Raw genomic sequence first — 72089 nt, 5'->3', positions numbered from 1 at the left:
GATCTTCACAACGAAGCAACGTAAGTGAGAAAAGTGTCGCGAAAGTGCGTAAGTGTGGGACGACAGTAGAGAGTAAGCACACAAGGTTCAAATAGCGATTATCACGTTAACTAATGCACAGTGTGAACTATCTAACCGACAATATAACATAAATCATACCACCGATTGTGTCGAGTCTTGCATGTGGAACGAAGCGTCGTTGTGGATCGTTGAGCACTATACAGGTTATAGTCTGGTTTTATCGAAAAGATTTTCCCTTTTTTTAAAACCAAGTTCACTATAACCAATGGCTCTGATACCAATCTGTCACACCCCCAAAATCCACTATGCGGAGTATCACCGCTTGGAGGCGTGACGCGACCAGGATCGAGCCACCAATCATATTGAACAACGTAAATAAGTAAGTAAAACCAACCACAATACAATTGGTGACCATAAGACAGTAACCAACTTTAAGTTAACAACGGAAGCATAAAACGTAAGACTAAAACATAAGTTCCATAGTTCATAAGTTTGAAGTCCAAAACGTAGGTTTAATAAGTTTATAAGGATTAAACGTTTAGCACGGAACATAACAATCCATATTCCACAACGACTTCTTCCTCGTGCAAGCTCCATGAGCTTCTAACGACCTGTAAGGCATGTAACAACGAGTCAACAATAAAGTTGAGTGAGTTCACGGTTGGTTGTTTAGTTTTAAGTTGTTTCTGAAAACATGGTTTGTCTTTCGTTGGCTAAATTGTCGTGGGGGTTACCCCATAGTTGAAAGTATAATTAACCAGTTCCTTCTTTATTACCCAAACCATATCCATAATCAGTGGGGGCTTCTCCATGTGAACCACTAGACCATACTATTTCGAATACTAACGAAAATAAGTTGTGCCCTACATCAGTGTCTATCATCACTGACAGTTTGCCATAGTCCATTAGTACACGCCCGTCCGACTGGCACGGTGTGAGGTTTGTTAAACCTAATAGCGCTATTAACTAATGACCCGCTCGCCATTGGCCTCGGCGATTAATTCGGTATAAAATGAGGGACTTCATGATAGAGTTTTGTCTAGTAAGTTTTAAGGTTGTTGTCCTACCCAAGGAGGACGAACGTACGTATTCTACCCAAGGAGAACACGTAAGATTAATATTGGCATCCTACCTATGGAGGATGGCGGTACATATCCTACCCAAGGAGGATATGTAGGTCTCGTTTTAGTTCTTTAACCCATTCCCAAACCACCGGGAATCCCATGCCTTAGAAAGTGTGTGAACTCACCTCGGTTTGCTCGGTTAGATTAATTACTCTAATAATCAGGAAATCAAGCACGTCCTAATAAGGTACAGATAACAATCAGTTTCTCATGCACAACACGTATCCTACGTACGGTTTATTTACTCATTACTTCTACCACATACCACACAATTCAAATGTCAAGTTATATTGTTAAGTTACATTATTTTATCCTAAAATAATATAACTATCTCACAAAATAAACAAGTATCCACACAAGTGTTCTAGTATAAGATATATATTCTAAATATATATTTACCCATTTTTATTTACAAAAAAAAAAAAACCTCCGACACTTTGTATTTTGTAACAAAACCTTGGCGAAGTTTATTTTGAAAACAAAGCTAAAAATATACTTGTAACACTTGTTTTAGAAAATATTTTCTAAGTGTTGGAATTTTTAGAAAATAGAGTTTCCTTTGTAAACGTAGGTGTCGATGCTTATTAGCATATCATTTTCTTTTCGGAAATCATTCAATCAATCAACAACAAGTTACCAAACAACATTACACTAGTCAAGTGCAAAAATAATGCACTTTTACATAACAACATGAACTTTGTTTTTCATAAAAACGCGTAGTAACTTAGTGGGGTGTTTAGTGGGTTTAGTTACCCTCCAAAGTGTGTTTACTTTTGCTAAAATCTTATTCTCGGGATTTTTAGATGTTCACAACTTGTAAATATAATTTACAAAAATGTTTACTTATAACATCTTCTTGTGTTAAAAGTATTTCTACACTTATGTTGTTATTTAAAATAGTGTTGGTTTAATAAAAACCATGTTCTTCTAAAAATCATCCTTTTAAACTTGGTTCTCTTTGAAAATCGTTCACAAGTTTTAGATCTACAAGATCACTAGTTCACTTGGTTTATTATTTTACAAGAAATCATTTTGTCACCAAGTTCATGTCTAAATATGGAGGTGATTCTTTTATGTAAACCCCTAATCACCTCCTAACTTGTTAACTCATGTTTTTAATCATGATTTAACAAGTTCTATGTTATGACCAACATCAATATTAACAAGCAATCATCAAGTATCAACAACATAATCAAAACAACTTTATTTTATCAAGAGCTCATCTTATTTCATCATCATGTTTAGCTTTATGTGTAAGACTTTTGTTCATGATCTTTTAGTGTTCTTGTATTTTCATCATAACATAACTATTAACCACCATAAATACGAAGTAAATGAGGATCAAGAAGCTTACTACTAGCTTTTAAGCTAAGGAAGAAACACTAGAGAAAACGGGTGGATAAAAGCAATCTAGAGAGGTCCTTGACAATCCGTGAGCTCCATACCTCGTGATTCACCTTGATACACCTTGGGATGGTCTTGGAATACTTGAATCAAAAATCAAAAATGGTGATGTATATGGTAGGGTGTTCGGCCGAGCTTTGCTTAGAGGGAGAGAGAGATGTTTGTTTGAGGAAGATGATGATGATGATTATAAGTACACAAATCCTAATATCCCTTGGGTCTTATGCTTCCAAAAGTACATGCACAATCAAATCATAATCTCACATAATCCAAAGAAAGATTGTAGGGATAAGGAAGATTTGAAGTAATCTTGGTGAGTGGGGCCCTTAGGGGACAGTTACTAGAAGGGGGGGGTTAATTGTAAACTTGTGGGTAAATAAGTTAATTAGTGGGAGTTTAATATTATGTCTAGTGTTTAGTGTGTACCGGGTATTATGTAAGGTGTTACAGTGCTTGGGGACCATAACTAGCTCAGAAAAGTGAAATAAGGTTTTCAACAATATTTTTGTGTTCAGGGTAATGTCCGGTTAGATACTGTTCCGTTAAAGTGCTAGGTTATATCGTTTAGTGTCTTTTATGTTTCTTTTTGTAACACTTTTAATTCTCAACACTTAGGAAAGCACACAGGACTATTTAGTCAATTTTCTGCAAAAGACTAGTATGCTAACAAGCACATGTAAGTATGACACAGTAATCAGAAAGCAGTTAAGTAATTCAGCACAGTCATCAAGCACTTTAATTAACATTAATTAATCGTACGGATACATGAAATTTTGAGGGTTGTCACATATACAAATATGTATATAGTCAATTTTTAACCTATACATACGTGTATGTTATGAAAAATATATATCGTTGATCTAAGAAGTGCAGAAAATTGGGTTAAATGAACACTGATTGAGCTCGTTCCAGCGGCATTGAGACCGACTCGTCGAACATTAACCAAAAGCTTTAAACCTTAAAGTTAAACCCTAAATCTAAACCCTAAACCCTAAGACTAAACCCTATGCTGAAACCAAAAAACTAAACCCTAAACCCTGAAGTTAAACCCTAATGCTAAACCCTGAAGCTAAACCCTGAAGTTAAACCCTGATGGTAAACCCTAAAGCTAAACCTAATTACTGATGTTAAACACTAAAACTAACCCCTGATGCTGAACCCTAAAGATAAAACTAAACTAAATCATTCCCCTTAATCATTTTTTTTCCAAAAAAAAAAATATTTGCATTTTTGTTTAGCGAAAATTTGTGGTCGAGATTGTTTCTCAAATTTCTCAATTAGGCTAGTGCTACTCACTCATTTAGTTCAATTAAGAACCACCAAGAGTTGTGAGAACTATGAAACTTATGTTTCCCGCGCGAATTGAGCCACCATTTTTTGCCAAAACGTAAATGAAAATGTTATAAACACATCTGTGAAAAAAACAAAAAACAAATTGTCGAGCCGATAGTTATGTCTGATGTAATATTTGTTTATGGCGCTGTAAATTTTTTTACATCACCAATAAAAAAAAATTCACACCTAATGTAAATTTTTGCATGCGACAATTTTTTTATTATTTATTTTTTCACTGAAACAAGCAATTTTTTTTTAAATTGAGAATTTAAAAAAACAATTTTTTGCAAGGCTTAGTTCTCATGGTTCTCATAACTTAAGATGGTTCTCATTTTACCATTTTCCCATATATATATTATAATATTTTTAACTATTTAATTTAATATTTTTATAATGATGGTAGTTTGGTTAGTTTATATAGACTTAACAGAGAAATTTAACGACGTTAACTGATAAGGATCATCCATGTTATGAAAATGCAACTATTGGGCACACTTGTGAACATTTTTTAAACTATTAGAAGTACATGTGTAATTTTAAAACCATAAAAATCAACTATGCAATATGTATAAATCATAAGGACCAACCATATAATTAACTCTATTTTAAGGGTAAAATTATGAATTCATAAAAGATAAATATTATAGATATAAGTGTGTATGTATTTATAGCAAAATGATTGTCTAAACACCCCACCCCATCCCACATTTTTAGCAGTAAAAGAAGGCATGGAACACATTCATTAATTTAAAATGTATGATCCCTTGACATTTCAAACAAGAAATTTTAATTGGGAGGCATGGAACATATTCAATTATTTAAAACGTATGGTCCTTTGACATTTCAAAGAAGAAATCAATTTTAATTGGGCGGGGCCCTTATTTTCCAAGTATGGATTGTTTTAGTGGTTGCCTTTCCATATCAATTTATTTGTAAAGGATGATTGCCTATACCGTATGGTATGGTATTGGTGATATGCATTCATTCCCAAATCTTCCTTTACATCATCTCTTCATGACTTTAACATCATCTTCTGGAATGTGGTCATGACTCTTCAACCCCATAACTATCCTCCACGTCACAAAAAGAATACAACATTTAGTGACAGTAGTGGCTCTGCTCACGTCCTTGACGCGCCAGGCCTATGGGGGCGGTGCCTACGTCCCTCCCCGTCCTAGCTGGCACTCCCACATCCCTTTTCATGTACCCTATACCCATTAGCCTAATGAGATAAGTAATTACCTATCGGTATGCACATTAGCATGAAAAAGTATTTTTTGTTCTTTCATTTATAATTTTTATGTGACTTTTATGTTTCTAAGATCTACAACAAATAAAAATATGATAAACTATATAGAAATCATAATCGCTATAAGATATTTAATATATCATGATAATATAAATCTCAAATGGTAATTTCGGATGTTGTAGCAACAAATACAAATAATAACATCAAAATATACATTCCAAAATGTTTTTTTTTCCAAATAATAAAGCTAATATAACCAAGTATTATTATACAAGGGTCAAGGGAAAAATACTATGGCTAGTAACTCTTTTTCGGTAGTTGTATAGATTATTGTTTTAGAAAGCACAAGATAGGAACGAAATTTATCAAAAGCAAATACTACGGCCAGTAACTCTTTTTCGGTAGTTGTATAATTTTCTTGAGCATCGTTAAGAGTTTTACTTGCATAGTATATTAGGTGAAAATGTTTTTCTTTTCGTTGTCCTAAGACGGCTCCAACTGCAAAATCGCTTGCATCGCACATGATTTCAAAAGGTAATTTCCAATCGCGCTATCATGATTGTTGCGTTGACTAGCATTTTCTTTTAGTGCAAGAAAAGTTATATTGCACTCCTTGTTGAAGATGAAGGAGGCATCTTTTTCAAGTAGTTTTGTTAGAGGTCCAGAGATTTTTGAAAAGTCTTTGATAAATCGCCTATAAAATCCGGCATGTCCTAGGAAACTTCGAATGGCTCGAACCGAGGATGGGAGCGGTAATCGGGAAATAGTATCTATTTTTGCCCGATCAACTTCCATTCCCTCGCTTGAGATTTTATGACTGAGTACTATTCTTTCAGTTACCATGAAATGGGTTTTTTTCCTAGTTAAGGGCGAGGTTAGTTTCCTCACATCGGGATAGCATTCGTTCAAGATTATCGAGGCATTGGTCAAATGTATCTCCAAAGATAGAAAAATCGTCCATGAAAACTTCCATGGTTTTTCTACTATGTCGTAGAAGGTAGCCATCATACAACGTTGAAATGTTGCGGGGGCATTGCATAGACCAAAAGTCATACGTCGATAAGCAAAGGTTCCATAGGGACATGTAAAAGTGGTTTTTTCTTGGTCCTCCGGTGCTATGGGAATTTGAAAATATCCGGACGGTGCTATAGGAATTTGAAAATATCCGGAGAAACCATCTAAAAAACAATAAAATTTATGACCGGATAGTCTTTCTAGCATTTGGTCGATAACTGGTAAAAGAAAGTGGTCTTTCCTTGTTGCCTCATTTAATTTGCGATAGTCAATACAAACTCTCCATCTGGTGACGGTTTTTGTTGGTATAAGTTCATTTTTTTCATTTGTTACTACTGTCATACCTCCTTTTTTTGGTACTACTTGGACGGGACTCACCCATGGGCTATCGGAGATAGGGTAGATGAGTCCGGCATCTAGTAGTTTGATGACTTCATTTTTAACCACTTCTTGTACGTTTGGATTTACTCTTCTTTGTGGTTGTATTACCGTTTTATAGCCATCTTCCATTAAAATTTTGTGTGTGCATATGGAAGGACTGATGCCTTTGATGTCCATAAATTTCCATGCAATTGCTTTTTTATGTTTTTTTCAAAAGTTTTATTAATTTTTCTTTTTCAAAAAGGGTTAGTTTTGAAGAAATGATGACGGGGAGCTTACCATGCTCGTCCAAGAATGCGTATTCTAGACCTTTTGGTAGCTCCTTGAGTTCAAGTGACGGTGGGTCTTCGAGAGACCGTTTATTTTCTTCTTTATTAAGGTCGATGGCCGAAAAGGTTGTTCGATGACGTCCTCCTCTTCGACGAGTTGTTCCCCTGTTTCTTCCGAATCGGGTGGCTCTGTTTCAACTTCAATTAGGGGATCATCATTGCCAATTGGATATTTCATTGATTGGTCAAGATTGACGTACCTTTTGTCGGCTCCTAATTGAAGTACTAGGTTGTTTTGCTTCCGGTTAACTAAGGTTTGATGGGTTTTTATGAACAGTTGTCCCAACACGAGGGGGCATCATCTAGGATGATAAAGTCGGTTGGTACTACCGTTTGGTTTGTTTGAATTAAGACGTCGTCAACCATTCCGGTGGCTTTTATCATTTTTTTCGATTAGAGAGAAAAATAGGGATTTTAAGAGGAGAAAAATCACTAGTACCCAATTTTTCGAAAATGTAGTTTGGCATTATCTTAACACAAATATCTTTATCAATTAACACGTTGCTAACGAAGATGTTTTGAAAAAAACATGGTACCGGTTTTATGTTTAGTTCCTAGTGTTCATCTTGTATTAGCGAAGTTTGATCATTTGTTAAGTTAATGCTAACTATTTTTTCGATTTTAGTAGTAGTGTTTAACTCTTTCAAAAAGTTGGCATGAGAAGATACCAAACAATTATTTTCAAAAGAAGGTTGTAAAATGTGAATTTCTGAAAAGTTTTCTTTTATTTTGAAATCACAATTTTTAGACTTACCTTTTTTGTGGTTTGGTTCATTCGTGATTTTTTCGTTTTGTGGTTCTTCTATTTTTACCTCTTCGATTATTACCTCTTTAGTACAAATGGTCTCCTCCTTTTCGCGAGATCTCTTAAGTAAGAGTTCTAAATTCTTGAGACTTTGTATAAGGCTTTCGGCTTCGGAAACGATCGTTGGTGGCGTGTCGTATGTTTCAAACGGATTGGCATCCCAGTCAAAGCTTGGCTTTGGGAGCTTATACCTTGGTTTTTCATTTGTGGTGTATGATGGTGATGGCTGAAAAAGGTAACAACGTTGTACCGAATGGGATTCACCGCAAATGGTACAATATGGTTCCTCATAATCATCCTCAATATAGTAGTAGTTGTATTCTTCTAAGTAGTAATCCATTGTATTGGAAGATACCCAGAAGATTAACGAGCCTCGGGATCAGAAAACAGAAAAATAAAATTTAATAGAGAGATGGCCACGGCCCCGTGCTGAACTGGCGCAGCCCGTGGGCAAGCCTGTATTTGGGCATTTGAAAAAGTTTTACTGAATACTTGCAGCACGGGGGCGTGGCCAAGTGACAGGCCCCGTGGCAGACCTAGTGTAAAAATTAAAAAAAAAATTTGAAAACGGGCTCAGAGTTTTGAAAAATGTACAGAATTTGATTAGGCCGCTAATTTTAAGCTTTCTCAAAATCCTTGTGTCCCCGGCAACGGCGCCAAAAACTTGACGTGATTGAGTGTGGGTATATTTTAGATATAATTTTAAGCACTTTTTACTCGTAGATCAAGCTTTAAATTTATAAAACACGATACAATACTATCACTCTACACATGTTAGGAGAAGTGCACCCATCGTAGACGTAGTATAGTGATGGTAAGATACCGAGGTCGTCCAAGAACACAAGAGCTTTTAATATCGGCTTATCGTTAACGTCTAATCTAACCAAATTTTTTATAAAAGTTTTTGAAAGTTTTAAAAGATAAACTAGAAAATAAAAACGTAAATGAAAGGAAAAACAAATAGACAAGAAGGAATCACTTGGTTCCAACTCCTCTTTTATGTATCCTTTGATGATTTCCGCACTTTGGGCTTTTTAAGAGATTATCTTAGTTATAATGGTAGGCCCCTCTTGTGAAGGCGACGTTACCCTCGGCCATATTGGTCTGAGTCAGCAGGGATATAGTCCCGCAAGGCCGGATAAAGTTTTAATAGTAGTTTATTTGTAAGGGGTTACAAGTCGTTCTTACTTCCCCCAATTTGATGCTATCAGCTTCAAGGGAAGTCCTAATAAGCGTGAATCAGGTCCTCGCAGGATTTATACACTGAACGAGACAAACACCCTTCTAACCCCATTCCAGGCAGTTAACGCGCTTTATATAAACCGTAAAGACACGAATGAGTGAATCAACAAAATATGAAGAAATGATTAAATAAAGTTCACCTTCAATATAAAAAACTAGTTATTAAAGTCATTAATACATACCTAATTAAAAAGTTGCCAAAGAATGAAAATCAAAAGTAATACATAAAAGACTTGTCTTCACCAAGTGATGTATAAGATTTAGCCAATCATGACCTTTGTTTGAAAAGAACTCTTACGATCGATCTTGGATCCCGAGACTACTACACACTCTAAAAGATGAAAAATGGATGACGGTGGTAGGTGTTGGTGTTGTAGTGGTGGTGGACTGATGGCAAAGTGTGACAGAAGTGGTTTGCCAAGGGATGCCTTTCACTTGAACCAAACACCGTGCCCTCCTGGCACGACCCCGTGGTCTTCTATTTCTCTCCCTTGATTGACTGCAGATGTCAGGTCTTTGTACTAACACTCCCCCATGGTGACAGAACACGACCCTATGGTGAGTGTACTTGTTGTACTATCTCAGATTCTGCGAATCCTAGAGTTGACCACGGCCCATGTTGACTTGGAACGGCCCCATGTTGGTTTGTCTTTTATTGTTATCTTTTTTGCAGAGAATCTTGACTGGGCACGGCCCCATGCCTGGTGGGCACGGCCCTGTGCCTAAGCTTTTGTTTTTGCTATTTTTGTTGTTTTGGATGTGAATGGGGGTTCGGTAGGTCGTATCAATCCTTCTTCTTTATATTTGTGTTGGTTTCTATTGTTAATTTGTTCCTTTTATCCGTTTAAGCTTTTTTGATCCTGTAATTAAAAGTAAACAAAGAAACATGCTTTTTCCGACCATAGTACCGAAAAGGGGTTGATTTTACACCTTGTTTGATGTAATTTATATGTTGCATTTTACGCACATCAGCGCCTATTGTCAGACAAAAGATGGATTGGAGGACAGAGTCTAACGGGATCGACTGTGAGATTTTTGCAATGAGGCATATGGAAACGTATATGGGGCAGTTGGCTGGTTGGGAATGTGGTCTGGCAAAAGAAGATGCCCCAAATAACCTACAATAAAAACAGCTTAATGACCTAAGGATCAAATACATTGCAAAAATCCTGCTGCATAGCCAAAATGAAAACAGAAGAAAACTGGTCAATTCTTTAAATAAATTCTTGGAATTAGGGGTAGCAAGAATTACTGAATTTAATAAAACATGGTACAAGAGAATAGAACAAAGGATGGAGGAATATGTAGATTAGCTTAAACGCTATGAATTGCTTTCATTTTATAACTTTTATGTTGACTAATGTATTTGGTTTAGACTATTGCATCTACTTGTTTCTTAATAAAACATATTAACGAAAACGTCATGATGAATACTCCATAATGAAAACGCCATTAGTTGACTAATAAATAATAAGAAGAACTGATGTTACTGTCTTTCTAAAACATGTTAATGAAAACGCCATAAGTTGAATAATTAACAAATAGTAAGAACTGATGTTTAAAATTAACGCCAATATTCATAACTAATCAGATATACGTAACCAGGTGTAAACGCTATTGATCTTAAACAATAAGCATATATTAGAACCCAAACGACAATTAACATTAATAATGAAAAAGCCAAATAATGTATATAGGAAGAACGCCATTGAAACATAAACGCCATTTTCAAAATATTAATTTGAAAAAAAAACGTCACTGAAACAAGCATAAAGAACAAAACGCCATATCTGTTGGAATTTTGTTTGAAACGGAATTATAACGCTATTGATTGAGGGAAACGTGGGCAATGACAACCGTGCCCCTGTATATCATTTAGTGCCTCCTGCCATGTGTTCGACCATGATACGTTCTCACCGTTTTCACACTTTCAATCGTTTTCTCCTGATCCCATTTCGTCAAACTTCTTATATGTCAAACACTTATCATATTAATAACTTGTCAAGCCAATGATTTTGTTATTACTATCCCATTCATTCATCCAAACTTCCTATATGTCAAACACTTGTCATATTAATAACTTTTCAAACCAATGATTTTGTTATTATTAACCCATTCATTCATCCATCCACCCACCAGCAACTCTTAATAATTCTGGTGAAAGACATTTATCAATTGATTATGAACTATGTTCTTCCTTAATAGGAGATGGAAAGGATAATGAATTAAGAGAGAAAAGGAGGGAAAATATGTGATTTTTTTTCGTATTCCCGAGTTTAATGAAATGTAAAGGAAAAGAGAAGAAAACAAGCATTTTATATGTTCCCGAGTTAGGAGGAAAAGAAAAGAAAATAATAATTTTACCATTATACCCTTTAAACATAAAACATTTTAATTAGATTGGAGGGTAATTTAGTAATTTATAGGATTTTCTCTCCTAATCTCTCCAATTTGGGAGGATGAATATATTGATAAATTTTCTTCCTTTTCCCCCCTTTTCTCTCCCCTTCCCATGTTAAATGAAACTCGGGAACATGGTTTTTCATATTTTCATCTATTTTCCCTCCCCTCCCCCTATTAAATGAGACTCAGGAACATAGTGTAAATGTGGGAGGGACTGATTTTGATATGAACGTCTTAACCTATTTTAATCAAGATGAAAAGAATTTTGGGAAAAAAAGGTTACTTGTATGCAATACTCGCAAATTCTAGAAAACACTTATATGCAATACTCACAAAATATATTCAAGAGAGATATAGGTTACAAGGTTACATCACCTCTTTTAAATCATAATTAAAGCAGCAATTTTTCGTATTTATATGGTTCTTACACTTCTACTTAAAATTAGTTGTGATGAACAACTCTCTATATAATGTGTGTAATTTTTAAAGACATTTGTAATATTAAACATTTTAAGAACTAGTGAGATTTTCCGCGTTACGCAGCGGTCTTTCGATTGGTATCGGTTCGATTTGTTATGGTACCAGTATTTGGTACAGTTTATGTAACAAAATTAATTACTTTATATTGAATGTAACATGTTTTCATTAGATTTTATATTGAAATGTTGACAAATTTGGTCAATAGCAGTCCGGTCAATAGCAGTACGGTATCTGAACTTAATATAGCTTATCATACTAAAAAATAATTTATTTTGAATACAACTCATTTTCAATAAAATTTATAACATAATGTAGTAAAAGAAAATTTAAATGCATGTTTAGATATTAAAAAAGTTAAATGAATATAGATTATTACAAAAAAAAAAAAAAATCAAATTAGATCATAAATGAAGGAAAAAAAGATTGTTTTAAATCTATCCATTTTTTATAAAAACTGATATCATATAGGATTGTTGACAAATTCAGTTGGCATTAATGTCATTCGGTACCGAAGCTCGGTATAGCTTATGATCCTAAAAATTATTTCATTTTAAACACAAACTTTCTTACGTCACCTACACTCATTACAGCAACCCATAGGGAAAAAAATCTTGATATGACCAAAAAATACTGTCACGTGAATTACATCGATAAAAAACAAACTGCAAGTTATATAAGATATATAAAAGAACCACATAACACATATAAAAAACCACTAAATAACACATAAAAAAACCTTTAAAACAAATATACTTATTATTCATTAACTTTGTCTATTAATATTTTAAACACAAATTGTTTTCAACAAAATTTATATTGAAATGTACGAAAAAAAAATTAAACACGACTATGCTTTTAGATATTTTAAAATTAACGAACACAATTTATTACATAAAAATCAATGATGATATATGAATAAGACCATATGTAGTGAGGTTGATCTTCCGGCCCCTCCCTTGGACATGAAGTGACACATGTTATCAAGACCAAAAATGCAAAGATCAAACACCTCTCGGTGTTTTCATAATCACACCCGGAGCAAAAAAACCAAAGATCACGTCCGCGGGGGCGTTGTTCCGGCATTTTGGGACGTGAAGTGGCAAAATTCACGCCACTTCACGTTACCACTACACACATGGTCTAAAACTAAAAGAGTCAAAATTTCATTTGTATGACACGAAATCCCAGCAATATATTTTCAATAATTTATTGGGTACTGGCGAGCCCCACTCATGGGTCCGTGTGGCCTTATGTAGTGCTTTCGTGTCACAGTCGAGGTTAATCAGCACTAAATCTGTTGGAACGTTGTATGACCCTAAAAGTCAGTCAAGGTAGTTCATCTTCACATATGAAGGCGGAATCAACGTAAATGAAGTTACAACAGCTTATCCTTTCAATTCCTTATCTTTCTATTGCTTTCTGATAAAAATTTGGCAGAGTTTCAGCACCGTAGCACACACATACATATATAGTGTCTCAGGGTCGCTCTTAAGACATGACACATGAGCGATCCTGATCACCTGACTAATAAGCGATCCAGGGTAAAGACATAAAAGCGGTCCACATATAAACATTTACACATAAGCGATCCTGACTATGTTTAACCTAATATTTACACTTTGACCCCCTATTGACCAATATTGACTTCAGACTTTTTGTAGACGCAGTCAACAGACATTCCGTGCATCAACAAAAGCATCAAGGGTTGAGTGCTTGCTATGTCGGCACACATATTAATGTCCTTGCAAAACATTAATGATCAACGATTTCATAGACGTCTTACATACCACACTTTTACATACTGGTTTTCGATACAATAACTTTCAAATGTTTTGAAGATTCATTTGATAAGAACTCAAACATATGAATTCATCAACATTATGTTGACTTTTCAAACCTACATGTATTTCAGGTAACTAGTGGATCCTTGCACTTCATGAAACAAGAACGAGCATGTCAAGAAAGCATGTCATCCTTTTGGAGGATTTGGTTCACATCTCCCGCCCTTGTGCGAAAGATGGAATGCAAAACCTCGATCTGTTAAAATTTTATTTTTGTACAAGTCTTTTTGTGAAACAATATAACTTGTGATGTCTTTGAGAACAACTTACGACTTGTAAACTATTTCTTGTTGATGAAGGGATGAACATCGTACATATTTTATTCATATATTTTGTTTACTTACATCGTATGCAATGGAAACTGAAGGGCTATGGTCTCACATTGTCGCGTAAGTCATACATGCGTTGGGCCACACCCACACGCAATCGCCAAAACTCAGCCTGTGCCAAGGCTCATGTGCAGGAGCTAACTGCGTACACGCAACCTTGACATGCTCATAGTAAGGCGCCGGTACAAATGGCAACAGCCTACAACGAATCAGTGTGCGCCAGGTTTGCCCAACCAATTTCCACGATGAATGGTCGTGTGCTATTCATTGCTCCATTATCTTTACTCACAGCTAAAGACAAACGCAACAAACGTGGCCAGCAACTTCCCCACACCCGGGCGACATATAAGCCTAAAACTCGCATTAACTTCCGAGCACTCTTAATAAGTCTAGTGCTCCTCCCACGCTTGCACGTGGGAGCATCACTAGATTGGGGGACATGATGGGGTATGGTATTTGACCCGACCCGAGCGGTCGGACATTCCCGTTATTTATCGCTTTTATATTATTGTTGCTTACTAACCCAACCGCGAGGCCCAACGCGATGTAGAGATAACCACTAACTAGGCCTGGCCCATTGAGGTTAGGGGAGACCCATGTCTCCTATATAAAGAGGTGTTCACCTCATTATTAGGGCACAAGATATGGAGTCCCCACACTTTTATAGCTGGAAATAGGGGATTCTTCAGGCAATCTCTACATCTCCATTTTTATATCTTCTCCATTGCAGATCTAGGTTCAAGAGGAAGAACAAGGTGTGATTCTCCATACTCTTAGAGAAAGCGGTTCGAATCCCTCTTCAGGTGAACCAATGTTTCTTCAGAAAATAATCAAGTTCACACCTTGCGCTTCTGTCTATAAGCGGGTGTGACGATGTCTATCATCATTGGACTATGGTCGATCAATAAAAAATCAAGCAAATCAATTGATTCGTTTCTGATCAATCAATTATTTGATTTTGAAGTCTAATCAAAATAGAGCCAACTAGCCAAGGTCAGTTAACCCAAACATAATAACATGAGTGAAGGTTTGTTATTCTTCAATCTTTAAATTCCAAATAAGACATGAATACTTGATTCTTTCGGATAAATCAAATATATGTGATTTTTTACATAAATTTTGAGAACTTGATTAACCTTGAAATAAGGAGTACGTTAGTTTCCCTATTATATGTGTAATATATTTATGTGATTGTTATTTGTTACTTTGTTAGATTGTAGATTACTAAACTTGGTTATTGATTTTAATAAGTATCTGATACCTTATAGAGTTGTGATTGAAGATGTTATGAATCGTTTTCAAAACATGAAATTACTTACGAGCAACTATAAAAAGTATTTTTTATATATATATTTCAAATGACTTTGTATTTTTATTATGAGTTTTTTGCATTGACAGTGTACTTTTATTATGACATTGCCTTTTATCATGTGATTCGAACCAACCTGACTTGATCCAAAATTTTTGACTTCGGGTTATCATAAACCCGGGTATAAAAAATAACACCATAGGAAATTATTCTTGGCTCCGCCAATGGTAATATTCTAAATAAAATTCTTAAAAGCTATTTTAGGATGTCATTTTACAATTATATTTTTCATCTAAATTAAATAATATTTGTAACATCGAGATAATAATAATAATAATATTTGTAACTTTATTCAAGTTGAATGTATTTATACTGTATTAGACAATTACTTGATTGATGTTACTTTTTGTGTGTAAATGTTATCACTTCATGTCATTTTCTATGAAATGAAATTTTAAGGTTACTGTAGTTGGTTAACCATATTTTGGTTTAGGAAGTTGACCTAATTTTCTGATTTGTATTTACAAAAACGTGTATCTTTATGTATAAATAATGGTATACTATTACATTGTGTTTTGAATGATCACATAAAAAAGATCCTACCAATAGGGATAGGGGTAAGATTTGCCTACATTATATAAAAAAAGGCGGGATTTAATGGGTACGGTTGTTATATAAAAAAGATCCACCTGTTTGATTTAAATTTTAGGAAAAAAATCTGTCCCAAAGAGAGAACCTAAATCTTAACCTTTTCCATTTGCTTCCTGCCAACATCGGGTGCAAACCAAGTATATGTTCCGGCATGAAATCGTGTCTTGTCAATATACCAACGACAGGCAGTCTCTGCAACACGAAACAAACGGCAAGATTTCAGCAAAGAGCGTGGAATGTAATAACACTCGATAAACTAAATTAATTATAAAAATAGAAAATAATGGGGGCGAAAAGGTGTTGCATGGTCAACTTGACCCAACGTGCATGTTTTGACCTGTTACCCAACCAGCTAATTTGCCACCTGTGGTATTAGAGAAGTGCCAACTTCAACTCATTTACTTATGAGCGAAATGATTTAGGTGGTGATTTATCTCAACGGGCCAAAATAAACAGTTCAAACAGATGATGTAAGAGAGTATTCTCACCCCAGAAGTTTTTGGTACCACTAGTAAGTGACGTAAACCGATACCCCTAAAAAGCGTAAGAGCTTTCGCCAGTGACATGGTCTCAACAACTGTATAAGGCGACGCATTTGTGAACGGATGCAAGTCAACATACATCTCCATCTCTTCTTCGGTCAAACCAATATCTTCAATCTTTTCCGCATTTCCAAAACCCTGCTTTGCAAAATCACTTGATGAAAATTGCTTTATAACATTTACATCCGTTAGAGTTGGGGTGCGATGAAAAGCTTTCTTCTTTAGTAACGAGATAAGATGTGACCGAAGAATCAGCCCGTACAAAATCGGAGGCTCATCGATAACCGGAAACCCATTGTGACCCGTCTTTCTAAGAGCGTGTACAATGTTACCAACAAGCTCAATCCCGTTGAACACATGAAGTGGGCCCGATACAGCATCACTAACGGTTAGCTGTCTCATGTACGGTTCGGCGTGAGTTTCTAAATAAGGAAGCCCTTTCAACGTCATTATCAGGTCGTAAATATTATGGTTAAACGCATCGGCAACGGTTTTAGAAACAAGAAGAACCAGCATTACAAGTGGTAGCAACAGCAGGTTGTTCGTCAATTCCAACAGAATTACACATAGTGAAACCGTCATTCTCATTGACGCACCAAGAAGTGAAGCAGCACCCAACACCGCAAATAACCCGTGGTTAAGATTAGAGGTTGAACCGATTAACAACCCGACAAGACGTCCGTAAGACGCACCTGTAACAATTACGGGTATAAAAAGGCCCACGGGTGCCACGATACCGTAACTGACAATGCTGAGGAAAAAGCAGGTGATGAAGAATATTAGAACTGATGTTCGGTCAAACTCGGTGTCTGTGTCCTTGCTAAATAGGTTTTTGATTGCGTCGTCGTTTGTGTTGAAGAAAAGGCTGGCTAGATCGTTGTAATGACCGGGTTGACATTGGAACTTCTTGTAGTTGCCGGAACGACCGATAGTCGGACATGGTTCGGATGTGTCAGCTGGACACGGTCGGCAAGATGCGAACCATGGTAATCCGAATAAGAGACAGGAAGTGAGAATGGAAACCGTGCAAGCGAGGAGTATTTTATAAGCAGTACCTTTCCTGGAGTAGAAAATTCCAAAGAGAAGAATCAAGTAAATTGTTTTGACTATCTAACCCATTTCAACCCGTTAACCAACCCAGCCAACCATAGAAAGACAGTATCATACTCTTGACATACAAAAAACTAGGGGTGTGCATGGTTCGGTTTTCGGTTATTGAAAACCGTTCGGTTTCTGTTTTTTCAGTTTAAGTTTTTTCAGGTTTAGCAATGGTTCGGTTCGGTTTTTCGGTTTTTTTCGATTTTTAAAACAAAATTACGTAAGATTCAAAAATATAAAAAAAAAGTATAATCCAAGATTTAATAATCTTTGTTAGATGTTGACATTCAAATTATTATGTTTAACCTTTTTAATTAATACCGTTCACATAAACCTAACTTTAATCTATTTCTATGTCTCTCCAAAATTTTTATTAAGACATTTTCTTTTATAATACTTTGAAATTATTGAATTTTAATGTTAAATTTTGTTATTTCTTGTAGGCAATAGATGATTCATTTCAAAGATAAATAAACGTGTTAATTTTTTATAATAATTACTTAATATTCAAGAATAAAACTAATAATTCCTAATTCCTAAATCTATATATAACAAACATTAAAAAAAAGTTTTTTTAGGTTATTCGGTTCGGTTTTCATAAAATGCAAAACCATAACCAAACTGTAATTTTGGTTCGGTTTTTTCGGGTTTTTTGTGCGCTTCGGTTTTTTCCGGTTTTTTTGGTTCGATTAAATCGGTTTGTTCAGTTTTGCTCACCCCTACAAAAAACACAGAATATGCAAGCAGATTGATAACATATAGCCAAAGAGGGAGCTTAGCTTACTCATTGATTAGATTGTAAAATCGGAGAACTTTGCCGAGTAAAAAATTGTACAAACTCCCTGCGATGCCTCCAATGACTCCAAGAAGAAGAACCGGAGGCACATCTTCGAGATGATACGTTATATCTACTGAAGTAACATCAAACATTATCAAACCTCCGGTCCCAAACAGTCCACATTTTCCACTCAAGCATGTATCAGTTAAACCCCGAAGCAAAATTGCAACTGTGGCAGTTGTAAAGAAAGCTCTCCACAAAAGGGCACTTCTCCACCTGCACAACAACACACAAAGATGTGTAAAATGTGTAAGTGCATTAAATCATGTTGCAAAATAAATAATTGTCGCAAGTTTGATGGTATTGAGTGGAGTAAAATGCCATTTTCATCCCTAAGGTTTGGCCAGTTTTGCGACTTTCGTCCAAAGGTTTGTTTTTCCGCATTTGGATCCAAAAGGTTTTAAATCTTGCCATTTTCATCCGGCTTGTTAACTCCATCCATTCTTTCTCCGTTAAGTCATGGGTATTTCCGTCCTTTTTGTTAACTTAAAGGGCAATTTGGTCTTTTTCACTTTATGTACAAGCATTTAACATAATGTACAAGTATTCAAAATACCCTCAACGTGGGAAAAAGACGAAAATACCCCTGACTTAACTTAATGGAGAAAAATGGATGGAGTTAACAAGCCAGATGAAAATGGCAAGATTTCAAACCTTTTGGATTCAGATGCGAAAAAACAAACCTTTGGACGAAAGTCACAAAACTAGCGAAACCTCAAGGACGAAAATGGCATTTTACTCTATTGAGTGGTTGCCATAGATTACCAAGATGCCATTTCTTCAAAAGCAAAAAGTACACCACCAACTGGCGCACGAAAAGCCGCAGCGATTCCAGCAGCTGATCCACATGTTACAAGATCGCGCCGCTCTCGATCATTATTAAAAAATCTAAGCCATCTCCATGTCAGACCGTATTTCTTTAATCCACCCTGACATGTTAGAGCTGCAATGCATGCACCCGTATGCACCATGGGCCCCGCCTTCCCAACGTTAAGGGATGATGACACAGCAGCAATACTGCCAACAATCTGTCAATAAGTCCACATCACATATATGGTTTAAGTTGATATACATTGTAGAAAACAGTTATTGAGAGCATAAACAATTTAAATCACCTTAACTAACAATGTTCTAAATGAGAATATGGCAGGAGCATCGACACCATTTAAGTAAGCCTTAACTTCAGGTATGCCTGATCCCGCAGCCTCTGGTGCGATTAAAGTGGTTATCAAACAAGCAAACAATGTGAGGCCTAAGTTTGCAGCTGCAAATATGAGAAACGCTGTCAAGTACCTATAAAAAAACATACAATAATACATACGTTATTTGTAAATATTGATATGTATAAAGTTTACAGTTGTAATTAGCAGAAGTCACATCCTTGAAAACAGTTAATGAGAGATTCTAAGTTCTAACCTGTTTGCAAGCATCATGTTGGAGGTGATCACGAACTTCTCTCCGGCAATGTTCTCAATGGCTAGGTTATTGAAGAAGCCAATGAGACTGACAACAATTCCAATAACAAAACAAAGAATCCATTTCGAACATAAGAACTGGAAAATCTGGAATTTACTTCTGCTGCGCCAATCTTGCTTGAAGACATCATTCTCTATGATCCTTCAGAAAAAAAATGTAAAAATAAAATAAGCAATCACCAAAATTACTTACTAAAGTGTGCATTGCCCTTCATATATCAACTCGTAATTGCAAAAAGACTAAAAGCCTATGGTTTTGGTTCGAGCCATTTGTTTGGTCAGTCTTGTTGAAACTTTGTGGTGCTTCACTTTTGCTTAATCTCTTGTTGTCTACGGGTGTTATGTAGCTTAACTTGATTAACTAACATATAGGTTAATAGTGAGCTTAACTTATAAACCACTAATCCGACTCCTTAACAACGATAATGTCAAAAAACCTTAGTTACAATAAAACCTCTATACATTAATACTCGATAAATTAATAACCTTGATAAAATGTATATATGTGTGGGCCCTCGGGGGGGCAAAAGTGAAATTGCACTAATTTTAACGTTATTTTACTAATTTCGTGAAAATAACATTAAAAGCGGCGGACGGTTAATCACACATCATATGGTGGCATTGATAGCTGAAAGACAAACGGGTACATGCACTAATCGGCCTTTGTCCCGATTGTTGAGTGTTATGTGCCTTATGTCCAAGGCTTAATACATTATGTAGTTGGAAAAAAAAATTCCAGTACCTCTTATCATAATACAGAAAACAATCAATTAGGACCGTAATTCCTAAACTAATGAAGCTAATATTCTAGACATTCCTACTTCACACAATTCTAAGTTTCTAACAAATACCATAAAAATACACATATATGACAGACTAGTTACATTATTCATCATAAAAGCCTCCATCACACTGAATTTATTGCTGAATATATATATATGTATGTATAAAACTCGCAATCTATTACAGTTTGTGAAAAACAACTATTTCAACTACTGATCAGTGATCAATCAACTTTTTGCCTGCTCAATTATAACACAAACTCGCAGTCAATCACAGTTCATGAACAACAACTAACTCGACTCCATCACATCGAGATAACAAATGCGAGACGGACACGAATCCAGTAGATTTCATAACTTTCATAACCTAACCCTAACTAACAGAATAATAAACACAAATTCAATAACAGAACAAAATCAGAACATTTACTCGTAATCGAGGCTTTCAATAGGGCAAGGATTGGAGCCGATGATGGCAATCTGACTGGTGGTGTTGGAGGCGGAGCGGCGGAGGCGGAGGAGCGGCGCCGTGCCGGATTCTTCGTCCGGAAACCCGTTGCTGACGTAAGCATAACCGTTCTCCATGCTTGTTGACGCCTGTTATTTGAGTAACAGTTGTTTATCACTCCTCGATATTTGTATCTAGTCTCTTGAGCTTGTAAAATGCAGGTTTCATTGTGTAACAACTTTTTTAGATAAAGATTATTTTGAGTTTTTAAATTTTAAAGTTATGGATGAGATAGGTGAGACCGTGAAATAAAGATATGCGTTTTGATTTATAGCTTTTGTTTGATTTGATGAGATAAAGATATGCATTTTGTTATATATAAGTTTGATTTGATATTATAGGTGTAACATCAAATAAAAAGTTTATTTTCTCTAAGTAGGATTAGAATTAATCTTAACTATTTATTTTTTAAACTAATGGTTAAGATGAAAGTGTAGGAGAAAGAAAGATTGCAAGTGTATCTTGGGAAAATCTTATTTATGGACTTTCTCTCTCCACATGCAAGGCACATGTATATTCCACCATATTTTTTAAACGTTCATAACTTTTTTATACGACATTATTTTTTCATAAAAATTTTATCGTAAAATCGAGCGTTTTTTTATATTTAATTTGAGTACCATATTGCTATATAAAATATAAAGACTAAAAAAAACCCACTAAAATGTGTTGTATTTGTATGTTGTATAACATTTTTTGTGTTGGATTTTTGTACTATATTTATGTGCTAAATTTTTTGTGCTGATTTTTTTTTTGTCTTAAATTTTTTTCTCAATTTTTTGTGCTGGATTTTTTTGTACTACATTTTTTTGCTGAATTTTTTCTTGCTATATTTTTTGTACTAGAGTTTTTGTGCTATATTTTTTTGTACTACATTTTTGTGCTATATTTTTTTGTACTACATTTTTGTGCTATATTTTTTTGTACTAGATTTTTTTTTGCTATATTTTTTTGTACTAGATTTTTTTGTACTTTAAAAAACAAAAGGGGTGTCACATGTCATTTTCACTCCTATTTATAAGAATCAAAATACCCTTCATTCCTACTTATTAGGAGTGTCATATGTCATCATCATAATCTTTTTTAGGATACTTAGGTACACATGTCATTTTCACTCCTATTTATAAGAATCAAAATACCCTTCATTCCTACTTATTAGGAGTGTTATATGTCATCATCACAATCTTTTTTAGGATACTTAGGTAAAATCCACTTTTTAGTGGATCCTTTCCGATATTGTATATGTTTTGTTACAAGTTTGATATTGTATATGTTTAGTTACAATTTAATAAGATTATTATTATTATATTACATAAGAATTCATATCTATTTAATTATTTTAATTTAATGTTGGTTGTTTGGTGCAAAGATGATTTGACTATATATGGAAAATGAAATAGAAAATTATGAATAGTTAGTTTTTGGATTCATGAATAATATAACTTCAACTCTCTTCTAACAAATTGGTTTATTGGTTTGTCATTTGTTTATCTTTGGAGGTCGCCAGTTCGGAACCAAGCTGGACCAGGTTTTATCGCAGTGGACTTTCGGGTGGGTGGGTTTTCCCCAGAACTGGTGGCTTGGCGTGGAAGCTACTCCACCTAACTACAATTTTTATAGGTTTTTTGGTTTAAAAAAGGAAAAAAAAATAATTCAATCTCTTATAGACCAAACGGAGTGGGCGTGGAAGCTACTCCACACCAGGCACACCAGCCCGCGTGCGACGTGGTGGGTGGGGTGAGCAAATCTTCACCGGCGTTGTGGAGATGAAGATGATGACGTGGTCGAGTTTGGTTGGTTGGGGCTTTTTGTTTTAATTTTTTAAATATAAAATAAATATAAAAGTGTATGCCACGTGTTACACCATACCACCCTTCCACACCCTATCCCACCCCGTCCTTTTTTTTTTGGCACCACGCCACTTTTCTGACAGTTACTGATGTGGTTGTCACATGGCGTGCTTTCTGACAGTTACTGATGTGGTTGTCACATGGCGCTTCACGCCTCCTTTTCATGCATTCCTACTCCTTATAATCTTAACACCAGTTAACAAGTAATCCCTTTATGCCCCTTAACACAAAGAGAGAATCTTAACACAAAGAGAGAATGGTGTGCAACTTCTATTAACAAGGCATGTCATCATTAACGCTCCAGATATTAAATGCCTTATAACACAACTAATTCAAACTCATTAACATGAAAAGCTAGAAATATAACCAAACTACAAACAATTCATAATTCTCATGACTTTAGGGCTTCAATACATCATGTAGTTGAAAAATAATTCCAGTACCTCTTATCATAATACAGAAAACAATCAATTAGATTCCTAAATCAATGAAGCATCTATTCTAGACTTTCATACTTCACACAACTCTTAACAAAATACTAGTCACACTATTCATCACAAAAGCCTCCACTACACTAATTTTTTCACAAAGAGAAAATATAACAAAACTAAAACAGCTACTGATCAATCAACTATTTGTTTCTTTCCCTAGTAGCTTGATCATATACACCTTCAACTTCAACTTCAACTTCCAGTTACACTTTAATCAATTAAAACATAAACTGATAGTCAATTACAGTTCATGAAAAACAACTAATTCAACTCCATAACCTTGAGATCAAAAATGCGAGACAAATCGTTGTCAAATTAATCACAAACAAGCACGAATATTTCATTAACCTAAACCTTACTGATTAACTGAGATACCCATTCGATTACAAAGTAAAATATAACAAAACTAAGACAGCTACTAATTAATCAACTATTTGTTCCTTTTCCTACTAGCTTAATCACGTAAACTTTTAGCTTTCAGTTACAATTCAATCAATAACATAAACTCACAGTCAATCACAGTTCATAAACAACAACTAATTCAACTCCATAACATCAAGATCGCAAATGCAATACAAATCCTAATCAAATCAACCATAAACAAACACAAATCCAGTAGATTTCATAACGTTCATAACCTAACCCTAACTGGTTAACTAATAAACACAAATTCAATAACAGGCCGAAATCGGAACATTTACTCGTAATCGAGGCTTTCGATAGGGCAAGGATTGGAGCCGACGATGGCAATCTGACTGGTGGTATTGGAGGCGGAACGGCGGAGGCGGAGGAGCGGCGCCGTGCCGGATTCTTCCCGCTGGTGACGTAAGCATAACCGTTCGCCATGCTTGTTCACACCGGTTATTTGATTATTTTTTGTTATTTGATTATTTTCGGAGAGCTTAAAAATGAAGGTTTCATTGTGTAACAATTTAGATAAAATTTTGGTTTTTAAAATTTTAAAGTTATGCAACTTGTGATAAAATATGGGTTTTGATTTATAGTGTTTTGTTTGGTATAAGTTTGGTGTATATTAAATTGATAGTGTGTGTGTTTTGTTATGATTTAATAAGTTGAATCATACATCACAAGTTAAGTCTATGATTTGATAGTGGGTGTTTTGTTATGATTTAATAAGTTGAATCATACATCACAAGTTAAGTCTATGATTTGATAGTGTGTGTTTGGTTATGATTTAATAAGTTGTGTGTTTTGTTATGATTTAATAAGTTGAATCATACATCACAAGCTAAGTCTATGATTTGATTAAACTTTGTATATATTTGATTGTTTTGAGTTAACGTTGGTTGTTAGGTGCTAAGTTGATAATTTGACAATATACGTAAAATTAGAGTAAACTATGATTTGCGTCTTTGTGTTTTTTTAACAGAATTAACTTGAGTCATCACTTTAAAAATGTTGCTCCCTGAGCCAATAAATTCATTTTTAGTCGCAATCCAAGTTTCTCCTACCTTCCGTTAGATTAATCTAACGAAAGGTAGGAGGAGGAACCCAGATTTTTACTAAAAAAGAACTCAGGGAGCAAAATTTTCTAAGTAGGGACTCAAGTTGACTCTGAAAAAAACACAGTGACGTAAATATTCCCTCGGAAAATTAATTATGAAATTAGTTATTATTTCACTTATAATATATAAGAGACGAGAGATTAATTACATTATAGTTGTGTAGACACTTCAACCCATCAATGTGAAGTAAATCAAATTCTTACCAGTGTTAAAAGTCGCTTTCCACAGTTTTTTTCAATAGAATTTAGACTTGTGTAATGGAACTAGTTAAAGTGGTTTGTTAAAATGTCACGTCACTTGCCACATAGGTATGTAGCCTTTAGCTAAATCACTTTTTCAAAAGGGTGTGATAGTTTTAAGAGTAAACTGCCATTTTGGTTCCTGTGGTTTGGGCTTTTTTGCCATTTTAGTTCAAATCTCAAACTTTTTACATCTGGGTCCCTGTGGTTTGTATTTTGTTGCCATTTTAGTCCAAAATCCAAAAACCCTCTATTTTGACTGTTGAAAACTGATTATTTGGTCCTTTAGTGCAGGGGCATTTTGGTCCATGTTAATTTATTATAGCATTTCAATTTCAATAATTAATAACATCATCTTCAAGAACATCATCAAACAACATCATCAAAACCTAGAAAATCCAGAAAATCATGAACATCATCTTCAAGAAAATCAAGAACCCAAAAAATCAAATCCAACCATCACCAACCACTACGATAACCACCATCGCACCACCACTGTGACAGTCACCAACATCAAATCCAACCATCACCGAATCGGCTAACTTTAAACGACAACATACACGGCTGTCTTGTACCTGCAAGAACTTTAACATCACCAGCAAACCACAACAATCCCCACCCGATCTGAACCCACAATAAGCAAACCACAAAAATCCCCACCTGATCTGAAAACACGACTTAACACCACTATAACAAATTCCCAAGATCTCAGAACTATTCTCATCACTTACCCGAACCCTAGATTGAATCAGAATGGATATCTCGTTCTACCATCAACGTCTTCCTCGGAATCTTGTCACATCATCCATGATCTACTTGATTTGAAACCCACTAACAGTTACTGTGGTTGCGATTTTACAGATCTGGGTACGAATTTGTGGAAGAAGAGTGGATACAGGAAGGATTAGGGGGTTATATGATTAGGTTTCTAATGGTTAAGTTTTATGCTTTCCGCCAGTTGTGATTGCTAAGATGATGGTGGTTTTCGGAGGTTAGGGAGGTGGTGGTGGTTGCGAAGATGATGTTGGTTTCCTGCGACGGCGGTGGTGGCCGGATGATGATGGTGGTGATGGAGAAAACCTAGAGAGATAGGGAACCGAGTGAAAGAGAAGAGAGTTAAGAGAGAAGAGAGTTAAGAGAGAGAGAGAGAGAGTTAACTTGAAGATGATGAGGTTGAAGATGAGAGTTGATCTGGGTTTTAAATGAATTTACAACAAATCTGGGTTTTAAATGAATTTACAACAAATTAAATTTAAAAAATGATCAAAATGCCCCTGCACTAAAGAACAAAATAATCAGTTTTAAACAGTCAAAATAGAGAGTTTTTGAATTTTGGACTAAAATGGCAACAAAATGCAAACCACAGGGACCCAGATGTAATAAGTTTAAGATTTGGACTAAAGTGGCAAAACTGGCCAAACCACAGGGACCAAAATGGCAGTTTACTCTAGTTTTAATTAAGGCTTTCATTATTTTTACACCTCCAATTCTTATTTTCACATTCCTTTCACTTTATCTCTCTATATATATCTACTCATCTATAAAAAGAGATAGAGGGAAGATGCGTGTGAATATTAATTCACTTTCATCAAAACCTCAATCATTAATTCACCGTGTATTTAAAAGAAAAAAATGTGTGATTGATTAGACAAGGCATGAGCCTCACTCAATCTCGTTAGTGAGCTAACGAAACTAGCTTTGGTGCCCCATTTCATTTGCACGGTAACGTGTTTGGGGCGTGAAAGAGATGATGTGGCATGCTCTTCACACTCCACTACACAAAATCTTACAATAAATTTGAGTGCTATTGTGATCCTTTATAACATAACTAATGTCACTTCTTATTCACAAGTTTTCATGACACTTTGTGAAACTGATCGGCATATGCTCATTTGTTGCCCGGTTAAGTTGCATTAGAGTTTGATAAGATAAAATTATGTAGCAGGTAGATGCTTTTACTAGAACATCACAATTTAGACTTATTCATTTGACAAAGAATTCGTATCTATTTTGATTATCTTAATTTAATGCAAGATCACACGGAATGAATGTGGAAAAGTAGTGTGTTGACCCTTTCACGCTGGGAACACCACCCCTTGTGGTGGTGTGATGGTGAGGGCAGGGAGTTTTCCACCGGCGTGTGGGGTATTTGGGTTGTGAGGTAGAGACTTTTGATTGGTGGGTGGATTTTGGGTATGTTTTACTTGGTTGATGTTTTTTTTTTATAAAAACGCCACTAACCACGCCGCTCTCACTCCTCCCTTTTTTGCACCACGCCACTTTTCTAACGCGTGCTGACGTAACAGCCACATGTCGAATCACACCACTCTTTCATGTCCCCCACTCCGTATAGTCTAAATGCTAAGTTGATACTAATTGGGTGATGGTCCATTAACAAAGAGAAAACCTTTATACATCTGAGTTTAAAAGGAAAAAAATAAGTTCAAGTCTCATAGACAATATATGTTAAAAGAAATTTGCCATTAAAAAAATAATAGCTAAGTTGTTGGTTAGACTATAGATGAAGAAAAATAAAAAATTATGAAAGTAGTTGTTGTTAGATATGTTTCTGAAATTATGGCAAAGGTTAAGACTATACATGGAGAAAAATAGAAAAATATGAAAGTAGTTATTATTTTGTAAATATGTTTCTAAAATTATGGAAAAGATTAATTACATCATAGGGTATTTTCATTCTAGAAGACGAGTGGTCTAAACAAGCGGGCCGAGCTCGACCTTTCTATTACTCGACCTTGGCTCGTCATGCTTTTGTGAAGTTTGAGTTTGAGTTCGGCTCAGTTCAAGTTTACTTATTTGTGCTTCAGTTCGGCTTGCGAGTAAAACGCAAAGCTCGAGCTATTTTGAGAACAATCTCAAATGAGCTAAAAGCTCGGCTTGAGCTCGCTTCGATATCGTTTAAACGAGCTAAATCTCGACTCTCCGATGTTATTAGTTGAAACCATATAGGCCTAAGCGGAAACCGACTTCGGCTTTTTAGAATTGGGTTATAATCATCATTATCAATATAATATATACATAAAAACTAAATTTTTGTTTGGGCCTATTGAAGCTCGCGAGCCTAAACGAGTTGTGTATTTCAGGCTCAAGCTCGGGCTCAATAACTAAACGAGTTGTATTTCAGGCTCGAGTTTAATTTCAGGCTCAATAACTAAAAGTGTTGTGTGATTTCCAGGAAGCTTGTCTTGATGAAGAAAGGTTTTTGAAGCAAAAGTCTAAAGTGGAATGGCTTCGAGCGGGCGATTCCAATTCAGCTTATTTCCACATGTCTCTCAAGAGCAAGAATCATCGAAGCCGCATAGATGTTATATCTGATGCAAATGGTACAACTTATGAGGGTGATAACGTTCCTGATGCTCTAGTAAATCATTATGCAAATTTTTTGGGTTGTCAAGGTCAGACCTCTTTTGATCCTTCTCCTGAACTGTTTACTAGGAAACTAGATACGGTAGTAGCTAACAATATGGTTCGGCCTGTTACTATTGATGAAATAAAGTCGGCTATGTATGCTATTGGAAATTATAAAGCTCCAGGGCCAGACGGGTTTACGGCTGCTTTCTTTAAGCATGCTTGGAACATAGTGGGTAATGATATTTCGAATGCGGTCCTAGATTTTTTCAATACGGGGAAGCTCTTAAAACAATTCAACCACACTCTCCTTGCGCTGATTCCAAAGGTTATGACGCCTACGAGAGTGACCGACTATCGTCCGATCTCTTGTTGTAACGTCCTGTATAAATGCATTAGCAAGGTGTTGGTTGATCGTATAAAAGATGCTTTAAGTGGGATAGTTAGTATTAATCAGTCTGCGTTCGTCCCGGGGAGGCGAATATCGGATAACATTTTGCTAACTCAGGAATTGATGCATAACTACCATAGGCACTTTGGCCCTCCCAGATGCGCTTTTAAAGTTGATATTCAGAAAGCGTATGATACAGTTGACTGGGGATTTCTTAAACAAGTTCTTTTGGGCTTTGGTTTCCATCGAGTTATGGTAGACTGAATTCTGGTTTGTGTGTCTACTACTTCATACTCGGTATGCATTAATGGTAATGTCTATGGGTTCTTTGATGGTAAGCAGGGTTTAAGGCAGGGGGACCCCCTTTCCCCGTATCTTTTTACGCTCGTTATGGAGGTGCTAACTTGTATTTTGCAGCACATGGTTAGGATTGATTCTTCATTCAGATTCCATAATAAGTGTGAGGAACAAAAGATTGTTAATTTATGTTTTGCAGATGATTTATTCCTGTTTGCTAGAGGAGATGTTATTTCGGCACGATGTATTATGAACTCCCTTAAAGATTTCACTAAAATGTCGGGTTTGGTTCCTAGTTCTCAGAAAAGCACGGGTTTCTTTTGTAATGTCCCAGATCATGTTAAAATGGCGATTTTGAGTGCTATTCCTTTTGAGGAGGGTACGCTTCCGGTCCGTTACTTGGGTGTTCCTCTTTTGTCTTCCAGGCTCCTATATAAGGATTATAGTATTCTAGTTGAGCGTCTGGATCAGCGTATTCACAACTGGAAGAATAAGCTCCTTTCTTTTGCAGGGAGAGTTCGGCTTATTATTTCGGTTTTGTCAGCTATGCATGTCTACTGGTCTTCGGTCTTCATCTTACCGGCTCGGATTATTCATGACTTAGAAGCAAAAATGCGGAATTTCCTTTGGTCTCAGGGCTCCTTTCAACGAGGGAAGGCTAAGGTTTCTTGGAAATCTGTTTGTGTTCCTAAAAAGGAAGGTGGGCTGGGTATTAGAAGGATTGGAGACGTGAACAAGGCTTTGATGGTTTCTCATGTTTGGAGTATTCTTACGAATCGGGAGTCTCTTTGGGTCGCTTGGATTCACTCTTACAGGCTAAAGGGTCGAAATTTTTGGGAATGTAAGTCTGTTCCGAATTGCTGCTGGAGTTGGAGAAAATTATTACAGTTGCGGCTGTTAATTAGGAGTTTTTGTTGGTCCAAACTGGGAAATGGAAGAGATACATCAGTTTGGTATGACAATTGGAGTGGTATTAGTCCGTTGAGTTCTTTTCTATCGTCCAGAACTATCACAAGGGAGGGATTCTCGTTACAAGCCACTGTTGCGGATTTGATGTCTAATGGCTCTTGGTTATGGCCTGCTGCGTGGAGAGACACCTACCCGGTTCTTATTCAGCTAGATCAGGTACAAAGGGATGCTAATAATCAAGATTGTTTGCTCTGGAAAGATGGGGATGAGGTTAGTGATTATTCGTCTTCGGGGGTATGGAATTCTATCAGAATTAGTGAACCAGAGGTGAAGAGGTGAATTGGCATAGTATAGTTTGGTTTTCGCAATGTATTCCTCGGCATGCCTTCTTTATGTGGCATAGTATAGTTTGGTTTTCGCAATGTATTCCTCGGCATGCCTTCTTTATGTGGCTTATTATGCGGAAGAAGCTGGTGACTCAAGATAAAATCATGTATTGGAATTACACTCGAACAACTAACATGAATATGATGTGCTGCCTCTTATGCTACGAGAGTCTGGACTCGCATGATCACTTATTCTTTGAATGCAAGTTCTCGGCAAAGGTTTGGGAGTTGATTCGTGCAAAAGCAGGTATGGATAATGTGGAAGCTAAATGGAGTGCTATTACAGAGTGGCTTCGTCAGCGTGCTAGGTCCAAGTCCGCTGCCAACTTAGTATGTCGATTGCTTGTTGCTGCGTCTGCCTATGTTATTTGGCGAGAAAGAAACACTCGTTTTTTTCAAAAACCATGCTAGGCCACCGGAAACTATTTGTGACTCGATTTGTGATACCGTTCGATACAGATTGATGGGTTTAAAGTTCAAGAATACATCAAAAGTGCGGATTCTACTTCAGCGGTGGGATATTCATGGTGCTTTGGCTGTTGACGATGGAGGTTGATTGACGGGTTGTGTTTTGTGTGTCCTAGATGTTAGTCTAGTCGTTTTTGCTTTGGCGTGTTGCTTGTTTTATTTTGTTCCACTCTCATGAGGCATGTCTCATGTTTGAACTAGTAAGGGCTTTCCTTACTACTTATTTTTATGGTTTGTGAATATAAAATCACCGGGGTAACCCTTTACCCAAAAAGATTCTATGTAGCTCTTGAGTTTGTAAGCTTGTTTACACTCATAGGTAATACTAAAGTAACCAGTTTTAACCTCCTGAGCTCGTAAAATTGAATTATAAAAGATTAATACTCAACGACTCTATGTAGCTCTTGAGTATGTAGGCTTGTTTACACCCATAGGTAATACTAAGTAACCAGTTTTAACCTCCTGAGCTCGTAAAATTGAATTATAAAAGATAAGGGCATGTTTGGCTAAGCTTTTCCAACCATCTTATTGGCTTATTGACTTATCAAAAAGCCAATAAGCAGTTTTTAGTGTTTGGCAAATGGAAAATTGCTTTTTAAAATGACTTTTTGATATGAAGGAAAAGGAGTTTTTGAAAAGTTAAAAGATTGTGACTTCTTGATCAGCTTATAGCTTTTCAAACAACAAATTACCAATATACCCCTTATTTTTTAACATCCCTTATGAAATAATGCCCCTTTTAGTCATTTTACATCAATAAGCTAAGTCAAACACTTTTTAAAAAACAATTTATTGACTTATTGGTTTTTTCCACCCCATAAGCTAATCCAAACACTTTTTTTTAAAAACTCATTTTCAAAAAGTCTTTTTCCCAAAAGTCCTTTTCTCAAAAGTCCTTTTCGACTTAAATAAGCTTAGCCAAACATGCCCTAAATACTCAACGATTCTATGTAGCTCTTGAGTATTACACCCATAGGTAATACTAAGTAACCAATTTTAACCTCCTGAGCTCGTAAAACTGAATTATAAAAAATTAATACTCAAGGATTCTATGTACCTCTTGAGTCTATAGGATTATTTACACCCATAGATAATACTAAAGTAACTAGTTTTAACCTCCTAAGCTCGTAAAACTCAATTATAAAAGGTTAATACTCAACAAAACAAGTATACAAAATTTACAGTTTTTTTAAATATAAATAAGTTAAAAATAAAATACTCAAAGCACGTGCAAGCAAGAAACCCCTAAAATTATTTTAGTTATTACGAGGAATGGTGGGCTATAGCTTTCAATTAAAACTTTTTAAAAGGCTTAAAAATTACGACAAAAAAGTGGTCCTGTCCTCGTAAAGAGCAAGTAACGACGAAAGTCATTGCTTATATTTCCTACACACAAATATTAAAGGGTCATGGTATCTAGACATCCCTAAAAATTAGTGTACATCTCTCAATACGAAGTGTATAGCACAATACGCTTCCTATAGGTTTAAAAGCAATAAATGCTAAACCAATAGGAACCGTAGAGGCCAATACGCTTCCTATTCGCTTGCTGAAACCTGTTACTCTCTGCCATGCAGGAAGTGCTGAAAAGTACTCACAACTTTTGAAAACTGAGTTCAACAGGAGGCGTATTGGCCAATACGATTCCTTTACAGTTACCAGGAAGTGTATTCAGCAATACGCTTCCCATAGGGTTTTGGTTGGTGGACCAATTAAATCAATAGGAAGCGTATAGGGCAATACGCTTCATATTGATACGATGAACAAATATGCTCTGACATGCAGGTAGTTCAGAACTGAAAAGCTGTAAAGTGACTCGAATATGAAGCGTATAGAGCAATACGATTTCCATAGGGAGCCAATAGGAAGCGTATAGGGCAATACGCTTCCCATAGGGTTTTGGTTGGTGGACGAATTAATTTCATACGAAGTGCATTGGGCAATATGGTTCCTATAGGACCAGAAATCTGTTATATATCCAAGCTTTGGGGATGAATGTATTATGACGAAAATTCACAAACTAAACAATCCGATCAAACCATTCGTATCACGATGTCGTCTAGGGGCCTCAATTATATTTTGGTGATTATTCAAACGAGTCATATCCGAACGAATCATACGTCTCCGAAAGTAAAATCGAGCACGTTGTTGAACGAGGGGAGAAAGAGGTTGCATCCATGGTTCGTTGTAATGACGGGTTTCAGGTGCCCGATTTGAACCAAGAGTACGCAGATGAACCTGAAAGCTATCCGCAATACCAATACCCGTCTTACTATTCGCATGCGGATGTAAAACACGAGAACGAATACGAGTATGAGTACGGGGAACGTGTTAAACATATCGAGGAAGATGATAACGGTTTAGAGGAAGATGATAACAATTTCGAGGAAGCTGATGACAAGGAGGAAGTTGCCAACGATAACGAAGAACCTAACCCGGAACTCTTTTGTCGGGGCGAATCGTCAAGCTTGGGCATGGCAGCCGTTGGTACATCACCCGCTTTTGGAGGCTGAGGAGGTTCAGATGCCTCAGATGGCTGAGCAGGAGGGCGGGCATGATGATGTTGAGGTCCCGCCTCAGCATGAACATGGGGTCATCAGCATCCACAGAGAGCTTATCGTGCGGTTAGGTTGCCTCGGTCAACCAACCGTTTTCTCGATAGGATTTTGCGTAACCAAGATGAGCAGATGCGGCTTCTAACATCTCACGGTCGCCAGATGGACCGGTTGCATGATGACATGGGGTGGATGATGACTGGCATGGGTGAAATGTATAAGCATATTGGTATGTCGGTTCCACCCCATCCATCACCATGAGTTTATCAGGGCCAGGGCCCGTTCTATACGCAGTAGCCTGACCCGTCCATGTCATCCTTTACTCAGCCCATCCTATTTTATTTCATTATCTATGATCAATTTAATGTTATGAAATGTAATGGATAATTTGTTTAAATTCTTATAGGCTTCAGGCCCATCCTATTCTCAGCCCAACCTTTGGATGCCGAGTTTTCCTCGGTCTGGCCAGACGATGCCGCTCTTTCCTTTATTCGGCACTTCCATGCATGTATGTTATTTTGTTTTTATTTCAATTTTTATGAACAATTTTAATATTATGTAATGATTATTTTGTTTAAATTTTTTATAGGCTCCGGGCATGTCCTGTACGCGGCACAACCCGTCGCCCTCTATTAGGCGTGGCCCAATATTTACGGAGGAGGAGCTCGCGGAGTCTAACGAGGAGTCCGATGAGGAGTCTAACGAGGAGTCTGACGAGGATTGATGAAGATAGTGGTTTGTGATGTTTTTATATGATGCAATATTGTACGAACAATTTAGTTTTAATGTTTTGATGTATGAACGATTTAATTTTCTGTTTAATTAGGATATGTTTGTTTTGGTAAGTTATAATGTATGTATATGTTTAGTTTGTTTGGATTGCTTAATTTAACTTTCTTGTTTACAAAAATTTTTAACAAAAAACAATCATTATTTTATAACATAAAAACTAATCAGATTAAAAAAAAAAGTTTGGTAAGAGAAATATGTGATGCGTGAAAAGGAAAATTCTTCTAGGGTCGTATAGGGCAATACACTTCATCTGAAAAGTGTCTGAAAAGCATTTGAAAAGTTGTCCAATAGAAAGCGTATAGATCAATACGCTTGGGCTTAGAGGAACCATATAGCCCAATACGCTTTAGGGTTAAGGATGTGCAAATAAAAATGAGGGATGTGTGGATACTAATCTTTAATTTCTACGTTCAACTTTTTGTTATTTTCTATATGTTCTTTTGTATTCCATTAAAACAGCAAGGCAAATGATACTTTTATTTAGGAAATAACGAATTTTAATAATCTCAACTATTAGTTATTGATCGGTAATGGTCTCAACTTCAAAAATAAACAGTGGTGGTCCCATATTTTTACATATTGTAAACCAATGGACTTATACTAACAGAACCTTAATTTCTTTTTGTCCCCTTATCATTTTCGGTTTAGTAAGGTCCATTGATTTAAATATGTGAAAATGTGAGACCACCACTGATTGTTTTTGAAGCTGGAACCGTTGCCGACCAACGACTAATAGTTTGGCTTATTAAATCCATTATTCTTTTATTTAAACCAAAACGACCCAATAGTAAGATGTTATAAATGTCAATTACTGTCACAACTACGAACTGACAAAATAAAAAGGATCAAACGACATAATTCATAGGTTACAATCAAACACTCTCCATTCGTTCCATGGTGGCACCATCATCTTTGCTTTACCCAATCATACGAGATTTCCTTTATTTCTTCGACTATCCTTTGTGCAAGCAAATCATCAGGAAAATCCAGTTAGACACATATTGTAACATTTAGCTTTTATGTCCTTTATTTAGTTTTCAATGACATTTTACGTATATCATATTCGCTTGACATGCCATTTTTTTAAATTATTTGAAGCAAAATGATTGTCCAAATACCCCACCCCATCCCAAATTTTTAGCTGTAAAAGAAGGCATGGAACACATTCACTAGGCATGGAACACATTCACTAATTTAAAACGTATGATCCATTGACATTTCAAACAAGAAATTTTAATTGGGAGGCATGGAACATATTCATTTATTTAAAACGTATGGCCCTTTGACATTTCAAAGAAGAAATCAATTTTAACTGGGTGAGGCCCTTATTTATTTTTTTTTAGCGGCTAACAAAATCAATCCTGAGCACTCTTAGGGCACCCACTGGACCAAATGGAGTACTTTGAGAGTAACCAGAGTCCACCACCAATTTCGGGGAAAACCCGGTAACCCACCCGTCCGTAGGCACGACGGTAAAATTACCATTAAAACCCATTTAGCTCAAGGATCGAACCCAAGTTTTCCTGGGTATTCTATCATTGTCCACCAGTTTCTCACTCTACACCAAGTGGGAGTTAAACATGCATCTCCCAAAAGAAATGTTGGCCTTCCATCACTTGAACTAGAGATTATTAGCGCTTGACACACCCTTTTACTGGCATTAAAGATAGGCTAAATTGCACTTTTCGTCCTTTATGTTTCAATGTTTCGACAGACGCTGTCCTTTAACTTAAAAATTACACTGTATGTTTTTTATGTTTGCAATCATTAACGGGCGGTGTCATTTCAGCTAAACCCAGTTAACTTTTTTATGTTAAAACCCCTCACATGTAACTTTGTAAAACTCCTTAACAACAGGGACCATATGTGCAATACCCAAATTCTGTTGGACCCAACTTAAACCCCATCGGTTCATCATCATCACATCATCTTTCTCCCCTGTTACATCTTTCTCCCCTGTTACACCCAATTAAATAATCAGAATTACCAGGTTTCAATCTATAATCATTTGTTTAAAATCGTCACGGGAGCTACCTTAGATCATTCTGATTTCTGAAAGAATCTATTTCACCTCTAATCCCTGTAAATCCCCTCCTTCTCTTGATCTTTCAGAACCCCTAGCAATGCAAGAAACCCAAAAAAGAAGAATCCGCCAGACGATGCTATTAGGACATGGAAAACGACAAGAATAAAAATGAATATATGAAGCTGGTGAACCGCTTAATATGATATCATCGGAACCATTCCCTGGACACATCAAAAGAATCAAACAAACAAAATACAATTAATTAAAATGGGTGACCCTCACAAACAAAAAATATTTTTTAATTCATGGAAAAACAACCTCAGAACAAGTACTGCCGTTGTCACTGGCTCTGGCTAAAACTCGTCGGAATATCATTTCTTCACTCAAAGAAAGCAATTTCCGGTGTTGATCACCGCCACCTTTCTTTTTATCATCTCCATCATCGTAATCTTTCACTTTACATGGAAGCATTTTGTAGCCAACCTTTTCAGGAACACATATTTTGGCAACGTATTTTGTACCCACCGTTAATAGCAATGATATAAACGCTAAGGTAGTGTTTGGTATGCAGGAATGAGAGGCGTAATGGAATGGATGATTACGATGGAATGAAGAAAATGGTGTTTGGTTAGTCAATGGAATGGAATCACCCATTCCAAAAGCCATTCCATTCCCTCAAAATCATTCCATCCATCCCCCATGTTTTTTTTTCATTCCATCCCCTCTTTCACCATTCATCAACAACACCACAACCCACCATCTTCGCCACAACCCACCACCACCCATCACCGACGCCATTGCCGCCACCCGCAACCCGACAACCACCTTCGCCGCCGCCGCCACCCACCCGCCACCGTTACCACCCACCGTCGCGACCAACCGCCAACGCCCCTCGCCGCCGTCACCCACCACCATCGTCGATGCCACCCCCACCACCACCAACCACCGCCACCTCCGCCGCCACCCACCACCAATGGCCGCCGCCACCGCCACTCGTCATCGTCGTCGCATCGCCACTCGCCGCCACCACCACCACCTATCGCCGCTGCCGCCACCCACCACTGCCACCTATAACCACCCACAATCACTACCACCGACCACCACCACCACCACCACCACTCACCGCTAATTTTATTCCTTCGTTTTTCTTGCCACCAAACAATACACAATAATAATTCATTTCATTCACACATGGTAACCAAACAAGACATGGAATGGTAATGATCCATTGCATTCCCTCGTCCATTCCATTACTTCGTCCATTCCATTCCTTCGTCTATTCCATTACCCCATACCAAACAGACCCTAATAGCATCAGCTCTAGATTCACAACAAAGGATTATTATTATTAGAATAAAGGGTAAATTACTTTTTGAGTCCCTGTGTTCTATGGGTTTTAACCACTTGAGTCCAAAAGCAAAAAGTTTAACGACCTGAGTCCCCATAAACATTTTTCTTAACCATTTGAGTCCAAATTTCTAACACTGTTAGAATTTTTTGGTTAAGTATTGTTAAATGACCAAAATACCCTTATAACTAAAAAAATAAAATAATAAATGCCCCTGTATTAAAAAATAGAGAAATATATACCCCTATATCACTGCCCCACCTTCGACACCATGCCTAAAATCATATCATTTCTGATTTACCGGAAAACAACCACCTCCGATCATCTCCACCACCAGCCATGGGCGGTTCTCTTCGATTCCGACTCACAATCAGAATTAGAAGACGACAACAAGTATGAAGACGCACCGGAAGATCACAAAACAGTTCCGATCAAAGCCGTAGATGATCTCGATTCGAAGCTCAAATCACTCAAGCTGAAATATTCCAATAACCCTATTATGAACATACTTTAAACCCTGTGAAAGTATTTCCATTCTTCTTAAACTTCCCTTTTCTACTAGTGTCCATTTGGAACCACAAAATGTCTCCTTTGTTTCATTCTACTTCATTTAACCATTCAAATACATCTTTTAGTTATGTAGCTATTCCTTTTATATGAAAACTAACATCTATATTTGAAGACATGACTGCAAAAATCATTTTCAAAATCGATCAATACCTTACACAAGTATCTATAAGTTCACATCTTATAACCAATGTGCCAAAATCAAAACTTCTCTCAAACACATTACTAATAGGAATCTCTTGTTGCTAACCTGTCTTTTAACTCTTTCCGGCTTGCTTTTCTTTGGATTTTGAAAGTAGGATCTAAAATTAGGGCTAGGGTTTCAACAGATATGCAATTGAAAATGTTTGGGGATGATTGGCGGGTTGACTTTGTTAACTCTGGAGTATGGGCTATGAGTTTTTTTAGTGATGAGGAGTACAGAGAGTTGCAGGTGATGCAGTGGTGGTTGACGGTGGAGAAGGTGGTGATAGTGGTGGAGGTGCGGTTTGCAGGCGGTGACAGTGGTGTTTGACGGTGGGGAAGGTGGTGATAGTGGTGGAGGTGCGGGGATGGTGGTGGTGCGGTGGTGTTAATGGTGGTGGTGCGGTGGTGTTAATGGTGGTGGTAGGGGTCTAGAGAGCGAGAAAGGAGAGACACTAAAGTGTGCCAGATACTGAAGTGTGCAAGTATGTTTAATAATATATATATATAAATATAATTTATTTTTTATTAATTTTATTAAAATCTTTTTGCATTACAAACTTGTTCTTTATACTCTTGTGCATATAAGAGTTGTACTTTGTGTGCAAATGACTAAAATGCCCTTGTAGTTAACTGACTTTGTGGATGGTGTTAAAAATTTGGACTCAAATGGTTAAGAAAAATGCTTATGGGGACTCAGGTCGTTAAACTTTTTGCTTTTGGACTCAAGTGGTTAAAACCCATAAAACACAGGGACTCAAAAAGTAATTTACCCTAGAATAAATATCTATTCAAGGGTTTCTAAAAGATCAAGAGAAGGAGGGGGACTTACAGGGATTAGAGATGAAATAGATTCCTTCAGAAATCAGAATGATCTAAGGTAGCTCCCATGATGATTTAAAACAGATGATTATAGATTAAAACCTAGTAATTCAGAATATTGAATTGGGTGTAACAGGGGAGAAAGATGATGTAAGGGTGTGTGTGGGTGGGGGGGGGGGAGAGTTAAGTAGGGAGTTGACGTGGCGCGTGTTGATTGGTTGTGGGTAAGAGAGGTCACTCCCCATGATGAATCGATGGTGTTTAAATTCGGTCCAACAGAATTTGGGTATTGCTCATATGGTCCCTGCTATTAAGGAGTTTTTACAAAGTTACGCGTGAGGGGTTTTAACATAAAAAGTTAACTAGGTTTAGTTGAAAGGACACCGCCCGTTAATGATTGCAAACATAAAGGACGTACCGTGTAATTTTTAAAGTTAAAGAACAGCGTCTGTCGAAACATTAAAACATAAAGACGAAAAGTGAAATTTAACCTTAAGAGTTAACTGCCATTTTCGTCCCTGTGGTTTGGTCACTTTGGCCATTTCAGTCCATTTTTCAAAAATGCGCCATTTTCCTCCCCGACGTTCTGGAAAGGTGCCATTTCAGTCCAAAAATCATAACCCAGTTAAGTCAGTTAGTAAATAAGGACTGATTGTGTAAATTTGTAACATACAGGACTGATTGTGTAAATTTGTAACACGACCACCACTAGCCCTGCCACCACCACCACTCCGCTGCCACCACCACCACCACCGCCACCACCGCCACCACAGCCACCACCGCCACCACAAACAACCATGGCAGCCATTGTAAACAACCATATGCCGCCACTCTTCTCCACTTCCGGCCAACAACCTTTCTTCTCCGATGACCTGCGTCTACCATATCATCACCATCTAATCACCTCATCGATCTAACCAGATAACCAATCCAAACGAGTTGAACGATAATCACCGACGAGCAATTATCTCGAGCCGAGTGATGGAATCAAGTCTGATGCATCGGTTTGCTTTTATCAGATTTTCATGATTAATCTTCGTCTGATCTGTATCGAGTAAACCTGCTGCTACTTCATCGTTACCGGCGACTGCATCATCACCATCGCCGGCGACTACATCAACCATCTTCGTCACCTGCAACTATCACGTGAACCACCATTAGACACCGTAGTACCTCACTCCGACAACCATCTTCATACGCCACCACAAGAATGACTAAAACAAGCAACACCATCCATGCTACTGTTCCATTGACAACCCCAATATATCGAAACACACAATCAAAACAGAAAATATCACAATAAACTCGTCAGATCTGAAACACACCAAGAACAAACACGCTGGAATCAGCAAAGTCGCTGCACAACACACTGACCAGGTCTGAACAATGGTGGTGAACGATGACCGGAGTGAGGTTCAGGTTAAGTTCAGGTGGTTATCGGGCACGGTGGTCTCGAGAACTCCGAACACAGCGGTGGTGATGTGCTTGGTGATCGTTGTGATTGTTGACGGAGATGATGACGATGATGAACGGTGACTGTTGATGAACAATGATGGATGGATAGATTGGTGTATCTCCGGTGGTAAGACGTGGTAGCAGGTCGGGTTATGTATGGAATGGTGGTTCGAAGAACTGTTGATGATGGTGGTGGCAGTGGCTGTGGTGGCGGTGTGGCTGTGGTGGTGGTGGCGGTGGTGGCGGTGGTGGCTGTGGTGGCGGTGGTGGCGGTGGTGGTGGTGGTGGCAGCGGAGTGGTGGTGGTGGCAGGGCTAGTGGTGGTGGTGTTACAAATTTACACAATCAGTCCTTTATGTTACAAATTTACACAATCAGTCCTTATTTACTAACTGGCTTAACTGGGTTATGATTTTTGGACTGAAATGGCACCTTTCCAGAACGTCGGGGAGGAAAATGGCGCATTTTTAAAAAATGGACTGAAATGGCCAAAGTGACCAAACCACAGGGACGAAAATGGCAGTTAACTCTAACCTTAAAGATACTATCTTTTATTATATATAATAATGTTCATGTATATCAATGTATAAGGTGCTATTTATCATATATAATATATATATTTGCATAGCATCAACATTATAAGTGTTTTCATATTATATCACCGGAAACTATCTAAATAGACAAGTTGACAAAGCAAATCATCAAAATAGACATTAACTGTCGGCTACCGCTTAGCCAGCTTTTGTTTTGTTGGCTTAGCATATAAATTTGTCAAACTCAGCCCCCCAAATTTATCGGCTAAGCCAACATTTAAAAGTTAATATTTTATAATAAAGAAAGTAAACGTAGCTATTTTTATGAATTTTCTCACATTTTATTATATATATATATATATATATATTAACTAGTAAAAGGGTCATGAGTAGTACATGACCCTTCTTAGAGGGTCTTTGGGGTTGAGTTTTGAAGGAGACTTTTAGATTATTGAGTTTTGAAATCGTAAATAATCAGTTTTGAGTGTTAGGGTAAAAAAAAATTAAAAAATTGATTATTTGCGTTTAGAAAGTTACAAAACGCAGTTTTCCAAAAGCAGATCCCCCCTACTGCAACAAAACGCAGTTTTCCAAAAATTGATTATTTGCGTTTAGAAAAGGATTTCACTTGTTTATTTTTTTAAATATATATTTGCCAAACACTCAATTAGTTGATTATCTGATTAATGTGATATCAAACAACATAATCAAATCCAAACACTATCTTTCAACACCACGTTTTGTTATAGTTAATTATCTGATTCTGATTATTCAAAAGTCAACCCCAAACACCCTCTTAGTTTCATAATTTTTTTTTCCAAATCATTTTTTTCAATTTTATTATTATTTAATTTAATATTTATTTAATAACTTCCGTTTGTGAATTATTTCTAAAAATTATAGTACGCAATTTTGCTTAACATTCTAAAATAAATTTTGCTAAAATCGAATTTATATTCAAAATAAAGTATTTATTTGATATAATAAAACGATATAATGAAGAACTGAACCTATTATGACGGTTTAGTAAAGGGCCATGAACTTACCCTTCTTATTTTAATAATTTCTTTTTCTTTTTCTAAATCATATTTTTCCTTTTTAAAAATTTGTTATTTATTTAATAACTTACGTTCGTTAATTTTATCTAAAAACATAAGTACATAGTTAGCCGTGATCCTAGTTTTATAAGGGAATTGGAAGGGCGGTGGACCTCGGGGGCGGTTGACCTTATGAAACTTTTGGCCTGCCTTAGGGATCCCAATGTGAACTCTGATGTGTGCAAAATGCAATATATAAATTACATCAAATAAGGCATAAAACTAACAGTTTTTAGTACTAATTTTGGAAAAAAACACGTTTCTTTCTTCCTTTTGAATTTAGAGGACTAAACGAGCTTAAAAGAACAGAAGAAATAAATAAGCAGCCAAAACCAACATAAATACAAGAAGAAGTAATAAAGTGACATGCCCGACCCCTCGGCAGCATCTCCCAAAGCAAAAAACAAGAAACAGAACCTGACCACGGGGTCGTGCCCAGCTGAGTATGGGGTGTGGTCAGGATCCTGCACAACAAGACAAACCTGCAGAAGTTTCTACGCCTACCACGGGGCCGTGCCCAACTCTACACGAGGCGTGGTCAGCTCTAAGATTTGCAGAATCTTCATAGTACAGCAAATAGTTGACCACGGGGCTGTGCCCAGAAGACACGGGGTCGTGTGGGGCTCTCTGCTGACAATTGCAATTAATGAAGGAAGAGAAAAGGATGGCCACGGACCGTGCCCACTGGACACGGGGTCGTGGCCAGAGTTCCGTTATGGCTATAAATAGGGGTGCTTGGTTCACTTCAAAGGCATCCCTTGGCAAACCACTTCTCTCCTACTTTGCCACCACTACAACACCAACACCCACCACCATCATCCATCATCCATCTTTAGAGTGTGTAGTAGTCTCGGGATCCAAGATTGATCCTAAGAGCTTTTGTCAATCAAAGGCCATGTTTGGCTAATCTCTTACATCACTTGGTGAATACAAGTCTTTAATGTATTACTTTTGATTTTTAATCTTTCGGCACTTTTTAATTAGGTTTGTATTAATGACTTTAATAACTAGTTTCTTATGTTGAAGGTGAGTTTTCTTTACCATTTCTTCATGATGCCATTGATTTGCTCATTCGTGTCTTTACGGCTATATAAAGCGCGTTAACTACCTAGAAGGGGGTTAGGAGGGTGGTTTAGTAAAGTTCTTGTCTCGTTCAGTATATAGATCCTGTGAGGACCTGGTTCAAGATAACTTTTCCAAGTTTCCAGCATGTGCAGCACGGGGCCGTGCCCAGCCCAACACGCCCCGTGCCGAGGCTCTTTAGAAAATTGTTCCAGATCAGGTAACTGACCACGGGTCGTGTCCACCGAACACGCCCCGTGGCCAGCCTTCTGTTTAATTCTGTTACTGGCACTCTGACCACGGGGCCGTGCCCAAACCACACAGGCCCTTGGCCAGATGCCAGTAACAGACAACTTATTTTTAAACACCCTTTTACGCATTCGAATCAACCTAAAAACTTATTTTTAGGACACATTGAGGACAATGTGTAATTTAAGTGTGGGGGGTTGCTAAAACCTTGAATCTTGCAAGTCCTAATAACAAGCCTTACACAAAACTCTATTGGAACCGCTAATCACCCCAATTTTTTTTCAAAAATTTTCAGTTTTTTTACTTGTCTTTGTTTAATTTGGGAATAAAAAGTTCTAAAAAGGTTATGTTTTTACAAATTTACAACCGATAGTGTCGTGATAAAAAGAACCAAAAAAGAAAACTATGAAAAGGCATGACAAATCTATTTAAAATTTGATTATATATCATTGATCACATTATAAACTCATTCCCACAATAAGTGAGTTTTGAGCCTTTATTGAGCATACATGCATACATCTTTAAAGTAAATGCTCATTTTCGTTTCTTGTGTGAATAGCCGCTTGGTTCTTACGACTCTAGAACTTGCCAAGACGATACATTCCCGGTCCTTACCAACTTGAACCCAAGTAAGTAAATGATGGAGGCATTAGGACTAACCCAATTTTTCTTTCAAAACCATTATTTTTCATCTTTTTACACATTTACCCAAAATCCCCCTAGTCAATCCCTTTGAGCCTAAACCTTTTCGTTTCAAAACCCGAAAAATAAACATCCATTACCCACCAAAACCTTTTTCTTTTAAACCCATTTGTTTTAGTAAAAAGCTCGGTTATCATGTGACATGAAAAAAAAAATGAAAGTGTTGCAATAACCAAACAAGTTCCTCAAAGAAATCTTGTTTGAAAATGTTTAGTGTGAATAAATAGTTTTACGACAACTGACGCTTTTTACGCTTTTCGCCAATTTACTAACCACTAAACAAAAACCACCTACCCTTAGCCCACGTCTAACCCTTCCCAAAGTCCTCTTCATATTTGCGAAGGTTTATAGTTAAAAAGGAGGAGGTTTGATCGCTTGGAAAGCATATGGTAGAAGTAAGTTCCATGTCGTTCTCGAGTGTTTCACAAAAATACACAAATCGGCCGAGGGTTGAGTGATCTCCCGTGAGGTATGTGAACTTGTATATAAATGGAATTTTAAAGAGGCATGTTATGCCCAAATAGATAATTTTTCTTAACAGGTGTTCTAAATAAATCATGACGAATATGATTGTAAATAAAATAAAAATAAAACTTAATAAAGATCTTGGATTCTCGACACTCAAGATAAGTCACAAACTTCTCCTCTACCTCTTCCATTTGGGTGTGTAAGCCACATATTAGAGAGTTTTGCTTGAGGATAAGCAAAAATTCAAGTGTGGGGGTATTTGATGTGTGCAAAATGCAACATATAAATTACATCAAATAAGGCATAAAACTAACCCTTTTTTAGTACTAATGTTGGAAAAAGCACGTTTCTTTCTTCGGTTTGAATTTATAGGACTAAACGAGCTTAAAAGAACAACAGGAACAAATAAGCAGCCAAAACTAACATAAATACAAGAAGAAGGAATAAAGTGACATGCCCGACCCATCGGTAGCATCTCCCAAAGCAAAAAAACAAGCACAGAACCTGACCACGGGGCCGTGCCCAGCTGAGCATGAGGCGTGGTCAGGACTCTACACAACAAGACAAACCTGCAGAAGCTTCTACGCCCACCACGGGGCCGTGCCCAGCTCTACACGGGGCGTGGTCAACTCTAAGATTTGCAGAATCTTGATAGTACAACAAAGAATTGACCACGAGGCCGTGCCCAGAAGACACGGGGTCGTGTGGGGTCCTCTGCTGACAATTGCAATTAATGAAGGAAGAGGAAAGGATGGCCATGGGCCGTGCCCACTGGATACGGGGCCATGGCCAGAGCTCTGTTCTGGCTATAAATTGGGGTGTTTGGTTCACTTCAAAGGCGTCCCTTGGCAAACCACTTCTCTCCCACTTTGCCACCAATACAACACCAAGACCCACCACCATCATCCATCATCCATCTTTAGAGTGTGTAGTAGTCTCGGGATCCAAGATTGATCGTAAGAGCTTTTGTCAATCAAAAGCCATGTTTGGCTAATCTCTTACATCACATGGTGAAGACAAGTCTTTAATGTATTACTTTTGATTTTTAATCTTTCGGCACTTTTTAATTGGGTTTGTATTAATGACTTTAATAACTAGTTTATTATGTTGAAGGTGAATTTTCTTTACCATTTCTTCATGATGTCATTGATTTGCTCATTCGTGTCTTTACGGTTTATATAAAGTGCGTTAACTACCTGGAAGGGGGGTTAGGAGGGTGGTTTGGTAAAGTTCTTGTCTCGTTCAGTGTATAGATCCTGCGAGGACCTGGTTCAAGCTTACTAGGACCTCCTTCAATACCCAACGGTATTGGATGGCGAGGGTGCGAATAGCTTGAACCCCTCATATGTAAACTACTATTAATACTTTAAACCGGCTTCTTGGGATTGTATCCTTGCTGACTCAAACCACTTAGCCGAGGGTAACGTCACCTTCAAAAGAGGGGCCTACCATTTTTCGCATTAATAACTAACTTAATTGTCTTTCAATATTCCGACCCTTTTGGGATTGTATCCCTGCTGACTCAAACCACTGAGTTGAGGGTAACGTCATCTTCAGAAGAGGGGCCTACTACTATAACTAAGATAATCTCTTAAAAAGTCCGAAAGTGCGAAAATCATCAAAAGATACATTAAAGATAAGTTGGATCCAAGTGATTCTATCTTGTCTATTTGTTTTTCATTTTATTTATCTTTTCATTTTTAAGTTTTATTTTCATGTTTTAAAACTCTTTTCTCAAAAATTGGATTGATTAGACGTTGAGGATAAAGCGGTATTAAAAGCTCTTGTATCCTTGGACGACCTCGGTATCTTACCAACACTATACTACGCTCGCGATGGGTGCACTTGCCCAAGTGTGTGTTTAGTGTTAGTATAATATCGTGTTTTATAAATTTAAAACTTGACTAATGCGTCAAACGGGCTTAAAATATTAATAAAATCATATTACGCTTAACGCACACCAAACTCCTTCTGCTAAGGTCATGCATGGGGGTTGTTAAGTTACTTTTTGAGTTGCAGACTTGTCAACCCTATTTAGTGGTGGATGCGGTATCTCGGTTCCATGATGGCCTCTGGGAGGCTATAGAAGACATAGTCGTGTGTGGCGGCCCTTTCTTTGGTGACCTCCAGTTGCGTCTGGCATCTCTGCAAATGCATCTTGGTGGTTTAGGCCTTCTCTCAGCTCGAGATGTTGGGGCTTATGCCTTTGTGGCGTCTAGAGCTCAGTCTTGGAAACTACCAGATCATATCCTTCGAAACAGTGGGGTCGTCGGGCTTGACCCGGACTATAAGCAAGCGCTCAAACGCTTAAATTGCTCTATCCCAGACTTTGATATTGGCGGTTTCTCTAATAAGGACACCGCCCCCTCGAAGCCACAAAAAAACTTTGGCGAATGCTCTGTTTAGCAAAATCTCTCAAAGCCTGGGAAAAGTTTTTGATTTGTCATCCCGCTAGAAGGCGGTATTTGAGTGCCTGGAGGGTCCCCATGCTCAGGATTTTTTGACCGTTATCCCGATTGAGGGGTTGGGACAATGCATATCTGCAGTAGAATACAAAGCCATTCTCAAATACCGGTTGATGATCCCTATCTACTCGGAAGATGATACCTGCCCGATATGCCGTAAACCTTGTATGGATAAATACGGGGAGCACGTAGTTCATTGTAAAGAGCTCCCTAGGTTCAAATATTGGCATCACTGGGTGCGAGATGTTTTGTGGGACATTCTGATAAGAGCTGGGATTTATGCTAAGAAAGAGGTCCCTGTGAATTTCCTCACGGACCCTGTGGAAGGGAGATCTACTTTGCGACCAACGGATCTACTCGTCTTTGGCTAGGCTGGGGGGAACATGCTTGTGTGGACCTCACGGGGGTTTCCCCTTTGATTGGTTTAAGGGAAAACGGGTTTGTAGCTGGACAAAAAGCAAGAAAAGCAGAATCAAAGAAAGTAGATAAGCACGCTAAAGCTTGCACAGAGAACCAACATGTCTTTGTCCCTTTTGCCTTTTGATACATTTGGCTCCCTAGCGCCAGAAACTATCCACTTCTTGACAAGGGTCCAATGGGTTATCCACAATAATTGTTCAACCCTGGGGGGCAGGGGTTTGTCTTTGGAATGTTAGCGTTTGCAATTCAGAAAGGGGTGACGGCGCAGCTTGTTGCCCGTCCACCTTCTGTTTTGATGTAACTTGACAAGTTTTTTTTAGTGAAATGATAATCAAATGGATTTTTTCTTAAAAAATATTTTAGTAATTCCAATATAATTTTGTTGAAAATGAATTTATATTCAAAATAAAGTATTTATTTGATATAATAAAAAAATACGATACAAAACTAAACTGATATGACGGTTTGACTTTCTAAACAACAACTTTCATTTTAAAATAACATTTGATTTACATTATCATTTGCTCCGTTTAACCGCAACGCACGACTTCAACCAAAATAATGTGTGTATATATATATAGGGGTTGGTTAACGTATAATTTATGTTAACGTACGATGCATACGAGATTGAGTTACAACATGCGAGATTTTTTTTAACATGCGATTTTGATTTTTATACAGCATGCAATTTTTATATTTTCAACATGCGCTTTTTATTTTAATACAACATACTCACTGTTTGCAAGTGGTTTCCACAAACGTGAGATGATCGTCTTGAGAGGTTGAAGCACCAAATTATCCTAACAAGGATGAACAAGGTGTGTAAGTATAAGGATTTAGAAGTTGGAATGTAAATGAGATTTAAATGAGAAATAAATAATAATAATAATAATAATAATAATAATAATAATAATAATAATAATAATAATAATATATGAAAATACATAAAAATATTATCTTAACTAAACACTCACTTTGGACACCATTAATTTATGTGTATTTCGAGGGTACTATTTGTAACAACCCGACTTTCCGAGGAAAGTCAAAGTCAAGAAAGGTCAACGTTCAGACCTGTCATTTCTTACTTAATTATTGCTTGTACTCTCGAATCTCGATAATCGATATATTGGTTAACGCTATATTAGTTTACGACTTATTTAATATGTGAAATAACAATGCGATAAACGCAATTAAATGCTAATCTACTTAACGCTATCGCATCGCAACTCGAATCACATTTATTGGTATTGTTCTATGTGTGTGTGTGTTATTATGTGTTTACTTGTGTGTGCCTTATATATGTTTTGGGGTGACTATTCGCAAATGCAATCACAACTCTATCGCAACGCAGTCTCATCGCGAACTCAAAATTAAAGTTTACTTTTAGGATTATTAGGAGTTATGTTATTTGTGTAACTATTGTTTAATGCTATCGCATCGCTTACTCGCAACCCGCTTGAATGCAACACAACGCTCAACGCACGAAACGAAAACGGAAAACTAACCACCACGCGCCGTCCGATCGAACGACCGTTCGATCGGATGGTCATCCGACCGGATGACCATCCGATCAGATGGCCATCAGATCGAATAGCCGTCCGACCCGTTTCTTTGGCACCGCCTTTCCACCTCTCACACTATAAATACCCCTCCTGTCACATCACTGTTCATTGATGTGACATCTCCCTCCGACCAGCACTCTCTCAGGCTATTTATTCTCGATTCCTCGCGATTCTTGTAAGTTTTCTGCTTAAATCTTGTACTTCCATCTTCATTACACACTTTCTCAACATCTTCACCAACAAATCTTACATTTCCACCGTGAAATCATCTGATTTGGGCCGTTTTATGGTGACATCATCATGGAGTTCTTATAAACACCAAAGTGTGACCTCATCCCATCAAGGACCATTCGGATCTAAAGGATTTCCACATGTTTTTACACTGATTTCAACAAGGGTCTAAACACTTTTCACTATTTTCAAACTTTTCTTCAACATTCTTCACATTTTACTCAAGACCGTTAGAATCTGGTCTCGTTCGGGACTTCTACTCATTCTCTAGTGAAGTGCCGGTTTGAGAACGGAATGCTATCAGAGAGACAACCGATTCACGAGTTGAACATGAAACTTCGTCAAGAACAGCTGAGTCTGGTCGAACGGGTGATTCCCATCCGATCGAATGAGTTGGACTTGATGAGATTTTTGTTGTTTGACACGTCGTCATGCCGTCTGCGTTAACCCGCAAAACTTCTCAACTTAACCGATTTTACAAGTTTTCAAACAAACTGGTTACTCAATCGAATAGCCGTCCGATCGAACGACTATTCGACCAGGTGACTTGTAATCTCAAACACTTAAACAGTTTTCAAAACTTCAAAGAATATCAGTTCCAAACGAATGGCCATCCGACCGAACGGTCATCTGTCCGGATGAGCATCTGACCTGATGACCTGACATTTAGAAACTTTTCACACTTTTCAAAATGCTACAATGAAAACTTCAAAGTTCAAACATTTCACAAACACATTCATTCCATCGAATGACTTTCTGACCGAATGGTAATCCGTATGGACGGTCATCCGATCGGATCACCATCCGTCACTCATCTCACCGACACCCTGTTTTACGCACTGTTCAACGCTTATATTGTCGTACTGTGATCAGGCTAATCTCCAACGCTCCCTTCAATCCAAGCTTGTGTTTATTTATTAAACACGAACTATGAGTGTACTCGATCCCTTTTTGCTAAACGCACTTTTGGGTGTTACATACGTTACCTATATTAAATCACATCGATCATACAACACAACACTTTTTATACGCTAACCGCTCTCGCATGTTTTACGTGTTATTCGATGAATGCTTGTATGTTATGATTACACTGTGATTGTTGCCTGACACCTTAGCAACAATAGTACTATAGCTTGGACTCAGCACCTGTCGTGGACAGGGGTTGTTAAGGGTATTTCTTCACGTGTCACAGTGGTGATATGTGTTGCGCATTCTACAACTCTGATATGCGCAAAATGCAACATATAAATTATATCAATTGTGGCATAAAACTAACCCTTTTTTAGTACTAATGTTGGAAAAAGTGTGCTTTTGTCTTCCTTTTGTATTTTCAGGATTAAATGAGCTCAAATTAACAAAAGAAGCAAAAAGACAGCAAAATCTAACATAAATACAAGAAAAGGGACAAAAGTGGAATGCCCGACCCCTCAACAGCATCTTCCCAAGCAAAACTAAGAAAGCAGAAGACTGAACGCGCCCCGTGCTCAGCGAGCACGGGGCCGTGCCCAAGAAGCAGCAGAAAAGACAAACCTATAGAAGCTTCTACTGCCCACCACGGGGCCGTGCACAGCGGACACGGGGGCATGGTCAACTTGCTGCAGGCGCATTTATTGTAATTGCGAATTACAATTAATGAGGAGAGAGAGTGTCAGATGGACACGGGTGTCACACCCCTAATTTCCACGTGTCACCGGTGGGCCCGGTGGGGGATTCCGTGACGTAGTTGATATCATCTTATGTCAAACAACACAAATTATAATGCACAGCGGAAGCAAATGAAAATAGATTTATTTCAACTATTAATTGTAATATCAAGTATCACAACCAGTCAAAATAGATCCACAGGCGGATCGAAGTAAAAAGAAAGTTATTGTTCAACAGATTACGCATCCCAAAAGCTTGCGAGACTCTACGATGCTAAGGAGAAACCAGCCTATTCCGTATAGCACCTGCACTTAATCTTTTTGGGGAAAATACGTCAGTTTGCACTGGTAAATACAATTTAACTGACTCATTTTGAAAATATTGGTTTTAAATGCACAAGGCACAAAACATTTTATAACTTGGGAATAATTAAGCAGAGTTAAACTTGTAAAAGATTTACATGTTTGTTGACCGTTCAGTCGCCCGAGTCGTGTCGGGTTTAAGGTTAAATGACACACCACATGGTATAAGTCCGCGGCGGGAAGCCAACGTTAATACCTTAAAATAATAGACATAAAACCGGGTGTACGCCTACACCCGACTGTCGAGGTTGTGGCCAAAAATGATGCCAAGGATATCCGGGACATGGTCATTAAGCTCCCAAAGGTACAAGAAACAAACAACACCAGATTTTCAAACGGGTCCCATTGGTAATACCCATCTACTAATGAGATGGAACCAACCGCCCGACCAAGCGGTATATTACATACCGTACCCCCAAGCCCGTATAGGGAAAATAAGTTAAAAGTATTTACCTGAGCAAGTATAACCACAATTTCAAAAATGCACGTGTCTTTTACTGGGCTCCTATTCTGGAACGAAGGTTATAATAACCTATTAGAATCCTAACGGGTCTTTTAACATAGCCTAAGCTTAGACCGGTTAGTTTCAAAGAGTAATTATGGTTTAATCGCGAGGAATGCGAAAACCGGGGAGGAATGTGATTTAGACCCTACAAGCTTGGATACTTGTATAATATGGGTAAACTAAATACATCCTGAATTTTGAGACTTAGATGATATGGTTTGACCCGCTTCGGCTAATATGTGTGAACTAGTCACATAAGCCGATCCGAACGCGAAAGTGCGTAACGAGTAACCATATAAGTCATATGCAAGTTTCCTGAGATTATATGCACCAAATATGTTGTAATATCAGAAAGGTATGCCCAAATATGCCCCAAATGTTTTTATATGCCAATTACGCCTCATAAGGGCATTTTAGTAATTTTACATAGGCTAAAAAGGGTAAAATGGGAAATCTGAGTTTCCAACTTTAGGCTACTGTTATAATGTATATTCTTATAAAATATATCAGTAGGTTTTAGGCCTTTTATATAAAAATCTTATTTTGACATATACTATGTCGTAAAAATGCCTAAAAGGCGGTTTGGAGCCATTTCCGGGTTTTAAAAGAAATGCTGATATTTTTATATTTCCAGAAGGCTCAAAGTATGATATTTAATATAACAAATCAGTTGGAAAAAGGCTTCGGGTCAAAAGGTTATGTAAAACTCATTTTATGACCGAAAAGGGTAAAACCGGCATAAGCCGAAAGAAGCTTAGAACCTCTAGTTATGCTCAGCCTAAAAATAAATAAAAATCTTTAAAATTCCCAAAATATTATTTTATAACAGTGGGTATAAAGTTTTGGCATAAAAATTCGGGTTTAGATAGGCTATGCGTTAATTACGCTAATAATTTACTAAGAAAGCCTCTATTTACGCTAATAAGCATAACTCTTAATCTAGACCTCAAATTGATGTCAAATTTTGGGGACAACTTTATATTTCAGTAACTAAGGTGTCTACCCTTTTACATTTTCAAAAATTATGATTCTTGAACATTCGGGCATAATGGTCAACATATGGGCTTTTAGCGGAAACATGCATACGAACCAAATATCTAATGAACCATATTGTGTAATCACAGGAGGATATACTAACATGTTAATAGGTCCAAAAGAAGCTCTAAGGCAGATTCAAACTTGCCTAAAACGGGTCAGAACTGAAAGTCAAAGCGAAAGTCAAACTATGCGACTTTCGGTTCCGAACCGGGTCTAAACAGAAAATTGTCGAGTTGAACATGTTGGAACATGTTCTTACACTTATTATCAAGTTATATAAATTTTCAAACAGGTTACATACAACCTACATTGCTAATTATGCGTTAATTCAAAGATAAGCATTCTGTTGACTTTTTCTAATTAGCTTTGACTCGACAATTAACATGCTTAGAGTGGGAATCTGGAAATACCCTTTTAAAGGTTTGTTACCCACTTAATTACCTTCCTAAAGGTACTTTTAATTCGTGATTAGACAAAGTACATTATGCTTAATCACGAAGTCAAACCTTAATTACGACGGTTTGACTTTTGCTTAATTAACTAAGCTAGAAAGGATTAAAGAGGGTTAAGGACACTTACAAGAGTCCTAAGATGGATTAGAGAGCCTAAGAATTTGACTTGGTGACCAGAGGAGCTCCAGAGAATGTTTAGCCAAGGTTCCAAGATGAGCAAGTTCAAATGATCAAACTCAAGCTCTATTTATAGTGAACCCAAGACTCTTGGATCAAGCCAAGCAAGTCTAATGTTGATACAAGATCATTACATTTGTCCCTAAGGGTCTAAAAACAGCCTATGCAGCCCATAGAAACCAAAATTTACGATTTAAGTCGGTTACAAGCAATGGACAGGCAGCTGTCCAAAACATACTGCCAGCGACGGTCTTACGGACCGTAAGCTTGAGGCCTTACGGTCCGTAAGGACCTCTTGCGGACCGTATGCTACATGCCTTGCGGTCCGTAACCAACTTTACTGAAACATAGTTCAGGTGCCTTCTTTACGGACCGTAAGTCTAGGGCTTTGCGGTCCGTAACCGTTCATGCGGAACAGAATCTATATACCCTGCTTACGGATCGTAAGCCAAGGGCCTTGCGGTCCGTAAGCGATGACCAGAAGACAAAAATTTTGCAACTTTAAAGTCTTGACCATGCATTTACAAAACCGAAACATGCCTATCTTTTGCAGCTTGTGGGACCATCTGACCAACCTTTGCATGAGGAGAAGACTCTTACATGTCCCCTATTTCATTTATTCACAAAGGTCTTGACAAATTGACGGATATTTCAAAGGAATGGGTCTTGAAGTTTTTATAGAAGTTGGCCATTATATAACTAATGTTAATCACAAGGATCTTATTAAATTTAGGAGTAGTAACAACCTTCATTTCCATAGTCCTTAATAAAGATGAACTTTATTTATTGAGAACAACCGGTTATTGTACGAGATGATCATAAACTGATTTAAGGATCTTGGGATTTATAAAATGTCGGGTCGCTCAGAGGTGATTTAATAACATGTCGCCCTTGGGTCGTTCAGCGGTAATTAAAATACATGACGCCCCTTTTTAAATAAGTCCTACCACATATCTCTTTATTAAATCCGGTTTCTCTGACATGTCTGTCACAGAGGACACGTGTCTTTATTTAATTGGACAGGAATTTTCGAGGTGTCACATCCTCACCCCCTTAAAAGAAATCTCGACCTCGAGATTTTTATTGAAATAACTGAGGGTACTTTTCCTTCATCGTGGACTCTAACTCCCACGTATAATCAGGACCTCTGCGGCCCTCCCATTTGACCTTGACAATGGGCACATGCTTCCTCCGAAGCTTCTTTACCTGTCGGTCCTCAATCGACACAGGTTTTTCTATAAACTTCAAGTTTTCATCAATATGCACATCTGTATGCGGGATGACTAGCGATTCGTCAGCCAGACATTTCTTCAAATTGCAGATGTGGAACACATTGTGAATACCACTAAGCTCTTCTGGTAAGTTTAACTTATAAGCCACTGATCCTACACATTCGATGATTTCGAATGGTCCAATGTATCTTGGGCTCAACTTACCTTTCTTGCCAAATCTCATTACCCCTTTCCAAGGAGACACTTTGAGCAAAACTTTATCGCCAACCTCGAATTTGAGGGACTTCCGCTTACCATCGGCATAGCTTTTCTGCCTATCACGGGCAGCTTTTAGGTGCTCAGTGATTTGGGCAAATTTGTCAGTCGTCTCCAGGACTAACTCAGGTCCTGATACTTGAACATCTCCGACCTCGGCCCAGCAAATGGGCGTTCTGCATTTCCTACCATATAGGGCTTCAAAAGGCGCAGCCTTAATGCTGGAGTGGTAGCTATTATTGTATGAGAACTCTATTAGAGGCAGGTGTCTATCCCAACTTCCTCCTAGGTCTATCACACATGCACGAAGCATGTCCTCTAGGGTTTGAATAGTACGCTCACTTTGCCCATCCGTCTGAGGATGATAAGCCGTACTAAAATTTAGCTGCGACCCTAGAGACTTTTGGAAACTTTTCCAGAAGTGAGATGTATATCTGGTATCTCGATCAGAGATGATGGATACCGGTACGCCATGCAGAGCTACTATCTTATCCATATATAATTGGGCTAACATGTCAGAACTGAAAGTTTCTCTAATGGGTAGGAAATGAGCTGACTTAGTCAGTCGATCCACTATCACCCAAATGGTATCATTTCCCTTTGGTGTTTTAGGCAACTTGGTTATAAAATCCATCGTTACCATCTCCCATTTCCAGGTGGGAATCTCAGGTTGTTGCAGCAAACCTGACGGTTTCTGATGCTCAGCTTTAACTTGAGCGCACGTCAGACATTTAGCCACATGGGTGGCTATAGACTTCTTCAAGCCTATCCACCAATAATTTGCCTTCACATCCTGGTACATCTTATCCGCTCCAGGATGGACGGAATATTTAGAACTGTGGGCTTCCTTAAGGATGACGTCACGAAGACCTCCATAAATAGGAACCCATATTCTTCCATTCAATCTCAAGATTCCGTCCTTGCCATAGGATAACTGTTCTTCAGTTACTCCTAGGTTCTCATTGGGGTAATTAGCTTCTAGCACTGCTTCCTTCTGTGCAGCTAACAACCTTTCATGCAGACCATTCCTGACCTCAATGCTTTTGGCGTTGATTCGGATTGGCTTTATCCTTTCTTTTCTACTGAGGGCATCTGCGACTACATTGGCCTTGCCTGGATGGTATCTTATTTCACAATCATAGTCATTTAGAGTTTCCATCCATCGTCGCTGCCTCATATTCAATTCTTTCTGGTTGAACAGGTGTTGCAGGCTTTTGTGATCAGAGTAGATCACACACTTCGTGCCATACAGGTAGTGCCTCCACAACTTTAGTGCAAATACAACAGCACCCAATTCTAAATCATGAGTGGTGTAATTTTTCTCATGCACTTTCAATTGTCGTGACGCGTAGGCGATGACCTTGCCTTTTTGCATTAACACACAACCCATCCCGGTGTGTGATGCATCACAATAGACTACAAATTCATCAATACCATCAGGTAACGTCAACACAGGAGCGTTACTTAATTTCTGCTTCAAAGTATCGAATGACTCTTGCTGCTTAGGCCCCCAATTGAATTTACTATTCTTGCGAGTCAGCAAAGTTAGGGGTGCTGCAATTCTTGAGAAATTCTCGATGAATCTCCTGTAGTATCCAGCTAAACCTAGGAAACTGCGAATTTCCGTAGGTGTCTTTGGTTCTTGCCAATTCATGACGGCTTCAACTTTAGCGGGATCCACTTGAATACCACGCTCACTGACCACGTGTCCAAGGAATTGGACTTCTCTCAACCAAAACTCACATTTGGAAAACTTGGCATACAGCTTTTCTTGGTGAAGCAGCTTTAGAATACTGCGGAGGTGTTTCTCGTGATCAGCTTTACTCTTGGAATAAATGAGAATGTCGTCAATGAAGACTATGACGAATTTATCCAAGTAAGGTTTGCAAACGCGATTCATGAGATCCATGAATGCGGCAGGTGCGTTTGTGAGCCCGAAAGGCATCACTAGGAACTCGTAGTGGCCATAACGAGTCCTAAACGCAGTCTTATGAACGTCTTCTTCCTTGACCCTCAACTGATGATATCCTGATCTCAGATCTATCTTGGAGAAGTAGCTTGCCCCTTGAAGTTGATCGAATAGGTCGTCGATCCTGGGTAGAGGATACCTATTTTTAATGGTAACCTTGTTGAGTTCTCGATAGTCGATACATAGACGCATCGAACCATCTTTCTTCTTGACAAATAGAATTGGTGCTCCCCAAGGAGATGAACTAGGTCTAATGAAACCTTTAGCCAATAATTCATCTAACTGTGTTCTCAATTCCTTCATCTCCGTTGGCGCTAGTCTATACGGTGCCCTAGCAATCGGTGCGGCTCCAGGAATAATATCGATTCTAAACTCCACTTGTCGGTCTGGTGGCAAACCAGGCAGTTCTTCTGGAAATACTTCAGGGTATTCAGATATAACGGGGATATCTTCAATCTTCGGCTTTTGTTCATCAATGGTTACCTGTGCCATATAGATGACACAGCCATTCTTCAAACATTGGGATGCCTTGAGCATAGACAACTGCTTAGGCAATCCATGACGAGTATCTCCCTGAATGGTGAGTGATTCACCAGATGGAGTCTTGATTATTACTTGCCTTCTACTGCATACAATCTGGGCTTGGTTATGCGATAACCAATCCATACCCAATACTACATCGAAACCAGCTAACTTGAAGGGTAGCAAGGATAGAGGAAAAGAGTGGTTCCTAATGGATATAGCACATCCATCTAACACAGTCGAGACTGTTTCTAAGGTACCATCTGCTAACTCTACCTCATACTTAGCACTAAGGGTTTTAACAGGCAATCTTAACAGCTCACAGAATTTACTATCCACAAAAGATTTATCCGCGCCCGAATCAAATAATACTCTTGCGAAAACGTCATTAATGAGAAACGTACCAGTTATGACGTTGTCGTTCTGGATGGCTTCTTGGACATTCATTTGAAAGACCCTAGCATTGGTCTTCTTTCCTTCTTCAGCCTTTTTGGCGTTCTTTGGGCAGTTAGTCTTGATATGCCCCTTCTCATTGCAATTAAAACAAGTTGCATCCTTTAACTTTTTGCATTCAAGAGTCCTATGCTCAGAGGACTTGCATATCCCACACTTTTTGGACTGGGACCCCTGTTCAAACCTGCACCTCCCAAAATGGTGCTTTTGACAGGTTTTGCACTTGGGCCTATCGCCCGATCGATTCTCATTCTTCCTGGCCTCGGAGCCCTTCTTACCATCACGGTTTCCCCTATGCCTCTTGCTTGATCTGTGAGAGTTATCATCTTCCCGTTTCCTTTTGTCAGATTCCGAACTTTTTAGAGCCCTCTGTCTTGCTGCATCTTGGGTGAGTGACAGAGATAAGTCGGTGACAGATCGAAACGTAACTGGTCGCGAGGCCTTCACACTGGCCTTGATTTCAGGGGCCAAACCCCCAATAAAACGTGCGATCCTTTTTGGTTCAGGGGTTACCAGGTAAGGTACTAATCTGGATAAGGTGTTAAAACTGGTGAGGTATGCTTGACAATCAAGGTTCTTCATAACCAATGATAGGAATTCAGATTCAATACGCTCAACCTCATGTTGAGGGCAGTAGTTTTCCTTGATAAGAGCAACAAACTGCTCCCATGACATACTATGCAAGGTAGCTTTCCCAGATGCCTGGATCAATGCTCCCCACCAAGCCAACGCCTCACCTTTGAAGGATTGTGATGCAAACTTCACCATGTCCCTCTCAGCACATCCACTAATGTCTACCACCGTCTCAATCTCATCGAGCCATGTCATACAATCAACTGCCCCTTTCTCCCCTGTAAACTCTCGAGGTTTACATGACACAAAATACTTATACGTGCAGCCTTTAGCATGTGGGGTTTCATCAACCACAAGCTTTTTAGGGTGAACACTGTTTTCATTGGAGGAATGACGATCCTCATCTTTCTTAGGTTTGGGAGAAGCAGGTGGCGGCTTGTTGCGAACCTCAGAATGGTTCTTTGGCTTAGCATGAGGTGCAGACAGGGTTCTACTGTGGGTTTCACTGAATTCACTATACTGTCGCGCTAAGGCTTTGTCAACTGCTTCATTTACAATTGCTTTTAATTCGGCACTGGTTACTAGAAACTTTACATCATCACGGTTCTCAACCGGATGGCTATTGGCTTCCTCTGATCTAGTCATGTAGCTTCAACACTACATATAATTAATAGACAAGGTTTTACTTAAAGGCTCTTTTATAGTATTTTATGTTCTATTAACCAAGGTTTTAAATTGCCATTTTAGGTTAATTTATTGAAACATTAGGATGTTATTATCCTACAATACTTTAATCATTAGCACATAGGCCTAGTCACAAGGACAATAAAGATATTTCAATAACCAAGATTTTACAATATCTAGGTGTTTTAGGTCGAATCATAGTTCTATACCATTAATTAACAGGGAGTCATGAGCTACCACTGTCCTTAGTCACGGAGGACATTTAATTATTGCCCGCAGGCACTTCACTTTCAAAGAAGTGGTTAATTAATTTAAGGGAATTTTAAAATTAACCCAAATATACATGGCCTGTGTGACTTTACTGATTCACAGTTTGCCAAGAGCTTTAACATACTAGATGTTAATAATTTGGAATCTATTATGTGGGTTATACCATCTTGGCCAGGTTTTAATAACACAAGGGCTAGGTTTTACCTCTAAGATTCTTTTAATAATTAACGCAGAACAGTCCTAAATTGAGATGTTAATTATGGATCTTAACCTAATTATGGAACTACCATCTTGGCTTTGTTTTACAAAGCTAGGTCTTGGTTCACTTTAGATTTTACCAATTAATTATAATGGCAGATCCTTTTTAAATATTTCATTTATTTTCATAATTTATGCATGCAATAATTAAAGAAACTTAATTAAAACATCTCACACATAGTTTTAAGACAGTACTACAATTGCCCAAACGGGACTTCTACTAAAATAAATGAAAATGCCCACGCAGGGGCGGGAAACAAGAACAAACCCACGCAGGGGTTAACTAACCAAACTTGCTCACGCAGGAGCGGAATACAAACCACAAGCTCACGCAGGAGCTGAATACTGGAATAACAAGTCCACGCAGGGACTGAATTACAATACAAATAAGTAACAAGGGTTTTCAATGACCCCTCCTCTTCGATTTCCCCTTAAGCAAATCTGACAGCCCCTTGAAGAATCCTTGCCGCTCTTTGCGGTCTTCACGAACTTCTTGTTCGACTTGGCTCAGCCTCTCAAGGACTTCCTGTTGAATCGGTGGCTGAGGCGGCTGATACACCGGTGGAGGAGGTGGCTGATGCTGGTACCCATAAGTCGGGTAACCAGTAGTCCATGGCCCTCCATATGGTCCTTCAGGATGAAGAGCATTGTAATCCCGAGCTATTAGGTATGGATCTACCTCTGCATAACCGTAGTTGTAGTTGTAGTGGGTGTGTGCCGGCTGCTCAAATGGGTTGTACGCCGCTGACCCAGCATATGCAGGAATCGGGTTATTGAAACCCAGAGGTGGTACCACAGGTACTGAGTTGACATCTGGTATGGGGCTTGACGGACCACCATCATAGGGGTCTTCTTCCTCCTGAAGTGGGGGATAATGGCTGCCACTAGATGGCTGGGGAGTAGCAATCCGAACTCCACCTCGCACGGACATCCGTGCATTAGACCTTCTTCGCCTTGGTGGCTCCGGAGGCGGCTGCTGCGGCTCTACTGGCGGTGGCGGCGATGGCGTGACTGCCACAAATTGATGACCCACTGAAGGATCCTGTTGCTGCTCATGATGCGAGTGTTCAGACGGTGTGAAGTACCAGTCAATGTTTCGGAACCTTTCCTCGTAGCTGTCTGGACCACGATATGGCGATCCATGAAATGATGACCCATCTGATATCTCGATGGGATGGTTCGGCGTTCCTGATGCTGGCTCCACGGGGTCAGTATCCTCATCCATGTCGTTCTCCTCTGGAAAGTGGTCTCCCGGTCCGAGTGGGTTAAAACCCATGGGTTCAGGCAAAAGGTTAGCCGGGTTAAACCGGCTTTGGAAGACGGGTGTTGGGCTGCCAAAAGAATGGTGAGAATTGGATCTTTGGAGAGGTATGAAAGCTGGAGGCTGGTTATTGGGTTCGTTTTCAGAATTGGGCCCAAATGAATGTTGGTACGAAGGAGAGGAGCTAAGGGATACTGATCGCCTTCCTGGTTCGACATAGAGTCTCCAGGGCTCTTGCGGGCTGGTGCTCATAGTAATGGATGGGGTTCGCCGGTGCGAAGGCCCGGCTTCGTGATCATGACCTGTCACGGGTCCTTTGCCTCTACCTCGAAGGAATCTGGGTGGCATGATGACCTGCATACAATATTTAGATAACCACAACAATATAGTTATAAAAGACTCAAAAATAAAACAAAGCAGAGTTGTCCTATGTTCAATGTCTAGACTTGGAACTCGAAGAATGTGCAAATTTGTGCACTGAGATTAAACACAAAAGGCTAGTGTTTAATTCACTCAGTGTTGGCTCTGATACCAACCTGTCACACCCCTAATTTCCACGTGTCACCGGTGGGCCCGGTGGGGGATTCCGTGACGTAGTTGATATCATCATATGTCAAACAACACAAATTATAATGCACAGCGGAAGCAAATGAAAATAGATTTATTTCAACTATTAATTGTAATATCAAGTATCACAACCAGTCAAAATAGATCCACAGGCGGATCGAAGTAAAAAGAAAGTTATTGTTCAACAGATTACGCATCCCAAAAGCTTGCGAGACTCTACGATGCTAAGGAGAAACCAGCCTATTCCGTATAGCACCTGCACTTAATCTTTTTGGGGAAAATACGTCAGTTTGCACTGGTAAATACAATTTAACTGGCTCATTTTGAAAATATTGGTTTTAAATGCACAAGGCACAAAACATTTTATAACTTGGGAATAATTAAGCAGAGTTAAACTTGTAAAAGATTTACATGTTTGTTGACCGTTCAGTCGCCCGAGTCGTGTCGGGTTTAAGGTTAAATGACACACCACATGGTATAAGTCCGCGGCGGGAAGCCAACGTTAATACCTTAAAATAATAGACATAAAACCGGGTGTACGCCTACACCCGACTGTCGAGGTTGTGGCCAAAAATGATGCCAAGGATATCCGGGACATGGTCATTAAGCTCCCAAAGGTACAAGAAACAAACAACACCAGATTTTCAAACGGGTCCCATTGGTAATACCCATCTACTAATGAGATGGAACCAACCGCCCGACCAAGCGGTATATTACATACCGTACCCCCAAGCCCGTATAGGGAAAATAAGTTAAAAGTATTTACCTGAGCAAGTATAACCACAATTTCAAAAATGCACGTGTCTTTTACTGGGCTCCTATTCTGGAACGAAGGTTATAATAACCTATTAGAATCCTAACGGGTCTTTTAACATAGCCTAAGCTTAGACCGGTTAGTTTCAAAGAGTAATTATGGTTTAATCGCGAGGAATGCGAAAACCGGGGAGGAATGTGATTTAGACCCTACAAGCTTGGATACTTGTATAATATGGGTGAACTAAATACATCCTGAATTTTGAGACTTAGATGATATGGTTTGACCCGCTTCGGCTAATATGTGTGAACTAGTCACATAAGCCGATCCGAACGCGAAAGTGCGTAACGAGTAACCATATAAGTCATATGCAAGTTTCCTGAGATTATATGCACCAAATATGTTGTAATATCAGAAAGGTATGCCCAAATATGCCCCAAATGTTTTTATATGCCAATTACGCCTCATAAGGGCATTTTAGTAATTTTACATAGGCTAAAAAGGGTAAAATGGGAAATCTGAGTTTCCAACTTTAGGCTACTGTTATAATGTATATTCTTATAAAATATATCAGTAGATTTTAGGCCTTTTATATAAAAATCTTATTTTGACATATACTATGTCGTAAAAATGCCTAAAAGGCGGTTTGGAGCCATTTCCGGGTTTTAAAAGAAATGCTGATATTTTTATATTTCCAGAAGGCTCAAAGTATGATATTTAATATAACAAATCAGTTGGAAAAAGGCTTCGGGTCAAAAGGTTATGTAAAACTCATTTTATGACCGAAAAGGGTAAAACCGGCATAAGCCGAAAGAAGCTTAGAACCTCTAGTTATGCTCAGCCTAAAAATAAATAAAAATCTTTAAAATTCCCAAAATATTATTTTATAACAGTGGGTATAAAGTTTTGGCATAAAAATTCGGGTTTAGATAGGCTATGCGTTAATTACGCTAATAATTTACTAAGAAAGCCTCTATTTACGCTAATAAGCATAACTCTTAATCTAGACCTCAAATTGATGTCAAATTTTGGGGACAACTTTATATTTCAGTAACTAAGGTGTCTACCCTTTTACATTTTCAAAAATTATGATTCTTGAACATTCGGGCATAATGGTCAACATATGGGCTTTTAGCGGAAACATGCATACGAACCAAATATCTAATGAACCATATTGTGTAATCACAGGAGGATATACTAACATGTTAATAGGTCCAAAAGAAGCTCTAAGGCAGATTCAAACTTGCCTAAAACGGGTCAGAACTGAAAGTTAAAGCGAAAGTCAAACTATGCGACTTTCGGTTCCGAACCGGGTCTAAACAGAAAATTGTCGAGTTGAACATGTTGGAACATGTTCTTACACTTATTACCAACTTATATAAATTTTCAAACAGGTTACATACAACCTACATTGCTAATTATGCGTTAATTCAAAGATAAGCATTCTGTTGACTTTTTCTAATTAGCTTTGACTCGACAATTAACATGCTTAGAGTGGGAATCTGGAAATACCCTTTTAAAGGTTTGTTACCCACTTAATTACCTTCCTAAAGGTACTTTTAATTCGTGATTAGACAAAGTACATTATGCTTAATCACGAAGTCAAACCTTAATTACGACGGTTTGACTTTTGCTTAATTAACTAAGCTAGAAAGGATTAAAGAGGGTTAAGGACACTTACAAGAGTCCTAAGATGGATTAGAGAGCCTAAGAATTTGACTTGGTGACCAGAGGAGCTCCAGAGAATGTTTAGCCAAGGTTCCAAGATGAGCAAGTTCAAATGATCAAACTCAAGCTCTATTTATAGTGAACCCAAGACTCTTGGATCAAGCCAAGCAAGTCTAATGTTGATACAAGATCATTACATTTGTCCCTAAGGGTCTAAAAACAGCCTATGCAGCCCATAGAAACCAAAATTTACGATTTAAGTCGGTTACAAGCAATGGACAGGCAGCTGTCCAAAACATACTGCCAGCGACGGTCTTACGGACCGTAAGCTTGAGGCCTTACGGTCCGTAAGGACCTCTTGCGGACCGTATGCTACATGCCTTGCGGTCCGTAACCAACTTTACTGAAACATAGTTCAGGTGCCTTCTTTACGGACCGTAAGTCTAGGGCTTTGCGGTCCGTAACCGTTCATGCGGAACAGAATCTATATACCCTGCTTACGGACCGTAAGCCAAGGGCCTTGCGGTCCGTAAGCGATGACCAGAAGACAAAAATTTTGCAACTTTAAAGTCTTGACCATGCATTTACAAAACCGAAACATGCCTATCTTTTGCAGCTTGTGGGACCATCTGACCAACCTTTGCATGAGGAGAAGACTCTTACATGTCCCCTATTTCATTTATTCACAAAGGTCTTGACAAATTGACGGATATTTCAAAGGAATGGGTCTTGAAGTTTTTATAGAAGTTGGCCATTATATAACTAATGTTAATCACAAGGATCTTATTAAATTTAGGAGTAGTAACAACCTTCATTTCCATAGTCCTTAATAAAGATGAACTTTATTTATTGAGAACAACCGGTTATTGTACGAGATGATCATAAACTGGTTTAAGGATCTTGGGATTTATAAAATGTCGGGTCGCTCAGAGGTGATTTAATAACATGTCGCCCTTGGGTCGTTCAGCGGTAATTAAAATACATGACGCCCCTTTTTAAATAAGTCCTACCACATATCTCTTTATTAAATCCGGTTTCTCTGACATGTTTGTCACAGAGGACACGTGTCTTTATTTAATTGGACAGGAATTTTCGAGGTGTCACAACGGGGCCGTGCCCGGGCTTCTGTTCAGCCTATAAATAGGAGTGCTTGGAGCCATTTCAACTCATCCCTTGGCACACCACCTCTCTCACACTTCACCCACCACCCACCACCACCATAACACCATCATCCACCACCATCATCCATTGTCCATCATAGAGTGTGTGAGTCGTCTCGGGATCCAAGATTGATCGTAAGAGTTCTTGACAATCAAAGGCCATGTTTGCCTAAGTCTCTTACATCACTTGGTGAAGACAAGTGTTTAGTGTAATACTTTTTATTTTTAATCTTTTGCACTTTTTAATTGGTTTTGTATTAATGACTTTAATTACTAGTTTCTTATGTTGAAGGTGATTCTTCCTTATCGTTTGTCCGTGGTGTCTTGGCATTATTTTACTGTCTATATAAAATAAAAGATTTTCACCATTCATATCTCCACGGTCTATATGGAGGTATGTTGGCTACATGGTCGGGGGTTAAGGGAACGGTTTGGTAAGAGTCTTGCCATTGTTCGGTGTATAGATCCTGCAAAGGACCTGGGTCAAATTTAGTAGGACCTCCTTCAATACCCAAAGGTATTGGATGGCGGGGGTCCAAACTCTTTGATCCCCTTATAAGTTAAACTACTATTAAAACTTTAACCCAGCTACTTAGGACTGTATCCCTGCTGACTCAGACTACTTAGCTGAGGGTAACGTTGCCTTCAAAAGAGGGGCCTACCACGTTGTGCATTAATAACTTAATTAATTATCTTTCAATAATCCGACCCTTTAGGATTGTATCCGTGCTGACTCAAACTACTGGGTTGAGGGTAACGTCGCCTTCAAAAGAGGGGCCTACTACAATAACTAAGATAATCTCTTAAATGAGTGCAAAAGTGCGAAAATAATCAAAGGTTACACTAACACACGAGTCGGATCCAAGTGATTCATCTTGTCTATCTGTTTTTATTTTTATTTTATTTTCAGCATTTTAGTTAGTTTTATTTTCTTAGTTTAAAATCTTTTTCTAACATTTTGATTTGATTAGACATTGAGGATAAACCGGTACTAAAAACTCTTGTGTCCTTGGACGACCTCGGTATCTTACCAACACTATACTACGTCCACGATGGGTGCACTTGCCCATATGTGTGTTTAGTGTTAGTAAATATCGTGTTTTATAAATTTAAAACTTGGCTAAAAAGTGTAAAAGGGTTTAAAATACATACCTAAATTATATATACACTTACGCACATCAAGTCTTTGGCGCCGCTTCCGGGGACACAAGGATTTTAAGAAAGTTAGGAATCAACGGCCTAATCATTTTTTTTATTTTTTTTAGGATTTTCTTAATTTTTCAGCTTCTACAGAACCCAGCACGGGCCGTGCCCGCTGAACACGCCCCGTGCCCAATCTTTGGAACTGGCAATCCTGTTTTAAGTCAGACAGTAAGCTGAACACGGGGCCGTGCCCACTCAACACGCCCCCGTGCCCAAGATTCAGTTACTGAAAACAGAACCGTAAGATCCCGACGGTTGGTAAATTCTGACATAAAAATGAGTGATAATGATTTTTTTTACTTTCGGCACTCTTATGGTACGTGGTGTCAATTATGTGGAGGCGGACATAAAGAATTAGAATGTTATTTTCTAAATTATAAGCCCCACTATATAGACCCATCGTTTCCTTGTATCCTTAAGAGGGGCGAAAGTAAAAATAATCCTTATCTCTCCCTCGAAGGCGCCCAACCAGATATTTTAGGGGAAATGCTTCTTGATGAATTATTTCAACTAGAAGATCTGATTCTTAATTGGTTAAAAGAACTTAGGATGAATTTCCTAAATTCATCTCTAGACAATGACCAAGAAGAAGTGTTGGGATCGCATTCAAACAACCTCGTTGCTCTCGAAAATACCTTCAATTCTAGCGAAGACTTGGACGATAGTCGTCCCTGTGCCGATTATGCCGTGAAGGACTCTCCATTGACTTCGTTCGATGCATACATAGACCTGAGCGATTCGGCGTGCACCTTCTTTAACGAGAGCCCGGAAAAGGGTTGGACTTGTCCACCTACATATAGCATAGGAATCACCCTCACCGAAAACCTCTTGCGTTCTCGTCTTAGTCTAGAGCAATTAAGGTATCTTAGTCACTTTGGGGTTGTTCCATCCAGTAAGGAACCACCCGATCCGGATAAGTTCCTTAGAAATAGACAAACTTCATAATCAGCCCCTCGACACGGGGCCGTGTCCAGCCAACACGCCCCCGTGTCCACCAAAAGATTCCATTCTGAATTTTATGTCAGTATACGGACAAACTGTGTCAGGATTCTATCTGCACACGGGGCCGTGTCCAGGACGCTGTCGTTTTCTATAAATGCAGCCAAGAATTCTGCACATTTGGATCATCTAGGGACAGAGATTTGAAGGAATCTTCTCTCCTACCATCCTAGGTATGTTCTAAAAGAAGGTTCCAACAACCATCTTGTCCTTTCCTCTTTTATCTATTTCCTTCTTCTTCATCTTTCTCCAAAAACCTCCATTAAAGCTTAAGATTTCAAGCTTTGATGAAGGGATTAATGAGTTTTGTTCAAGAAATCTTGTTAAAAATAAGTTGAACAACATTGTTTTAAGTTAATATTGCTCAAACAGGCTTCATGAGTTAGAGGAATAACTTAAAACTTCAAGATTTCTTGTTACAAAACTCTGTAGAAAGATGAACACGGGGCCGTGCTCAATGAGCACGGGGCTGTGTCCAAGATACTATTTCATAAAAATAAGTTGTTTTCGGTTTATTTTCGTAGAATGTCAAGTGAAAACAGTGGAACATCTTCTGTGCATTCAACAAACAGTAGAAGAGGAAGGAGGCCTTCCATTGAAGCTACCCTTGTACACTACGTCATTGCACTTCGGGAAGCTCTCGATGAGATGACTTCTGTTGAGGAAATCCTAATTGACCGTATAAACTATCTTACGGTGGGGCTGGAAAATAGTTTTCAAGAAATTAACCTCTTGCACCAGAGGTTAAATATTCTTGTAACACCTCCGATGGAACCCGTCTTCCCTCAAGAGGATTGGAACTTAGCACTTGAAGTCAACAACCCGACCAGATGGGATGACATTCCAGCGGAACCTCCCCTTGAAGACCTACAAGAAGTCCCGGTGGAAGTTGCACCTCCTCAAACTGACGCTAACGAGCCCTCTTTTCTCCTCCCAAGGGAGATAGAGGAGTGGCTCGCCGACATATGAGGAGTCCATGCCCGGAAGAAGGAGTTCTATGAAGCCACATCCAACCAAGACTATTAGCTTCTTGGAAATTTTGCTAATTAAAATAACTTGTAGGCTGGAACTCCATGGTTTAGGCTCCTTGTGCTTGCTTATCTAACTTAGTAGCATTTTAGGACTATGTATCTCTCTATGGTTTTTAATGAAATGATGGTTTTAAGGTTTGGATGGTGTTATAATAATTAAAACCCACTCTGGATGGTCAAGGATAACAAGGGTAACGAGAAACATCGCCCCATGCACTAAAACAGAGCAATCCGACAACGATCTCTCCATTACAGTAGGCTCAGCACGGGTCGTGTTCACCCAACGCGGCCCCGTGCTGCACAAACTGCAGCAAATCGCCCAGTTCAGGTAACTGGACACGCCCCCGTGCCCAGGCATCTGTTCCTTTTCTTAAATTTTTGTTACTGGCACCTAAACACGGGGCATGCCCGGTCCCCACGGGGCCATGTCCAGACTGCCAATAACATAAAATTTTGCTTTTAACACCATTTTACACATTCAATCAACCTAAAAACTTATTTTTGCGACACATTGAGGACAATGTGTAATTAAGTGTGGGGGGGATGCTAAAACCTTGAATTTTGCAAGTCCTAATAATAAGGCTTACACAAAACTCTATTGGAACCGCTAATCACCCCAAATTTTTTTCCAAAAAAAAAAAATTTTCATTTTTACTTGTCTAAGTTTAAGTTGGGAATTCAAGTCTTAACAAGGTTATATTTTTACAAGTTTACAACCGATAGCGTCGTGATAAAAATAACCAACATAAGAAAATTATGAAAAGGCATGACAAACTTAGTTAAAATTTGATTATATATACTTGATCACATAAAAAATCCCTTTCCCACAAAAGTGAGTTTTGAGCCTTTAACGAGCATATAAATATATATCTTTACACTAAATGCTCATTTTTCGTTTCTTGTGTGAATAGCCGCTTGGTTCGTACGACTCTAGAACTTGCCACAACAATACATTCCCGGTCCTTACCAACTTAAACCCGAGTAAGTAAATGATGGAGGCATTAGGACTAACCCTTTTTTATTCTACACCATTATTTTTCATTTTTTTTACCACCTACCCAAAATCCCCCTAGTTAACCCCTTTGAGCCTAAACCTTTTCATTTCTTAACCCAAAACAACCCTTTGTACCCACCTAAACCTTTTTTATTTTTAACCATTTTTTTAGTAACAACGTTCGGTACTCTTATGACTTCTTCAAAAAAAAAATCTATATTTTTATATTTTGATGAAACCAAATAAACAAACAAAGTTTATCAAAAAAAAAAATAAATAAAATAAAATAACTTTGTTTGAACAATTCATCAAAATAAAATAAAAATATGAAGAAAATAAAAAGTCTTTCAAACCGACGTTTGTTACGCCTTTCGCCCTTTTTACTAACCACTAACCTAACCACCCACCTTTAGCCCAAGCCTAACCCTTCACCCATAAAGTCCTCTTGATATTTACAAAGGTACATAGTTAAAAAGGAGGAAGATTGATTGCTTGGCAAGCTTATGGTAGGAGTAAGTTCCATGCCGCTCTCGAGTGATTCACTAAAAAATACATCTTCGGCCGAGTGTTGAGTGATCCCCCGTGAGGTATGTGAACTTGTATATAAATAGAATTTTAAAAAAGGTATGTTATGCCCTAATAAGTAATTTATCTTAAGAAACGTTCTTAATAAATCATACCGAATAGGATTGTAAATAAATAAAAATAAAACCTCAATAAAGAATCTTGGGGAATCCCGACACTCTATGACAAGCCCAAAAAACCTTCTCTTCTACCCATTCCATTTGGGAGTGAATAAAGCCACATTATAAAGAGTTTTGCTTGAGGACAAGCAAAGATTCAAGTGTGGGGGTATTTGATATGCGCAAAATGTAACATATAAATTATATCAATTGTGGCATAAAACTAACCCTTTTTTAGTACTAATGTTGGAAAAAGTGTGCTTTTGTCTTCCTTTTGTATTTTCAGGATTAAATGAGCTCAAATTAACAAAAGAAGCAAAAAAACAGCAAAATCTAACATAAATACAAGAAAAGGGAGAAAAGTGGAATGCCCGACCCTCAACAGCATCTTCCCAAGCAAAACTAAGAAAGCAGAAGACTGAACACGCCCCGTGCTCAGCGAGCACGGGGCCGTGCCCAAGAAGCAGCAGAAAAGACAAACCTATAGAAGCTTCTACTGCCCACCACGGGGCCGTGCCCAGCGGACACGGGGGCGTGGTCAACTTGCTGCAGGCGCATTTATTGTAATTGCGAGTTACAATTAATGAGGAGAGAGAGTGTCAGATGGACGCGGGGCCGTGCCCGGGCTTCTGTTCAGCCTATAAATAGGAGTACTTGGAGCCATTTCAGCTCATCCCTTGGCACACCACCTCTCTCACACTTCACCCACCACCCACCACCACCATAACACCATCATCCACCACCATCATCCATTGTCCATCATAGAGTGTGTGAGTCATCTCGGGATCCAAGATTGATCGTAAGAGTTCTTGACAATCAAAGGCCATGTTTGCCTAAGTCTCTTACATCACTTGGTGAAGACAAGTGTTTAGTGTAATACTTTTTATTTTTAATCTTTTGCACTTTTTAATTGGTTTTGTATTAATGACTTTAATTACTAGTTTCTTATGTTGAAGGCGATTCTTCCTTATCGTTTGTCCGTGGTGTCTTGGCATTATTTTACTGTCTATATAAAATAAAATATTTTCACCATTCATATCTCCACGGTCTATATGGAGGTATGTTGGCTACCTGGTCGGGGGTTAAGGGAAAGGTTTGGTAAGAGTCTTGCCATTGTTCGGTATATAGATCCTGCAAAGGACCTGGGTCAAATTTAGTAGGACCTCCTTCAATACCCAAAGGTATTGGATGGCGGGGGTCCAAACTCTTTGATCCCCTCATAAGTTAAACTACTATTCAAACTTTAACCCAGCTACTTAGGACTGTATCCCTGCTGACTCAGACTACTTAGCTGAGGGTAACGTCGCCTTCAAAAGAGGGGCCTACCACATTATGCATTAATAACTTAATTAATTATCTTTCAATAATCCGACCCTTTAGGATTGTATCTTTGCTGACTCAAACTACTGGGTTGAGGGTAACGTCGCCTTAAAAAGAGGGGCCTACTACAATAACTAAGATAATCTCTTAAACGAGTGCAAAAGTGCGAAAATAATCAAAGGTTACACTAACACACGAGTCGGATCCAAGTGATTTATCTTGTCTATCTGTTTTTATTTTTATTTTATTTTCAGCATTTTAGTTAGTTTTATTTTCTTAGTTTAAAATCTTTTTCTAACATTTTGATTTGATTAGACGTTGAGGATAAACCGGTACTAAAAGCTCTTGTGTCCTTGGACGACCTCGGTATCTTACCAACACTATACTACATCCACGATGGGTGCACTTGCCCATATGTGTGTTTAGTGTTAGTAAA

General features: G+C 38.2%; 2 protein-coding genes and 1 long non-coding RNA gene across 3 annotated transcripts; all 3 read right to left on the bottom strand.

Moving 5' to 3' along the window:
• Positions 1–15786: 15786 nt before the first annotated feature.
• On the bottom strand, positions 15787–21403 carry LOC110865700 (putative chloride channel-like protein CLC-g). Its single transcript, XM_022115023.2, has 7 exons — positions 21083–21403; positions 19812–20012; positions 19511–19688; positions 19161–19423; positions 18342–18611; positions 16406–17519; positions 15787–16109 (listed from the first exon to the last, which is right to left on the bottom strand). Exons 1-7 carry the CDS (start codon positions 21235–21237, stop codon positions 15972–15974), a joined length of 2319 nt encoding a protein of 772 aa, XP_021970715.1. The 5' UTR covers positions 21238–21403; the 3' UTR covers positions 15787–15971.
• Positions 21404–35684: 14281 nt separating this feature from the next.
• On the bottom strand, positions 35685–36985 carry LOC110864093. The gene is made up of 3 exons (XR_002549616.2): positions 36775–36985; positions 36465–36677; positions 35685–36386 (listed from the first exon to the last, which is right to left on the bottom strand). It is a non-coding gene; the product is annotated as an uncharacterized LOC110864093 (long non-coding RNA).
• A 23431-nt stretch (positions 36986–60416) lies between these two features.
• Positions 60417–61622, bottom strand: LOC110944903 (extensin-like). The gene has a single exon (XM_022186548.1). It carries the CDS (start codon positions 61620–61622, stop codon positions 60417–60419), a length of 1206 nt encoding a protein of 401 aa, XP_022042240.1.
• Between the last annotated feature and the right edge of the window lie 10467 nt (positions 61623–72089).

Source organism: Helianthus annuus, chromosome 6 (genome assembly GCF_002127325.2).
Source record: "Helianthus annuus cultivar XRQ/B chromosome 6, HanXRQr2.0-SUNRISE, whole genome shotgun sequence".
Lineage (NCBI taxonomy): Eukaryota > Viridiplantae > Streptophyta > Magnoliopsida > Asterales > Asteraceae > Helianthus > Helianthus annuus.
The sequence above is the reverse complement of the archived record's forward strand: the minus strand, read 5'-3'. Positions and strand labels throughout refer to the sequence as shown.

What these genes read in the sequence shown, in the direction of transcription:
- LOC110865700 (XM_022115023.2), bottom strand. Translation starts at nt 21,237, where the DNA reads ATGGAGAACGGTTATGCTTACGTCAGCAACGGGTTTCCGGACGAAGAA. An exon ending in ATTGAAAGCCTCGATTACGA is followed by an intron (nt 20,013 to 21,082) that starts GTAAATGTTCTG and finishes TTTTTTCTGAAG; the next exon opens with GATCATAGAGAATGATGTCT. An exon ending in TGGTACCAAAAACTTCTGGG is followed by an intron (nt 16,110 to 16,405) that starts GTGAGAATACTC and finishes TTCGTGTTGCAG; the next exon opens with AGACTGCCTGTCGTTGGTAT.
- LOC110944903 (XM_022186548.1), bottom strand. Translation starts at nt 61,622, where the DNA reads ATGCCACCCAGATTCCTTCGAGGTAGAGGCAAAGGACCCGTGACAGGT.